The sequence below is a fragment of the Aythya fuligula genome, chromosome 15 (assembly GCF_009819795.1).
Source record: "Aythya fuligula isolate bAytFul2 chromosome 15, bAytFul2.pri, whole genome shotgun sequence".
In the NCBI taxonomy this organism is placed as follows: Eukaryota; Metazoa; Chordata; class Aves; order Anseriformes; family Anatidae; genus Aythya; species Aythya fuligula.
Window position 1 is genome coordinate 17,746,171 of NC_045573.1, and position 61,330 is coordinate 17,807,500.

Sequence of the window (61,330 nt, forward strand, 5' to 3'; positions counted from 1 at the left end):
ATTTCAGCATTAAGGGGTTTCACAACACAAGGTATCTCCCCTATCTGTTCACAATTAGTACCTACTGCCCCAGAAGGACAAACCACTGACTTGCATTTACAGATTACTATAACCTAAACTGTAATCTAACCTCATAAAATAAGATACCCACTCACAAGTAATAAAGCCATACAATAATTGCAGTACAATTTAAAGAAAAAATCATGCAACAGAAAAAAAAATCACAGTAATTCTACACAAACAAAATGAAATTTAATCTAATTATTTATTGATTGCTTTTATGACTTTGATCTAGCATAAAAAACAAAGCTATAATTTTTTTTTAACCTCTTCACATACCTTTCATTTTCACCTTACACAAATCCAAGGGAAAAAAAAACAACAAACAACATTGCATGACAAAGCTGACATGCAATGTATCTGGAAAAAAACAACAACAACGAAAACAAACAAACCAAACCAAATAAACAGTTAATATCTTAATGAACAATACATATTTGGAAAGGTTGTTCAGCTTCTTTTTTTGTACCAAGCTCTATAGGACATGCATTCAAGATAGTTACGCTTTAGTACCACTTTCTGTTTTCTTAGCACCACTTTAATGGCATTCTCAACACCAAATATTTCTGACCTTACTGCGTTGAATAAGAAAATCTCATGGAAAATCTTCCTTCTATATTAAACGAAATAAATTAGAATACAGGGCAACAGAAACCCTCATCCCAGCTACACTTTAAACATAAAAGATGTTCAGATCTCAATACAAACAAATCAGAAACAACACGTATGTACAATTACCATAATGTTAAATTACATTTGTTTAAATTAATGAATTTAAATTTTGTTATTGATCTATTTAATACTGAAATTTGCACCTGCAGAATAATCTTCACGTTGGAAATATGTCACAGCTCAAGACTATAAATTAACAAATTCATAATTCACACTTAAAATGCACAGCATACTTTAAATCTTAAAGTACACAATACAGTTTTTACTGAACTTGAATACAAAAAATTAATACTTTCTCCTTTAATTATAGAAGTCATATGTGTCATTAGAATTAGAATCTTACTAATATATATATGCAAGTCATGACATACAAGATTTTGTAAACAGCCAACATGAATACGTTAGAATAATTGGTAATGACCCATCTTTTAGCAATTGCAGTTTGTTATAGAGCTGTCATATCAAAGCTCAGTGCATAATACTTGTTTTTAACAACATTCATTTTCACAAACTATTAAAAAAAATCATGTCTTCTCCCTGCTTTATGCTACATAGAATGCTAAAAGATACCTTCCAAGTGACAATAGCTTTACTGAATTTATTGACAGATGGTCTATTTAAGATATTAAAATGCAAGTGCAATATGACATAGGAATAAGACAATATTGGAAGAACTGTTAAGACGTTCAGAAAACTTCTGCATTATACGAGAGGAAATATTCTCTGGTATAAAAGAATTGTCCCAGTTGTATACCTATATTTCTGCTTTAAAGTGAATGAAGTGAAAGAGCTATCAAAACTGGCTGAAAAGTAAAGTATCTTGTAAGTATAAATAAGGCACATTGAGAATAATGTTGTATTGTGCCACCATGGACATGCCACACTGTCCAATCAAGACCAAAGGAATGCACTTTACAAGATGTAGTAAGACAGAGCTGTATCAATTTTGGAATGTCAAAAATGACTATAACTTCTAGTAAAGAAAGCAAATATAATGGACAACATACCATACAATTACAGTTTACTGTGATGAATGTTTATGATGAAGTTCTAAAATTCATGATTGATTCCAAGTATGTTCTTCTAAAGTACATGTAGTTAAACTCCTGGAAAGCGATCATGATGTGTTTCAAACAGCTCCACCACTGTCAGTGGAAAACTGGCAGTTTCAAAAAAGCAAGACATTAATAATAAAAACAACAAAAGCAAAGTGATATGATGCATCAGGTGACACAATTAATCAAAATGTACATTTTTTGCTTTAACAAGACATAGCTTTCAAAAGAAAGCACCTCTATCAATTAGTCTTAGCACTTAATTTTAATGGGCTTGATGAAGAATTTTATTTCATTCAGTGCTAATATAGAATTTATTAAAGTGCTATAGGAAGAATAAAAAGTATTTGTGTTTCTCCATTAAAATGTTATTTTCCTCATAAAGCTTGCCTACAGTAATAATTAAATGTTAAAACTGATGGAACAGCATTAGCAGGAAACAGTTGGTTAACATAGAGGGCATTCGTTAAAATATTTCATGTGCCTTGCCGAAGTCCTGTGTGAGAAAAGCTCATCTACAACTTATGTTGTTCATTTCCATTAGTCATCTTTTGTTTTTTTCTTTAGATATTGCCTCTCTGTAGGTCATGTGAATAAAGTCATACAGTTGTGTGGCATTGATGGTATTACCCAAAATTTCAGAGAGTTTATCCTTTGACAGAGTCACTAATTCTGTAATGCTTTTTACGTGGTTCATTAAGGCACGACAGTTTTTTGCATTAATACCTGGCATTTTTAGTAGAAAGTCCTGAGGGCCAGGGTTATACTTGTCTGACTCGGGAAGAGTTTCAGAATCTGCTGTTACAGCCATTGCTGTTTCTGCATCAGGTTGTGGATGGTTTTGTTTTAACTCTTCAAACAGTTCGGCAGTAGCATGGGGAGAAGGACACCACAGGATACGTAACTTTGGGAAATGGAGTGTAAGAAGAGTTAGTTTAGAAGTAACATCACTACTGGAAATCTCCTGATGTAGAGAACCTTGTGGAATCAAGGAGAAAGGTTTGTTAGGATCAAATTCAATCAGAAGAATCGGTCGCTTATAGTAACGGGACATCGAAATGCATTGTGAATACAGTCTTCCATTGTTTAAGGAACCAATAAGATCACTGATACTTTTCCGCTCTACACAGACATCAGGAGTTAAGATATAATCTCCAACTTCCAAAGTAACAGGCTCAATGTCAATACCACGACGATGAATCAGTGATGGAAGCTCACTACGAAATTCCCGCATGTCCACTATTATAGTTTGTTGAGTACTCTTCTGTTCCTGTCCACCTGAAGAGCAAAATAAAGAGTTAACCAAACTAACACATGACCTCCAACTCTAGTTATCCCATGTGATGCCAACACTTCCGTAACGGATGAACTTCACCTTTCACATTATACCTCAAATTCAGCAGTATAATAAATCTAGACTTTATTTAATTTTAAACTTTAAAGACAAATGAGTTGCCACATTATATACTATAGTTTATGAAGTATGCTCTGCAGTTTAATAGAACTATCATGTTACCTTCTACACGCTGTGTAGTGACAACAAGATATATTAAACTGTAGAGGAAAATTACTTAAACACGTGAAGAAAATGTTTAAAATGTTTCCTGCAAAATCAGATAATGAAGCTGCTGCTTTTTATTTCCAGCTGTTTCCCATAGAAATATGGCATTTCATTGTAGAAGATATATTTCAACTTCTATAGATCTATCTGTAAAAGGACACATGAAAAGATCGCAGCATTGAGGTGACGAAAGACATCACAGCAAAGATTAGAGAGCATATGGTAATGAAGAGCAAGATTTAAAAAAATTACAACTAAGAAAAATAGAGGCAAAGCTGTAAAGATGAAGACACAGTACACATCAGAAGAAGGGAACAAAAATATGGTTAGAAATGCAACAAAAGTAAAAAAAAAGATGCTTTATGGGAAAGAAATACAAATACATGATCTGCAGTTGTTCATTCAGGTAATCTGTTTCACCAAGATACGAAGTCCCAAACATTGACTAGTTCAAGAACAAAACACATCACTTGACTTTCTGTAGACTTCAGTTTTAATGTTTTAATGTCTTTCCACCTCATTACAGGCAACAGGCTGCCCAGAAACAATCCAAATGGTATCTGTCTTAATGGTAAAATACTTCCTTAATCTATAATTTCTTTTTTAAAACAAAACAAACAAACAAACAAACATACTGCACTGCTATTTCAGAACAACAGCGAGAGATGCACTAAGGTAATGCTTCTTTTCCATCAGGATTGTAGAATCCACGTGCCTCTACCACCCAGATGCTTTGGACAGGATTTAAACAAAATAGGTTACAAGCCTCAGCTCAGAGCTGCGAGCCCAGCTTCAGAAACCAGTCACCTGCTTTGCGTGTGTCAGTGGAAACAGAGGCAGGTTTAGCATCTCTCAGAAGATCTAAGTTTGTTTCATCTCTTCCTTCTCTTTCTTCAGGAACAACCATAGTGGCCCTTTCTCTAAGGAACAACAAACAAAGAATCACTGAAAAATTGCAATTATATATGATGAATACTTCATAACATATACTGTTCACTGAGATGTAAAATTACATGTAGTTGAATACTAATTGCAAACCCGACTAGAAACGCAATTCATTAGGATTTCCAGATTGTTTGGGCTAGATTCTGAACTTTTATTTCAATTTGTAGTGGCTTCTGAGCATCTCTTTATATTTTTTGAATTTCACAGAGCACATAAAACAAAAGAACTAATGACTAGTACTACGAGTATAACCCAGTGAGAAGACATTATCTCATGCAGTCTAAGAAAATAATTGGTTTGGTCCTGAAAACTACTTAAGTCATGAAAGCCTTCGAAATACCTTACAACATAGGTTACCTGCAGAAAAAAACACATTTTCAGTAGTTTCTCAAAAGGAGAATCTTAAACAATCAAGTAAAAATACCAGTTATACTGGGTAGTCTTTGAACCTTCATATTAAAAAGCCAAAATATCAGGTACTCTGCAAAGGAAGGTTTTGTTTTTTTTTTCCCCATCGATAAGAAAATTCTCTTTAAGAAGCAATTGAATTAGGAGTTTACCTAAAGCCTTCACACAGTTAAGAACTTCACCATTTGAAATGTGAGCACTTAAGGGAATTATGTAAGAAATTAGTAACAAAGGTTAATTTTGTTACCGAATGAGTTTTTCAAAGGCTTCCTTCTCTTTTCTCAGTGCTGTCAGATAGCGCTGTTCTTCTGTTGAGCTTCCATATATGAGGAAATACACCCTGTATGTTTAGAGGGGAAAAAACCCACAGAACTATTTAGTAAATTAAAAAAGACACCAAAAAATGGTATTTAAGATTAGTAGTAGCAGTAAGTGCCTGAAAAGTTGATATTTGCCTTAAAAAGGTAAGCTGAAAACATCATCTTTTTTTCTGCAAAAATGCTCCAGACTCAGCAACAAAAAACCTTATATCCATTTTTCTCTTTTTTCTTAAGAAGAAATAGGCTTACTGAAATTTTGAGATTCAACCAGGGTAGACTCAGATTTCGGTCAGACACAAAGCAAATATAACGAAGAAGTTACTTTCTTACTATTTTTAAAATCTTCCCAGAAGACTATGTATAACAAACTACAATCTGCAATTGTCCTGATTTAGAAAAAAAAAAAAAAAAAAAAAAAAAAAGGAAAAGAGAAAAACAAAAACAACAAAACATACAAGACTTCAAATCGTGTGTTTGCATGGGGGTATCTTATCTTCTACATAGAACAAACTGCCTTTTATAGAATGGACATTTTATTACAAGTGTGTTTCTGTTATTAAGGGACTAAATACCTAGTGGGATGTAAAAATTATCTTGCAATTACATTCGACAGTTTTGTTTAAAATTAAGAAGAAAGCTAATCGGGAATTAAAAGGTAGCTTAAGAAACTCACTAGATGTGTTTTGTGCCTTGACTGTCAGAAGTGCACAATAGGTATTTTTTTTCATTTGAGACTAAAATTAGACCAAGAACAGTCTTGATTATCACCAAGTTCACTTGCCTCAAAGGCTTTCCAGGCCTGCTTGCCTTGTAGATTTCCAGCTGCCGAACAAAAGTCAGCTCTGCATCATACAGCACAACATATCTTGGTTCTACTTCATGCAGTACCCTGGTGAGAGAATAGGGATCACTGCAACCCTGCAACGGATGAATAATTGTGAGTGGGTTTTTGAAAATACCGTAGTAAGAATCTGAAGGTAAGTTCACAGGGAAATCTTCAGGAATTGTCTCATCAATACTGCCTTCTTGGCTACTGCTCAACTCTTTGTTATCTTCCACATCCAGCTCCTCTTTGCTTTCCTCCTCAGTTTTCCCTATCATTTGGATTATAGTCCGGTCTTGCTGCTTCTTGTGTTTATTTTGTTTTGAAGAAGTTGCGAGTTTGTTTTTTTTGGCTTGAGGCCCTGTGTCTGGTCTGGAATTTCCTTTGGACTTGACAGCTTTTCTGTCCTTAATCCACACATCTCCAGCTTTCTCATCCTTTCCGAAGGTTTTATTATACAGTCTCGTTAAAAAGGCTTCTGCTCCATCAGTAATATACTCCCTGAGCTGTGCACAAGCTCGGTCATCACTGGCACAAATAAGCACTTGCCCTGCAGTCAAGAAACAATATCATGTTTATAATCTGTTATGATGTACTTCTTTTAATCCAGCTACAAGACATCTTGAGCAAATTGTTTTAAATGATCCTAGAAGTGTGCCTACCAAATGCCTTTTACACTTGGTGGTCACAGTTGTTCTGGACTTCCAGGGAGTGTAAATTGCATCATAGTTTGTATTAAACCAAGATTAGAGAAGGTTAATAAAAGTTCAGCATTCCTTAGTCTTACACTATCTAAAACAGTAAGTTTTTTCTTTTGACCATTTGAAATGAAGCAAATACAGCACGGGCTGAAATATACTCAGATGCTTTCTTTTTATTTATTTTTTAAATGTGGGATAAGAAAGGACTTAATTGAGACTGTTTTAGTTTTCAGCCTTTGTCAGCTGTGTTAGGGAGTCCAAAAAATACATGTTTCACACAGTATTATTGACATTTGTGGGCCTTGAATAACAATTCTCTGCAAGCTGACTCAGATAAACTCCTACAACACTAGGTTAGAGTGCCAGTTCTTATCCATAGTCAGAACACTGTGGGTGGGAGAAAAGGGCACTTTTTTACCCTTGCTATTTCCTAAAATAAAACTTGGTGAAATTTAAGGGGATGAAAAGTCCTAAAATAGGAAAGGCAGCAACACGGTTAGTTAGAAACACACTGGCCTTCTTCTCTCTACCCAAGAAGCTGCATCTCCTGAAGAAGTGATTTTTAGGTGCCCAAGAAAATGTATGAGATGGAATGGGCAATAGATGGAACTTCTGTTTCTTTGACCCTGAGCATCAATTACTATAGTTCTAGCCATCTGCAGCTCCATGCCCCTCCACAATCCAAGCAAGGGCGCTTGTCTGAACAGTTCAGGGAGAACTGTGTAACAGACCGATACAGCTTGTAAAGCTATGAAACAGTTCTATTTCTGCATTACTCTAACTGCTGTAGAAGACTGGAACATGTACAAGTTGCCTCGTTATTTAGAATGAAGACCACAGCAGATGAGATCTTTTGATTTGCACTGGGATAAACTGAATAGATGATTGTCTTAGAACTATTTATCCTACCAGTGAGAATACAAGTATATAAAACACTTTGTCTTAAGTCTATAAATTACTGTTTCAAACCAGCTCTTTAGTATAATCACAGTAAAGAATTTGAGCAATCCCTCTCAAAAGTCAAATAGAAGAGAAAATCAGATGTACGGTGAAAACTTATTTCGTTTAGTATTTTCTCACCTGGACCACCGAAGTCTTCACTGTTCTTATTCTCATTTTCAATCTCATTCAGTACTTCTCTCAAAGCTTCCCATTTTGGGTTACTTTCTAGCACCAATTCCCTTTTCAGTTCTGAAACAAAGATTAAACATAGCAGCTTTTACAGCCAAAATACCCTTCAGAACTTTAAATTAGTGGTTCAATGTCAATGCTGCGATGGTTGTTGGCAAGTACAATATTCAACAGTCTACATATGTGACTTGTTTTGCTGATCAGGTAGGAGAGCACTCTTACAGAATCATTAAAAACGGGGAAAAATGCTCTAATGAATCATTTAACTAAACTTTAACTTTAACTAAAAAAGTTAAAGTATTGACTTGTTCTTCAATTCTGAAACTCTTGAATAAAATACATACATACATACATATATATATATATATAGTAATGGCAGCTTCTTATCCCTTCATATAAAATGCAAAAGATCAAGCTGAAATCTACGTAATTCAGTAACAATCCATAAAAGCTCTCCCAATGATCAGCTGAGTAAGCTGAGAAGAATGCCTTATTTGATCATGACTGGTTTTTTTGTTTATTGTATGCTTTTTGAACAAAGACTATGTCTCAATATATCCCAGCTACCAGACTGAGGTCTAGAGCTGTGTAAGATCTTGTAAAAAAAACACAGCATAAGTAATAATATACAGAGTGTTTGAAATCGTGTTGCACTCTCAAACTTAAAATTAGGAGCGATCAGTACCATTTTCCTTCTTTACATCACTGTTTCCAGAGACTTTGCCTTTCTGATTCAGTTTTTCATCTGCAATGCGATAAACTCTTGCTCGAGCATTTACAAACATTGAAGTACTGGAGTCAAGAAACAGCCAACCTAAAGAGAAAAAGAAAACATTAATTGTTTGACATTTGAAGTGTACATGCTTCAGACATTTCCAATAATAGCCTCACATCTCTCATCTGGATTACCTGTGCTACCTGCTTACTATATAATTACTAGCTTAATAAAAGACAGAAATGTGATGCAAGTCTCATGCTGTTAACAGCAGTTAAGTGGGAAGATGAAAGCATTATCTGTCAATAAAAACCTACGCCCATATGGCTGGTTATATAAAACCTAACTAGATACCTTCATATGTTTAGGAATGTTAATTAAAAATATCATAATTTCTCTGTTTCATGCATTAACTTGTATGGTTATTCAGTGTTTACCTGAATTCTCACCAAAAGCTTTTTCACTTGCTTTCAGTGACTCCAGAAGATTGAGGAAAGTGACACAATCATACTGAGTTAGATATTGTAACAAAGTACGTAGTATTTTCAAATCCTGGACCAAAGATTTTGTCTTAGCTCCAAGTTGATGCCAGAGAGGATCTAAGTAGTGACGTATTGTCTAGAAATATAAATTGGAAAATTCAGGATGTCAGACTTCTACTATACTAATCAACATAGAAATGCCCTTACTTTCCTTTACAGGAGATGCCACTTGCCACTTTTTATCCCAACTGGGATAAAAAATAGCCAAGTCCAGATGTGATGGTGAGACATTTATTTTGATGAGTAACCATTTTTTGCGAAGTTACAATACAGATGCTATTATGTAAAGTCATAAATTCAACAAATACATGCAATCCAATGATTAGCAGCTATATATAATTTAATGCTTTCAGTACATATTTTCTTTTCTATGTTAAGAGAAAAAAAAAAGGTAATATAAGTTAAAAAAAAAAAAAGGAAAAATCTTATTTTACAGGTACTGGCCTATGCCTTTAGTGTTTAGCATTCTTTATTTAGCAAATAGAAAACATTAAAATGTAATTTAATTTTCAAATTAAGACGAGTATGATGCAGATACACAACGTAGAAAGCCACAGGAATAAAAGCCTCCAGATTTTTTCAAGTACAGAAGGCTTCACATCAATGGTAAGTATCAGTTAATAAGTATTTCGCTATGGTGGTTGAAATTTATGATTTTACCCTACAGAAAGCATATGCATGCCAAACATGTTGCAGATCTGTCCATTATAACACTGCACACACAGTTAATGGACATATACGATGGTTAAAAATACAACAGATGCATGCATGTGCATATTATTTACACAAGCGTTCTTTACAGTGCTTCTCCTAATAAAGAAAATAGAAAATACAGGTATGAAATTCAAATGAATGGGGGGAGGCAATAATACATACCTATCTCTAAATAATATTATTATTATATTATTACACCAACCACAGATCAGGATGTTCTTGATATAGGGACTTTTCAAATGAAAGGCGAACAATCATACTAATTCACTCAATCATATTCAATTCAATCATACTAAATCCTACTAGTAACCATAACATCAGCTGCTGGTTACTTATTTATTTTCTAAATAATATTTTTGTTTGCATGATGGATAGTTTGAAGATCTATGTTCCTTTATAATGAGGCATATCAAAACAATCAAAATAGTTACCTTGTCAAAAGGTTTACCAATAGCATTTTCTAAAGATAGATCTTCTACTTCAAGAGCTGGATTGTAACGTTTGAGCTCTCTCAAACATGCATTCAAAATGTCCAGGACTGAAGTCTGGATAGCAAGCATAGCAGGGGTCATTGACACATGTATTTCCACCACTTCAGGTTTATGCTTCTCTAAAAATGAGTTCACTGCTATATGAAATCTATGAGGAAAAACAGCTTATTAGGTTTCACATGAATGTTTTGCTTGATACCGTAATTATAAAGAAGATCATATAAACTAAAGTTACAAATGATTTAAATGTAAAGTAAGCTAAATGCAAGATGAATCCACTTCTACAGATGCAAAGACTGCAGTCTTATGAATGGTCTCATAAAACCATCTGATGATTTCATGATTATGACTGTTCTCATTCTAGGCATGTGAGTCTGTAGCTATGGTGACTGATCCATGGAGAACTACTGCACTAGATTCCACATCATCATTACAAGTAACAAACCTCAAAGGAAAAACAACAACAACAAAAACCTCATAAGGAAGAAAATGTAATGGGCTCACAAATCCCTTGGAGTCACATGGATCTGCTGGCAGATAATTTAACATCCCCAGCTTTGGATAAGCAGCAGGTCCTTGTTCCAACACAGCCTCTGTAAGCCAATCTGACCACGCAGTTACAAAGGTGCCAGCTGATTTTACGAACAGAATAAGGCACGGAGAAGAACACTATGTCTGAAGAACTCTGAAACTCAATGAGCATTTTCCTTACTTTGTGCTGCACCCTCAGGTCTTATCATGGTTCAGAAGGCAAGGAGGAAAATTCAGAGAGCTTTGTGTTGTTCATTTCTGCATCTTTGTAATTCCAAAAGATAGAGTTTATAACGCAGAGCGTGAGTACATGAGATCTACGTTCTAGACTGGACAGAAAAAAAAAAATAGGCAGACCTCCTGCTCAAAGCAAGAGCATTGAATGTGTAATCAGCTGAATTGCCCAGTCCTATTTCAGGCTCTGCTCCTGGAAGACTTAATGCATGCCACAAACTTGGCAGCTTGGTTTCCATCAGTCATCAAGAAATATTCTTTATATACCACATACATTAAAAGGAAAATTAAAACAAAACAAAACACAACCTGGTACAAAGAAATAAATATCCATAGAGTTTCGCCACAATCAGAAAAAAATATACTTCTATGAACAGTGAAACTGTGAGACTGTGTTCCTGTTACTTCATGGTTTAAATTATCTGTTCAGTAAATTATGTTTTTCTTAAGCTATTTAGCTTATCACTTTCTGCTGTGATTTCTACTGGCTAAAAAAAACAGCTATAGTGTAAGGTTCAGCCTCCTAAAGTTTTAATTCGAGTCTATTTTCGAAAATAGAAATTTAGGTATGTGACATATATTCTGTCACAAATTGAATGAAATTAGTTCCAGAATACAAATAGGGAATGGAGATAAGCAGTTTGGCTACATAAACCTCATTTTGTTAGGAATCCATAGTAGCAACCTTAATAATTATAAGATTTCAATGAAATAAAGAAGTATCTTACCTTGGCCACAGGTAAAGCTTCCTGACAAAAAGATTTCGCATCACTCTTTCCACGTGGCAAAAGCCAGTGTTAAATGCGACCGCATTATCTGTAAAAGCTTTAATGAAACCTTGCTTGTTCTTCTGGCGATAAAGCCGCAAGATAAATGCTTCCTGACAGGACTCAATGATTCTGTGTGCCTTGTATACCAAAATGCCTGGCAAAATAAAAGGTTTCCAAGTTACAAAGGAGTAAAGAGAACTTGAACACTGTATACATTTTCCAAATCTGTCTTACTCTTCTGTTTTTGTTAAATAAAGTACAATAGGAATTTCAATCTAAAATGACACTGAACAAACTTTTATGAGTTCAAACCAAGTGATTCCTCAGTTTCAGTACCATGGAATCTCCCAGTAACAGAGCTGGGTTAATGATGCATCTTGAGCCAAAAAAAAGCTTGCATTCAAATGGCAGGACCTAACAGCTTCGAAAATTCTTTACTCTTAAAGAAAAACTCGAACACTTGAATTCATGCTTTTTGACAGGGAGAAGAGCAAATACAAGATGTAACAGTATTTTTGCAATACAAGTTTGATAAGTTCAAGACCGTGAGTTTTGAATTCTTTTATTACACAAGTTCTGTAGTTAAGTTGTCAAATATGCTTTTTTTGATAGCAGTTCAAGTATTTGTGATACTCAAAGAACTTCTAAAAACATTTCTGGTGCTTTTTCCCCCCTTCTGTGAACATATTCCCACTTGAGGACGGAAGGGACCTTAAACTGAGTGATCACACCAACATTTTTCTTAATGGCTATGGGTATTAGGAAAAAAAGATTTATCGTACACATTTTAGTACAGAGAAATGAAACAATAGTTGAACTACATCAAGCATATTGATGTAAACACTTTTGGGATTTACATTTCACTCAGCCAAAACCTTTTAAAACCAAGGCTTATTTTTCCTCATACTTAATTGTGTAAAATAGCACATTGTATTTTTTCCACTCTGCCCCTAGAGACAAGGCCTATGTGACACTTACCTGTTCACAGCTTCAATGGAGTAATAAATGCCTTTCGAAAATGGAAGCAAAAGACATCAAACAAAGGCTTCATTATGTACCTTGATGAGCTGACAAATTTACAGTGCATCTAATTTCTACAGCAAGTTTCTTCATCTCAGCATCTAGCCATTGATTTTGCTATGTCTTTGTTTTGTAAATTAGAAAGCATCTATATGAAAAGGATTTTCATTCAACTGCTAATCGTTCATGATCAAGTCACTGAAAGATGGATAAAGTATTAACACATTTCTCCCACAAAGTCATGTTTTTCAGGACATAGTAACAATTACACTCATTTCTGAATATCATCAAGCTTCTCAAGATGTGACTGAATGGATATTACAGGAGACAGAGAGTTTGTTACAGGCCAATGAGACTATGAGACTATACTATTTGCTACAGCATTTCTATTTGGCCCAAACCACTAGGAGTACTTGTGCATTGCAGCGATAATTTCTTATTTTCATTCTGCTGAATTTACGAGTTTATGAGCTGTTCATTCACATGTGATTCTTCTGTGATTTTATAAACAGGATTTCTAACACTTACCAACACTTTACTGTATTTTTGCTGTTAGTTCCTCAAGAAACACTATTACAAGCTTTTGTTGGTTTTGTCACACACACATAGTATGTTTCCAATAGAAACGCACATTACCCAAACTTTAAACGAAGTCTGTAAAAACTGCTGTCACACTGACCTCCAGTGGCATTACGACGAGCATAACAACTCTGTGTCATTTCAGATCAGTAATTTAAAAAAAATTTTTTAGTTTTTTATTCCTTTCATCCACACAAAACCCAAAGATGTGTTTTGTTTTATTTTGTTTTGTATTTCCTCAGGATAAGAGGGAAAGGTGAACAGGAAGGAGCCAACGGGAAGAACAGAAATTGAAGGAGGTGCCCAGAAACTTTTTTTTTTTTTTAAGTTGGAAAAAACAGAACTGACACAAGTCTAGGTCCTTTTGTCCTAGCATGAAGCTGTTCAATCTGTTTCACAGATTTGGGTTCTAAAGGTTGACTAAAAGGAAGGAGATACAGCTTATGAAGCAAAAACTTACATTCTTCTACACAGTTAGTATTCTATTGCATTTAAACATTATAAAGATGTTAATATTTATATACCAGTAAAATATTCCTATACTTTCAGGCATCTGTTTTACTAGCTCTCCAGGCTGTAAGAGGGTTTCCAGCTTAGACAAAAACATAAGAACAACTGAGGTCAGGAGGAGAGGGGAACCAGAACATTAGAGAAAAAGACAATTGGAACATCTTTCATGTGTAACTTCTATACAACAATAAATAAAGTCACAAGCTATGCCCAAAAATCTTTAAAAAGTTTTAACAACATTATTTCATAATATTGTTATTTAGACAGCATCCAAGATGTTACAAGACGATTAGTAAGACACTGTTATTTTACTTAATGTGAAAAATCATCACAACTAATTCATTAACGCAAAAACCAGCAAGTGTGCATGGTTGATAAATATGCAATCTAAAATCAGTTTCAATCACGGGCCATTTACTGAGAGTATTCTGGACACTATTTTCTCAAGTATAATCAGTTATTTTCCTTGGAAAGCAATGCAGCCACTCTGAATTTCCATGTTTCTTACGTCATGGCATACTTTAACTGCTGATTGTTTTCCATTTTATTATTGATATCAGAAAGCCATACAGGGATATTACTCACTACCTAAAAAGAATGTGGATGTTTTCAAATTGTGCGATTAAATAATGCAAACAAGTTTAGAGCAAAGATGACCACTAAAAAACAAACAAACAAACAAACAAAAACCTACATATTTGTTCCTTTTACTTCAGTCTCTGTAAAAAAAAATAAATAAAAATTCTTCAACCTCAACATCAGTCAGTCGGACTCTCTCAAAGAATTACACATTATGTATTTTCAGTCATGGCTTGACTTCATTAAGCTCTTACCAGTAATGAGGTTTGCCGGAATTCTGTCAGTAAGGAAATCTACCACGAGGATTCGACTTGTTGCAAAGAGAACTCCTCCTTGCGTGTAAAATTCATAGCGAGTGTTACTTGCAACCTCATTGGTAACCCGCCGAGGAAGATGAACAACTCCGTCTGACCTCAGCTGATCAATAAAATACTCCTAAAACAAATGCAGTAAAACCACAACAGACTTCATTCTGACAACTGATGAAATGGATACAAAAAGAATTGCAATTAGTCTTATTTCATTAGTTTTGCAGAGCTGTCCACAACCACATAAAAACATGACAGTATAAGATACTAGGTAAGGAAGTCAGAATTATGGTGATGTTTTATTTTGATGTTTTAGTTTGCTAAGTTTCAAACCCTTTCAGGGTTTCACTTAGAAATATTAGTATTTTCAATAGCAGTTAGATAATATTTAAGAAAGTACAAGCCTCTGACACTCGATGGATCTTAAGTACCCTGAAAATTTTATCTTGCATTTTTCACTGTATTTTAACAGCTCTTTTTTTTCAGGGAGCAGGCAATTACGGCCCGAGAAGTGACAAGGGCCCGTCGCGGCCCGCCAAATCGCCGCGGAAGAGCCCCCAGCCGCCAAACCCCATCTCCAAGGCGGCAGCAGCCGGCGGGCACCCTCTGCTCGGGCCCGGGCAGCCGCTTCCATCGCTCCTTCCTCCTTCTCCCCTCACCTCCTCGGCAGGGCTCGTATTCAGCACCAGCACCAGGCTGGCGGGCTCACTGTAGAGGCGGAGGAAGCGCAGCAGCAGGCGGTCGATGCCGAGCCCGCGGGCGCACACCACCAGCCCGTCCTGGTGGAAGAGGTCCAGGAAGATCTGGCTCTCGTGTTCCAGCAGCGCCGCCATGACCGCCGGCTCCAGCCCGCCACAGCGGTGCGGTCTCCCGGCCCCGCCTCGGCCTCGCTACGGCTGCGGGAGCGGCGCCCTCAGCCGGCTGGAGGCAGTGCCTCCACTCGTAGTTGAAAGTCTTCCGAGGGCAGGGGTTAGGTACGGAGGTCAGTTTTTATTACAAATGGTTCGTTTTTAGTCACAGACTAGAGGCATTTCTTAACCAAGGAAGCTGGCTGATGAAATGTGACCTTCTGTCTTACATATAAATGTGATCTTCTGTCTTACATACCCTTGCATAACCACAAGTCTAAGAGAAACACAGTGGTTAATGTATATAGTTCTTGTATCTTGCAAAAGAATGGTCTAGCAGTTCATGTCAAAGAGGGTTTGAAGGGTAAACCTTGAGACTGGGGTCTAGGGGATAAGAGAACAAAAGACTTTCCAAAATCTGCTGACTTTTACATGGGACAAGTCTCTGATATCTGGGATAAGAGAACAAAGGGGTTTCAAAATAACTGCGAACTATTGCATGGGGCTCTGCACGGGTCATCTCCAGCTAAGAGATGACCAAATAAGGAGAGAGGGGGAAGCTGAAGAATGACCAAAGGACAAAGCCTGGGAGGAAGACTACAAGCCTTCAGTACGAGTGACCCCCAGAGGGACCACCGGAGACCGATACGCATACTAATTTTAATATGAAGGGGGGACTGACTTGTGGAAAATGGACTCCACAGATTGTAAAGTAGGTATGTTTATTCAGCACTGAGCAGCACGGGGGTAGTCCCACCAAAGTTGTGTGCACCTGACGCAGCAACTTGCCATGGTTACATGCAGTAAACAGTTACATCTTAATGAAGGTTCACAATACGCCTATACATATTCATAACCTGTCCCCACTTTGTATTAACATTAGTTCCAAGGAGTAATTTCCATAAACTCCTCCCATCTGCACTTGTACAGTGTATTCTGGTGGTGGTCTTCGGGGGTTGTGGGGATGAAGATTGATGACTTTCTTGTCACCACTAGTTGACCTTTTGTCTTTGAGCAGACTCAGTTGCTCCTTGGCTCTTGTCCATCCACAGGACCAGTTTCTGCTAGTCTCCTAAGATAGGTTCAATCTCTCATTAAGAGACTGACCTTGGTAAGGGGCCCAAGGCTTCTTGCTTTAGTTAATTTGCATAATGCACCATAGTTAGCAAAGACACGAAGTAGCATCCTAGTTTAATGCTGTCAATAGTATCCATTACCAGATCTTGTTCCCATAGTTGTTGGCTTCTGCAGTGCTTGCTGAGCACCATATCATGGGTCTTAAATGTATTGTTGGCAAGGGTATAGTAACGAAGCAGTTTTTGTCTTTCATTGGGACTTGGAAAGGCTGATCTCTCTCAAGAGCTTGATGTTGTCTGCTTTTCTTGATGGTAGCCATCATGGCCCTCAGTCTCTGGCTTGTGTGTGTTCGTGCTCATGTACGGTTTGGGAGCCTGGCTCCATGTGGTTTTTGGGTCCCGGTTCTGTAGTTTTTGACTACTGTTTCTGGTTTGGGGGGAGAGATGGCTCCCTGTATTGCTCTGGCTGGCCCGCCCTGCGCCGCCCCCCTCCCCCTGCCGCCGCTGGGTGGTGCCGGCCCGCCCTGGCCCGGCCACATTGAAGCTGTGAGGAGCTGAAGAAGAGCTAGCGAAAGAGAGGTATTGCAGCAGGTAGGCTGTGCCTGTGAGGTGCCTGAGGATCTGACTTTTTTTTTCTTTTGTGGCTGCTTCTTGCAGTCTCGGAGAGGTGAATCCTCTCCAGAGTGCTGAGGAAAGGCGGAGGGTCGTCAGCCCAGTCAGTGTCCCTAAGCAAGGGTCCCCCTAAGGCAAGTCTCTGAAGTGCTTCCCCTCTGTTTTAGTGGTGCTGCGGTAGGCATTGCTCAGAATCTGCTGAGGGTCTGAGGTGGGGGGGGGGGAGCTGCTTGTACACTGTTGGAGCCTGGGTTGGGGGGGAGGTTTGGAGCTGCTTCTAGACCTTTGGGGCTGGCATCGGGGGTAGGGGGTTGGGTGCAGGTTGTATACTGTAGGGGCCTGTGTTTGGGGGGGGGGGTTGAGGCCTGCGTCTGGGGGAGGGGTGGGAGCTGCTTGTACACTGTAGGAGCTTGTGTTTGGGGGGGCTTGGGGGCTTCCCTCGGGGGGGGAGGGTTGGGAGCTGCTTCTGTAAGGTAGGGGGCCTGCCTTGCAGGGGTTGAGAACTGCTTGTAGAATTTGGGGCCCTGTGTCTGGGGGGGTGGTGCCTGTGTCTCAGCGGCGTTAGGAACTGGTTGTACACCTTTGTGGCCTGTGTTTGGGGGGTGTGGGTGCCTGTGCCTGGGGGAGTTGGGAGGTGCTTGTACACTCTAGGGGCCTCCATTTGGGGGTCTTTGGGGCCTCCCTTTGAGGGGGAGGGAGTTGGGAGTTGGTTGTACACCTCTGCATCCCATGTCTTGGAGGGGGCGGGGGGTTGGGACCTGTCGCTGAAGGGGCGGGTTGTGAGCTGCTTGTACACCTTTGGGACCTGTGTCTGGGGGGGGGGCTGGGTCTGGGGCCTGTGTCTGGGTGGAGTCCAGTTCTTGGGAGGGGGTGGTGGGGTAGGAGCTGCTTGTGGGCAGTTGGGGTCTGCATCTGGGTGTGGTTGGTGCCTGCTTCTGTTGGCAGTTTGGGGCCTGCTCGTAGACTTGTGCAGCCTGGGTTTGGGGGCTTTTCTGTAACGTTTGGGGTCTGCATTTTTGCTTTGGGATGCATCTTGAGCTTTTGAGGCCTAGCTGTAGCATTTGGGGCCTGCATCTGGGGCTTTTCTGTAGCGTTTTGGTTGCGTATTTGTGATTTGGGGCCTGTATCCAGGGTTTTGCCTTTTTTGTCGTTTCCGTCTTTGTGTCTGTGTGTTTCATTGTTGGTTGTGTGGGGTTAGGGGCAGTTTGGGGTTTGGATTAAGGTCAGTGTCATTAGCGTTAGGGGGTTGATAATAAGGGTTAGGGTTGTGGTTAGAGTTGTTAGGTTTAAGGGGAATAAGGATTTCAGGGTAAGGGGTAAAAATGTTGTTTTTGCGCAGTTACATCCTTTAGGGGAAGGAAGGTGGTATTGAGATATGCTTGCAGTGATAAGACAGCTTAACAGTGTGAAATGTGTTCATCTGATTCGTGTCAATATGGAACAATGCTAGGGCCTCATGATATGATGAAATGTGACCTTCTGTCTTACATACCCTTGTATAACCACAAGTCTGAGAAAACCAGAGTGGTTAATATATATAGTTCTTGTATCTTGCAAAGGAATGGTCCAGCAATTCGGGTCAATAGGGGATAAGAGAACAAAGAGGTTTCAGAATAACTGCTAACTATTACAACTGCTACATGGGACACTATGCAAGTGTCTGACATCCAGCCAAGATGGACAAAGGAAAAGGACAAGGGAAAAGCCTGGGAGGAAGACTACGAGCCTTCAGTATGAGCGGCCCCCAGAGGGACCACCAGAGACTGATAACACATGCACCTGTGGGAGGGTTTGGATTCCGGGAACTAATTATAATAAAAAATCAGTAATGCAGGTGGAGCCATGTAGGACTTCCCGGAGGTAAGCCTTCAACAGACGGAGACCCCTAAACTCGTGCGCCAAGCATTCAAGACATATGTCCGTGGCACAAAGATCAAGGACAACTTCTCAGAGGTAAGCAGCTTTCCCTTTGTTTCCCCATCCTCTCAGGAGTCGTCTTTACTATGGTTGTACACACTTCAGGCTCACAACACTCGTTTTCTCCTCTACTTAGTGTTCCTAGTCCCTGCCTGGTGGTGGGCCAAATTCTACGGGTTGATGTGTTTCCAAGTTAAAAGAGATAAGTACATCTAGTTAAGGTGACATCTAGTAGGATCATTTAAAGTAAACTATATAGTAGTAGTAGGTGCCTTTATTGCATGCAGCTCTTCTTCAGGTGAGTAATTCTTGTAGCATAAGTAATTCTTTTCCCATGTTTCATTCATGATGTTTGTAGCGTGCCTCTTTATGTGTATGTTTGGCCTGGAGCTGTCCTGCCTGGCAATTTGTGATGGTAGCTAAAGTAATGTTCCATCAGTGCAATAATACATTGTCCTGACTGTTTTGGAAAAGACATCTGGTCTGTCTGTGGGCGAATACTCAAGCTCTGGGTGAGTACTCAAGGGCAGCTGGCACAGAGTCTTTTTGCTTTTTTTCCAGCAGTAGGTAAACATTAGGAGGAACCGGTCAAAGGAAACAGCGCTTTCTGGAACTGTCAAGTTCTTGTTCGGCAACTTAGTGACTGGTTTGATCTACTTCACAGATGTAGAGGCAAGTGGACTGCTCTTTTGAAATAATAAAATTAAAAACACAAAGTTTGTCAAACATGGCAGTGCATGTTTGCAGTCTGTTTATTGCTTTTGCCAGTGGTAGATAACATTTATAAGGAATCGGTCAAAGGAAAGAGCGCCTTCTGGAACTGTGAAGCTCTGTGTTGGCAACTCGGTGACCGGCTGGACCTACTGTCCATCTCCAGAGGGAAGTGGACTGCTGTTTTGAAATTAAAAAATAATAATAAAAAAATAAAAATATGGTGCTGCTCTATGGTGCCCGGAGGACTGCCACTCTGCAAGGCAGTTAAAAAGAATGTGGTTTGGAGATGGAGAGCAGCAGAGGTAAAGCAGCTGGGAAGAGAGATACAAGTATTGCAGTAGGTAGGCTGTGGTTATGAGGTGCCTCAGGATGTGCTTTTTTTTCTTGTTTCCACCCTTCCCTCATGCAGCCTTGGAGAGGTGAAGTCCCCATGTTGTAGAGTGGTGCAAAAAGGTGAGAGGGTTGTCAGCCCAGTCAGTTTCCTTCACCAATGCTAAGGCAAGTCTTTGAAGAGAAACAGCCTGGTTGCGTGTGCTGCACCCTGTTGAACCCAGACCAAAAATAGGGCTGCTGTTCCTCCTGCTCTCTTTACCTCTTCTCATCTTGCAAAGGAATGGTCCAGCAATTTGGGTCAATAGGAGATAAGAGAACAAAGGGGCTTCAGAATAACTGCTAACTGTTATGACTACTGCATGGGGCACTATGCAAGTCTCTGACATCCAGCCAAGATGGACAAAGGAGAAGGACAAGGGAAAAGCCTGGGAGGAAGACTATGAGCCTTCAGTACGAGAGACCCCCAGAGGGACCACCAGAGACTGATAAAGCATGTGCCAGTGGGCGGGTTCGGATTCCAGGAACTAATTATAATAACCCTGCCTTTTCTAGAAGTAGTAACGAATATGTATTAGCCTAGGAGCATAAAAACCAGCCGCCTGATGTAACTGGTGTGCATCTTGGTGGAGCAGAGACTCCCGGCGCACCCAGTGCTGCTTGCTTACCTCTATTCCTTTAATAAATTGTAAACATTAATTGTAACCCTATTTGGGACTCAGTCATTTGTTACAACTGGGACCTCCCAATGCGTGGAAGCTGTCGGGATAGCCCAGGATGACGAGGCATGGTGCCACAACGAGGTTGGTAGTCAGTGGCGCCCTGGGGCAGGCCAAATTGGGAGGGGGGCGAGGCGGCGGGTGGTCGGTGGCTTCTGTGGAAATGGCCCTTGTGTGGGGCGTGGGTGGCGCATTCAGAGGAACCTTGACAGGCTGCAGATAGGGGCAGGCAGGAACTTTTTGAAGTTCAGGAGAGGGAAATGCCAAGCCCTACCCCTAGGGAGGAACAACTCTATTCACCAGCACTGGATATCTGGATACTAAATAAGCATCTCTTCATAGAAGGGGTGGTTACACATTAGAACAGGCTGCCCGGGGAAGTGGTAAGAGTCCCCATCCTTAAAAGTGTTTAAGAGATGTGTGGACATAGCACTTAGGGATACGATTTAGTGGTAGCATTAGGCTGATGTTTGGACTTGATGTTCTTAAGGGCCTTTTCCAACATAAGAATTCTTGTTAAGGATGGGGATTCAAATAACAAATGCGTTTTCGGGAAGTGGCTCTATCCTTCGTTGCAGGTGACAGCAGCTCACCTTGCAAATGGAATCCACCCAAAGATCTCAGGTCATGTCACCACAGATACTGTAGAAGAGAAGAAAGTTGGAACGTTTTTATTTCAGAGGTAAAACCTGCAGGTGAGTACAGAAGTAACATGTACACTGGGAGCTGTAGAGATTCCCTGAAAGTTTAGGGTTGAAATTTGGCTAGGCCTGCCTGTTCAACAAATGGGAAACTATGCTCTGCTTGACAAACAGCTTTTGAAAGGTAATTTGCAATGTTGGAATGGAACATCTTGAATCCTCTTCTTGGGTTCCTTCCAGCTGATGACTTGCTGCATCAGCCTTGCATTCAAAGAACTAAGTAGAATTTATATTGTTTTCAGTCTTAGAGGTTATCATGTCTTATTGATGATTTCAGGGTGAAAGCATGCATATAGAATGTACTATAGAATGTAGGATAAAAAATGAAACTGCACACTAAGTTCTTTTTATGACTCAGTCTTTTGTTACTGTATGTAGCAATGTTTTCCTGCCTCTGTGTTGCTGTGACAATGTAACGAGGGCTGAAGAAAGTCAGACCAAAGATCTGTGATCTTAGCAGAATAGAACAAGTATAGATTGATACTTGTGACTTGCACTGTAAGACAAGCAAATGCCTCGGAGTATAAAAATGCTTAATGGATTTCTTGTAAAAATTGGCCATATCCTTTGAACCCATGTAAACACTTAGCATCCATAGGTCACAGCAGTCACGTGCCTTAACTAGGTATTGTGTGTAAACTCTGGAGCTAGCTTCACTATGTGAAGAACCACTGCCTTTATTTTGTGTGCTTGTGGGCAGGAAGAGTGAAATTTGCTTCCTGCTAGCTTTTGATGTCCCCATCTTCTGTATGGAAAGAGAAAATGGGTGATCAATCTCTGTTCAAGTTCTATGATATGAGACATCGTCTTTTCCCTCATCTCTCTTTCACGTGAAAAAGGTTTTTTCTTAGTCCTTTTCTACAGAAACTGTTCCAAACATTTGGCGATCCTTGTTTCTCTTGGCTGAAACTGTTTTTATTCTACTGTGACCTTTTTAAGGTGGGCAAAAATAAAATTTTGTGTAGCATCCAAGATGCAAATGAACCTTGAGTTCATGAGATAGCAAGGCTACCTTTGAGTTTTGATTAGATTGCTGATGCTTTTTGTTACCTTTCCTAGGCCTTTTCCAAAAGGTTAAACAGGGAAGTTGGCTGTTCAACACTGATGAGCATTGAAGTGATGTTTTCATAGGATTGCGTGCAGTACCAAGACCTGATTTCCCCTTTTGCCTCTGCATTACTTCATGTTTATCTTCTGTGAATTGTACTTGCTATTTGGTTGCATAGTGGCTGCAGAGGAATCACAGGCGGGTTGAGGTTGAAAGGACCTCCAGAGGTCGCCTGGTCCAGCACCCCTTTTGTGTTCAAAGAACACAAAAATATACTCCACGTTATAAAGTATGACCTCGCTTTAAAAAGCTGTTTTAACAGTCCTTCATTAAGTCTTATTAATCAAGTGTCCCCTGGTTCTGTTCTTACGCTTCCCACTATACCTCCTGTTATTTTCCTTAACATGGGAATTCCTGGTCTGGCTATTTCTCTAGGACACTTCTTAAACAGAAGTCTAGGCGTATTAGTCACGTTTCAAGTCATCTGTTTTAATTCAGACAATTTAGAGAATTAAAAGTCAAAACATAGCTTATCCATGAGCTCCTTGAGAACTCCTTAGTGAAATGCTGCCTGAGCCTTTTGACTTGTTACTTCTGTTTCTGTGTCAAAACTTGTTCTGTATCATTTCAGTTGGAGATGGATTCTTTGACATCCGTGCCAAGAAAAACCTTTCTTCTGTAGGAGCCCTTCAATGTACACAGAGCAGAGAAAGAGCAGCTATTCTGCAAATTGGTACTCAGGCTGGTTTTGGCTTCCCGTATTGTTTGTACATTCCTATGTTGTTTTGCAATCTTTTCTCTTTTCAGTAGCTATATAATTAAACTTTTTCAAAGGATGCCTCCCTGTTTTCAGTAGCCTCCTTACGCCCTGAGATTTAGCCGTCCTTGTATTCTTTTGCTCTTCGTCTTTTTGATACAAGTCGTATCAAAAGGTCGTTGTTGGATCCCCAGGCTCCGGGATGGCCACCGTGCTGAGCTCTGGGTTGCCTACCTCCAGAGGGGGGGGAGTCGGTAGTCCTGATCCTCTGGGGTCCGGCCTCGGGCAGCACGGGGGCCAGCAGTCCCAAGCCCCGAGGGGGCAAGTCTTGGGCAGCAAGGGGGCTGGCTGTCCCTTGACCCGGGGCAGAAGTCCTCAGACGCATGGGGCCCGGCTTACCCAGGATCCCAGGAGCCGGCTTCTGGAGGCACCGGGGCCAGCTGTCCCATGTGCCGGGGGTCCCAACTTGGGCGGTGTGGGGGCTGGCCGTGCCGCGAAGTGGGAGGCTGTCGTCCACCTGCTCGGGGAGTGGCCGTCCCGGAGACTGGGGGGTTTCTTCACGTGCAGAGCGGCAGCCGACCGTCCCAAGCTACCTGATGCCTCCATCCGGAGGCGAGGGATCCGACCGTCCCGAGCCCCTGGTGTCCGGTTCTGGGCAACACGTGTGCTAGCCGCACCAGGCTCCGGGTCTGACATCAGGCGGCTCGGGGACAGCGATCCCAGGACCCGGGTGACCAGCCACAGGCGGCGTGGGTCCCACCGTGCCGGGAAGCAGGAGTCTGTTGTCCGCCGGCTCATGGACTGGCCATCCCAAAGAGCAGCGTTTCGGTCCCGTGCAGTGCGGCAGACTGCCTTCCCGAGCTCCTGGTTTCCTCTATCTGAAGGTGCGGGATCCGACCGACCCAAGCCACTGGGCTCTGGTCGTGGGCGACATGTGTGCTAGCTGCACCGGGCTCCGGTGCCACATCGGGCAGCTCGGGGATCGCAATCCCAGAACCCGGGTGTCCAGCCACGGGCAGCGTGGGGCCGGCAGTCCTGAACCCCTAGGCTCCAGTCCTGGGCGATGTGTGTGCTATCTGCACCGGGGTCAGGGTCCCATTTCGGGCGGTTCGGGAAAGTCGATCCCACGACAACGGGTGTCCGGCCACGAGTGGCATGGGTGCCACCTGTGCCGGGAAGCCGGAGGCTGTCATCTGCCGGCTCGGGGGCTGTCTCGGAGACCAGGGGTTCTGTCCTGTCCGGAGCAGCAGCCGTCCGTCCCGAACCCCTACGCTCCGGTCCTGGGCGACGGGTGTGCTAGCCGCAGTGGGGACCGGGGCCAACTTCGGGCTTGTTGGGGACGGTGATCCCGGGGACAGGGTGCCCAGCCATGGGCGGCATGGGGGCCAGCTGTCCCGAGTCCCGAGGGTCCATCCTCTGGGACGTGGGTGCCGGCTGTGCCATGAAGCGGGAGGCTGTCTTCCGCCAGCTCGGGGACTGGCCATCCGGAGAGCGGGGTTTCTGTCCTGTCCAGAGCGGTGGCCGTCCATCCTGAACCCCTAGGCTCTGGTCCTGGGCAACATGTGACCTATCCGCACTGGGGTCCGGGTCTATTTTGGGTGGCTTGGGGAACCATACCATGCAACGGGTGTCCGGCCACGAGCGGCGTGGGTGCTGGTCTTGCCGGGAAGCCAGAGGCTGTCATCCACCAGCTCGGGGACTGGCCATCCCAGAGACTGGCGGTTCGGTCCCGTGCGGCTGGCCGTCCCGAGCTCCTGGTTGCGTCCATGCAGAGGCGCGGGATCCGATCCACCTGAGCCCCTAGGCTCCGATCCTGGGTGATGTTTGTGATAGCCGGACCGTGTCCAGGTCCCGTCTCTGGCGGCTTGGGGAATTCGATCCCACCACACGGTTGTCCAGCCATGAGCGTCACGGGTGCCAGCTGTGCCGGGAAGCCGGAGGCTGTCATCTGCCGGCTCGGGGGTTGTCCGCCCGGAGACCGGGGTTTCTGTCCTGTCCGGAGCAGCAGCCGTCCGTCCCGAACCCCTACGCTCCGGTCCTGGGTGACGGGTGTGCTAGCCGCACTGGGGCCTGGGGCCGACTTCGGGCTTGTTGGGGACGGCGATCCCGGGGACTGGGTGCCCAGCCATGGGCGGCGTGGGGGCCGGCTTTCCCGTGTCCTGAGGGTCCGTCCTCTGGGACGTGGGTGCCGCCGTGCGATCAAGCGGGAGGCTGTTGTCCACCGGCTCGGGGGCTTGCCGTCCCGGAGACCGGGGGTTCTGTCGTGTCCGGAGCGGCGGCCGTCTGTCCCGAACTCCTAGGCTCCGATCCTGGGCGACGTGTGCGCTATCCACACTGGGGCCTGGGTCCCATTTCGGGCGGCTTGGGGAAGTTGATCCCATGACAATGCGTTTCCGGCCACAAGCGGCAGGGGTGCCGGCTGTGCAGTGAACTGGGAGGCTGTCGTCCGCCAGCTCGGGGACTGGCCGTCCCGGAGACCGGCGGTTCGGTCCCATGCGGAGCGGCGGCTGGCCGTCCTGAGCTGCCAGCTGTTCCGTGTCACGAGTGTCCGTCCTCTGGGATGTGGGTGCAGCTGTGCAGTGAAGTGGGAGGCTGTCGTCCTCCGGCTTGGGGGCTGTCCGTCCCGGAGACCAGGGGTTCGGTCCCGTGCGGAGCGTGAGGCTGGCCGTCCCGAGCTCCCGGTTACCTCCATCTGGAGGCGCGGGATCCAATCGACCTGAGCCCCTAGGCTCCCGTGCAGGGCGACGTGTGTGCTAGCCAGACCGTGTCCAGGTCCCATTTCTGGCCGCTCAGGGAAGACCCGGGTGTCCGGCCACAAGCGGCATGGGTGCCAGCCGTGCCGTGAAGCGGGAGGTAGTCGTCCGCCGGCTCGGGGGCTGGCCGTCCCGGAGACAGGGGGTCCTGTCCTGTCCGGAGCGGCCGCCGTCTGTACCGAACCTCTGGGCTCCGGTTCTGGGCGACGATTGTGCTAGTAGCGTCGGGGTCTGGGTCCCATTTCTGGCGGCTCGGGGAAGGCAATCCTACAACACGGCTGTCCGGCCACGAGCAGCATGGGTGCCAGCCGTGTCGTGAAGCTATTTCCCGGGACCCGAACCATCCCACGGATGCATGCGTATCAGTCTCTGGTGGTCCCTCTGGGGGTGGCTCGTACTGAAGGCTCGTAGTCTTCCTCCCAGGCTTTGTCCTTTGGTCGTTCTTCAGCTTCTCCCCCACTCCTTATTTAGTAGTCGCTGGGCCAGATGTCAGAAAGCTGTGTCTCGTGCAATAGTCAGCAGTTATCTGAAAAATCTTCCCCCATTCTCTTATCTCCCAGACCTGAGTCTCAAGGTTTACCCTTCAAACCCTCTATTGACATGAACTGCTAGACCGCTCTTTTGCAAGATGCAAGAACTATATACACTAACCACTCTGTTTCTCTTGGCCTTGTAGTTATTTATACAAGGGGACGTAAGACAGAAGGTCACATTTCATTATGAGGTCCTAGCGTTGTTCCATATTGACACGAATCAGATGAGCATATTTCACAAAATTTTATTTTCATTAACATCTTGGAAGCTACACAAATTTTATTTTCCAAGCTAATCACACAGTGTTTCCACCCTGATTGAAGACAGGCCCTGACAACACTTCCACCCTTGGTTCCCAGCCAAGCACAGAGTGTCCCCACAGGCACTGCATAGCAAACACACGAAGTAACATTGACATACTATCTGTAAACATGCTATAACAGTTACTCACCTGATAAAGAACTGTATGCAATAAAGGCACCAAGTACTACATTAGTTTATTCTAACAGATCCTACTAGCTGTTACCTCAAAAAGATGTGCGTACCCCTCGCTACTTGGAAACGCATCAGTCCATAAACTCTCATCCACCTGACGAACCCTGCAACTGACCGAAGGAAAAACAAACACCCCAAAGAGCAGCCCAAGCAGAAGGAGCTCTCTGAGGGGATGCCTGGGGCTCATATACCATTTGGCCCCGCCCAGCACCCAAACCCAATTACCTGGGAAAGGGGAGGGGCAAAGCACAAGGAAGTAGGAACAGAGCAGCAACAGCAGCTGTGTTTTGGTTTTTTTTTGTGTTTTTTTTTTTTTTTTTGTGTGTGCATGTGTGTGTGTGTGATTTTTATTTATTTTTTCAATCTGTTTTAGCGCAACAGCATGCATAGTGCAAACAAGAGAACTGGGGTGTTTCTAGAAGCAAAAATCCCCATGCTTTTGCTGCAGCTTTTAATATTGAAAGGACAATATGACCAAGCAAGTAATTGGAACTCTTCCAACTGGAATTAGCTCAAACATTTATTTAAGTGTAAAGAAAAAACTAGGAGTAGAACATCTGCTCCATGTGTTCCTCTCTCACCTTGCCATAGGCAGCTCTGGCTGTGACGTCCCAGATTGCATACTGCGTTTCAGCTTTAACAAATGAAAACCTTTACCCTAACCCTTACCTTACCCTAACCCTTGCCCAACCCTTAACCTTACCCTAACCCTAAACCTTAACCTTATCATAACCCTTACCCTCACCCTAACACTTACCCTTGCCCTAACCCTTACCCTAACCATAATCTAACCCGAACCCGAATCCTAACCCTAACCCCTAAATTTACCCATAACCCTAACAATAATCCCTAATCCTAACCCCTAACCCCAACCCTAACCCTAGCCTCTAATCCTAACCCTACTTTCCGAGAACTACATCTCCCGGCATGCTCTGGGCATTCAACATGGCCTCCCGGAAGTCCTGAATCCGACAACTACATTTCCCGGCATACTCTGAGCACTCAACATTGCCTCCCGGAAGTCTGGAGTCCTGAGAACTACATCTCCTGGCATACTCTGGGCACTCAACATTGCCTCCCGCTGTTGGAAAACTACACCTACCAGCATTCCCCGGACAGCCAGCATGGCCAATCACAGGCCAAGTGTTTGAGAACTACATTTACCAGAACTCACTGTAACCCCTAGCCCTTACCGCGCTTACAAAAAAGCCTCAAGCCCTAACATTAAGAAAAACTCAAAACCCCTACAGACCTAACCCAAACTATTTACCACACTAAACCCCTGAAGTCCTATGCCTAAAACCCCTAACCCAAAATCTTAGGATGCTCAAAACCCAAACCCAGGAATTAAGACGCTCAAAACCCAAACCCAACCCAAAGCCCTATCCCGAAAAACTTAGGACGCTCAAAGCCCTATCCCGAAAACCTTAGGACGCTCAAAGCCCTATCCCGAAAACCTTAGGACGCTCAAAGCCCTATCCTGAAAACATTAAGATACTCAAAACCCTTTCCCGAAACTCTAGGACGCTCAAAACCCAAACCCAAAACATTAAGATACTCAAAACCCTAACCCAACTACTTAGGATGCTCAAAACCCTATCGCAAAAAATTAGGGCACTCAAAAGCCTAACCCCAAAAATTAAGATGCTCAAAATCCAAACCCCCAAAATTAGGATACTCAAAACCCTAGCCCTGGAGAACCTAACCTGGAAAAAAAAATAAGATCTTAAAACCCTAACTGTAAATAACTGACCAAAAATAAAACCCTAAGACCCTAACCGTAAAAAACACATCAACACTACAACCCAAAAAACTCTAAAACCCTAACACGCTAACCCTCAAATCCTTAAAATCCTAACCATTAAAACTTCAACCCTAAAAACCTTAAAATCCTAAACACAAACCCTGAAACCCCTTACCCTGAAACCCAACCCTAGTGCCCTATCCTTGAAATCTTAAAACCCTGAATATATCTGTAGCAAATAGCATAGGCTGAGTCGAGGATCTCAGTACAGTAGCATTATTATTCGAGATTACAATGGCGGGCGTCCTGCAAGCAGGAAGGTGCCTACTAATTCCATATACAGTTTATACACTTTTTTTTTCCTGCCAAGGACAGGGACCCTCCCCTGTTTCCCCATTAACTGTGCTATTCAAGGTTCATAATCTGGTGCTTCACAGAAAATACACAGCTGCTGGCCTGTTACAAGTCACATTTCTTTTGAGGTTTTTACTCTTTGAGGTGGTAATGTTTCTTACACCATGATTTCCACCTAATTGCTGTAAGGATTCTGGTTGTCTGCGTTTTACAAGGTTGTCTGTTATTATAAATAATAAAAGTCCCAAATAGGATTACAATCAAAGTTTACAATTCACTGAATGAATAGAGGTAAGCAAACAGTGCTGGGTACACTAGGAGTCTCTGCTCCACCAAGACGCGCACCAGTTTTACACCAGTTACCTCCCTTAAGGGATATAGAGAAGCTCTCTCAGATACGGCAGTCCTACTTCTCGTGCATGCGGCCGGAGGTCGGTCTAATTCTGGTGCTGTTGGTGGTGGAAGCTGGGGCAATGGTGGTACTGGTGGAGATACCACAGCCACCGGAGGGGGGGGCCGCCGGGGTTGGATTGTTAGGATATGGAGGTGGTAGCTTATCCAACGGCTCACGTTTATCTTCTTTTTCTTTTTCATGTTCATCTTGTTCTTCAAATTTCTTATCTGCTTTTAGTGTAAATATTGAGGCTGGAAAAGGACGTGAAGTCCTCCTGATCCATAATCCTGCATAATCACTTTCTTCCTGGCTAAAAGCTTCCTTTGAATTAACATGGATATTTAAGGCCTGGCAAATCCAGTCTTCAAAGGATCCAAAAACAGGCCAAAAGACATGTAGTCTTAAAGGCTCCTTTGGCCATTCTGTCACACAATACTGGACCATTTTTAATTTACTTTTTCCTTTTCTGGGGTCCCTATCATTCCAATTTCTAATCGTTATTCCTAATGGACTTTCTGGTGGTATGTCTGGTAATTTGCTCCCTTTCTTCTGGTCCCTGGTCTTCGATTTTGTCTGACCCATTTAGGAATTTTAATATGGCAATTCCCACAGCCCTTGGTTACCGTAGTAAGAGTGTCTTGAAGGGGGTTTAGGACCTATCACCCACCCACAAATCCTATAGGAATCCCTTCGGTCCTTCACTAGCCACGTCCCTCGAGAGAGATTGGAACCGCGATTAGAAGACCTCCACAATTGCTTCAGAACTAAGTTCCGTCTCAGTCACACTCTTACACACACAGGCAACTGAATCCAACCCAACCGAACTGTATACGCTTTAAATGCTTACGACTCCGTCATCTTCGTTCGGATCTTCACACGCAAAATTACAGGCAAAATATAGTGCTGCAGCTGGCAAGGGAGCTGAAAAACAAAAATTCAAAAACTTTGCTTACCTTTATTCAGGCAGGGTTATTATAATTAGTTCCCGGAATCCAAACCCTCCCAAGTTGGGACCCCCGGCACATGGGACAGCTGGCCCCGGTGCCTCCAGAAGCCGGCTCCTGGGATCCTGGGTAAGCCGGGCCCCATGCGTCTGAGGACTTCTGCCCCGGGTCAAGGGACAGCCAGCCCCCTTGCTGCCCAAGACTTGCCCCCTCGGGGCTTGGGACTGCTGGCCCCCGTGCTGCCCGAGGCCGGACCCCAGAGGATCAGGACTACCGACTCCCCCCCCTCTGGAGGTAGGCAACCCAGAGCTCAGCACGGTGGCCATCCCGGAGCCTGGGGATCCAACAACGACCTTTTGATACGACTTGTATCAAAAAGACGAAGAGCAAAAGAATACAAGGACGGCTAAATCTCAGGGCGTAAGGAGGCTACTGAAAACAGGGAGGCATCCTTTGAAAAAGTTTAATTATATAGCTACTGAAAAGAGAAAAGATTGCAAAACAACATAGGAATGTACAAACAATACGGGAAGCCAAAACCAGCCTGAGTACCAATTTGCAGAATAGCTGCTCTTTCTCTGCTCTGTGTACATTGAAGGGCTCCTACAGAAGAAAGGTTTTTCTTGGCACGGATGTCAAAGAATCCATCTCCAACTGAAATGATACAGAACAAGTTTTGACACAGAAACAGAAGTAACAAGTCAAAAGGCTCAGGCAGCATTTCACTAAGGAGTTCTCAAGGAGCTCATGGATAAGCTATGTTTTGACTTTTAATTCTCTAAATTGTCTGAATTAAAACAGATGACTTGAAACGTGACTAATACGCCTAGACTTCTGTTTAAGAAGTGTCCTAGAGAAATAGCCAGACCAGGAATTCCCATGTTAAGGAAAATAACAGGAGGTATAGTGGGAAGCGTAAGAACAGAACCAGGGGACACTTGATTAATAAGACTTAATGAAGGACTGTTAAAACAGCTTTTTAAAGCGAGGTCATACTTTATAACGTGGAGTATATTTTTGTGTTCTTTGAACACAAAAGGGGTGCTGGACCGGGCGACCTCTGGAGGTCCTTTCAACCTCAACCCGCCTGTGATTCCTCTGCAGCCACTATGCAACCAAATAGCAAGTACAATTCACAGAAGATAAACATGAAGTAATGCAGAGGCAAAAGGGGAAATCAGGTCTTGGTACTGCACGCAATCCTATGAAAACATCACTTCAATGCTCATCAGTGTTGAACAGCCAACTTCCCTGTTTAACCTTTTGGAAAAGGCCTAGGAAAGGTAACAAAAAGCATCAGCAATCTAATCAAAACTCAAAGGTAGCCTTGCTATCTCATGAACTCAAGGTTCATTTGCATCTTGGATGCTACACAAAATTTTATTTTTGCCCACCTTAAAAAGGTCACAGTAGAATAAAAACAGTTTCAGCCAAGAGAAACAAGGATCGCCAAATGTTTGGAACAGTTTCTGTAGAAAAGGACTAAGAAAAAACCTTTTTCACGTGAAAGAGAGATGAGGGAAAAGACGATGTCTCATATCATAGAACTTGAACAGAGATTGATCACCCATTTTCTCTTTCCATACAGAAGATGGGGACATCAAAAGCTAGCAGGAAGCAAATTTCACTCTTCCTGCCCACAAGCACACAAAATAAAGGCAGTGGTTCTTCACATAGTGAAGCTAGCTCCAGAGTTTACACACAATACCTAGTTAAGGCACGTGACTGCTGTGACCTATGGATGCTAAGTGTTTACATGGGTTCAAAGGATATGGCCAATTTTTACAAGAAATCCATTAAGCATTTTTATACTCCGAGGCATTTGCTTGTCTTACAGTGCAAGTCACAAGTATCAATCTATACTTGTTCTATTCTGCTAAGATCACAGATCTTTGGTCTGACTTTCTTCAGCCCTCGTTACATTGTCACAGCAACACAGAGGCAGGAAAACATTGCTACATACAGTAACAAAAGACTGAGTCATAAAAAGAACTTAGTGTGCAGTTTCATTTTTTATCCTACATTCTATAGTACATTCTATATGCATGCTTTCACCCTGAAATCATCAATAAGACATGATAACCTCTAAGACTGAAAACAATATAAATTCTACTTAGTTCTTTGAATGCAAGGCTGATGCAGCAAGTCATCAGCTGGAAGGAACCCAAGAAGAGGATTCAAGATGTTCCATTCCAACATTGCAAATTACCTTTCAAAAGCTGTTTGTCAAGCAGAGCATAGTTTCCCATTTGTTGAACAGGCAGGCCTAGCCAAATTTCAACCCTAAACTTTCAGGGAATCTCTACAGCTCCCAGTGTACATGTTACTTCTGTACTCACCTGCAGGTTTTACCTCTGAAATAAAAACGTTCCAACTTTCTTCTCTTCTACAGTATCTGTGGTGACATGACCTGAGATCTTTGGGTGGATTCCATTTGCAAGGTGAGCTGCTGTCACCTGCAACGAAGGATAGAGCCACTTCCCGAAAACGCATTTGTTATTTGAATCCCCATCCTTAACAAGAATTCTTATGTTGGAAAAGGCCCTTAAGAACATCAAGTCCAAACATCAGCCTAATGCTACCACTAAATCGTATCCCTAAGTGCTATGTCCACACATCTCTTAAACACTTTTAAGGATGGGGACTCTTACCACTTCCCCGGGCAGCCTGTTCTAATGTGTAACCACCCCTTCTATGAAGAGATGCTTATTTAGTATCCAGATATCCAGTGCTGGTGAATAGAGTTGTTCCTCCCTAGGGGTAGGGCTTGGCATTTCCCTCTCCTGAACTTCAAAAAGTTCCTGCCTGCCCCTATCTGCAGCCTGTCAAGGTTCCTCTGAATGCGCCACCCACGCCCCACACAAGGGCCATTTCCACAGAAGCCACCGACCACCCGCCGCCTCGCCCCCTCCCAATTTGGCCTGCCCCAGGGCGCCACTGACTACCAACCTCGTTGTGGCACCATGCCTCGTCATCCTGGGCTATCCCGACAGCTTCCACGCATTGGGAGGTCCCAGTTGTAACAAATGACTGAGTCCCAAATAGGGTTACAATTAATGTTTACAATTTATTAAAGGAATAGAGGTAAGCAAGCAGCACTGGGTGCGCCGGGAGTCTCTGCTCCACCAAGATGCACACCAGTTACATCAGGCGGCTGGTTTTATGCTCCTAGGCTAATACATATTCGTTACTACTTCTAGAAAAGGCAGGGTTATTATAATTAGTTCCTGGAATCCGAACCCGCCCACTGGCACATGCTTTATCAGTCTCTGGTGGTCCCTCTGGGGGTCTCTCGTACTGAAGGCTCATAGTCTTCCTCCCAGGCTTTTCCCTTGTCCTTCTCCTTTGTCCATCTTGGCTGGATGTCAGAGACTTGCATAGTGCCCCATGCAGTAGTCATAACAGTTAGCAGTTATTCTGAAGCCCCTTTGTTCTCTTATCTCCTATTGACCCAAATTGCTGGACCATTCCTTTGCAAGATGAGAAGAGGTAAAGAGAGCAGGAGGAACAGCAGCCCTATTTTTGGTCTGGGTTCAACAGGGTGCAGCACACGCAACCAGGCTGTTTCTCTTCAAAGACTTGCCTTAGCATTGGTGAAGGAAACTGACTGGGCTGACAACCCTCTCACCTTTTTGCACCACTCTACAACATGGGGACTTCACCTCTCCAAGGCTGCATGAGGGAAGGGTGGAAACAAGAAAAAAAAGCACATCCTGAGGCACCTCATAACCACAGCCTACCTACTGCAATACTTGTATCTCTCTTCCCAGCTGCTTTACCTCTGCTGCTCTCCATCTCCAAACCACATTCTTTTTAACTGCCTTGCAGAGTGGCAGTCCTCCGGGCACCATAGAGCAGCACCATATTTTTATTTTTTTATTATTATTTTTTAATTTCAAAACAGCAGTCCACTTCCCTCTGGAGATGGACAGTAGGTCCAGCCGGTCACCGAGTTGCCAACACAGAGCTTCACAGTTCCAGAAGGCGCTCTTTCCTTTGACCGATTCCTTATAAATGTTATCTACCACTGGCAAAAGCAATAAACAGACTGCAAACATGCACTGCCATGTTTGACAAACTTTATGTTTTTAATTTTATTATTTCAAAAGAGCAGTCCACTTGCATCTACACCTGTGAAGTAGATCAAACCAGTCACTAAGTTGCCAAACAAGAACTTGACAGTTCCAGACAGCGCTGTTTCCTTTGACCGGTTCCTCCTAATGTTTACCTACTGCTGGAAAAAAAGCAAAAAGACTCTGTGCCAGCTGCCCTTGAGTACTCACCCAGAGCTTGAGTATTCGCCCACAGACAGACCAGATGTCATTTCCAAAAGAGTCAGGACAATGTATTATTGCACTGATGGAACACCACTTTAGCTACCATCACCAATTGCCAGGCAGAACAGCTCCAGGCCAAGCACACACATAAAGAGACACGCTACAAACATCATGAATGAAACATGGGAAAAGAATTATTTATGCTGTAAGAATTACTCACCTGAAGAAGAGCTGCATGCAATGAAGGCACCTACTACTACTATATAGTTTACTTTAAATGATCCTACTAGATGTCACCTTAACTAGATGTACTTATCTCTTTTAACTTGGAAACACATCAACCCGTAGAATTTGGCCCACCACCAGGCAGGGACTAGGAACACTAAGTAGAGGAGAAAACGAGTGTTGTGAGCCTGAAGTGTGTACAACCATAGTAAAGACGACTCCTGAGAGGATGGGGAAACAAAGGGAAAGCTGCTTACCTCTGAGAAGTTGTCCTTGATCTTTGTGCCACGGACATATGTCTTGAATGCTTGGCGCACGAGTTTAGGGGTCTCCGTCTGTTGAAGGCTTACCTCCGGGAAGTCCTACATGGCTCCACCTGCATTACTGATTTTTTATTATAATTAGTTCCCGGAATCCAAACCCTCCCACAGGTGCATGTGTTATCAGTCTCTGGTGGTCCCTCTGGGGGCCGCTCATACTGAAGGCTCGTAGTCTTCCTCCCAGGCTTTTCCCTTGTCCTTTTCCTTTGTCCATCTTGGCTGGATGTCAGACACTTGCATAGTGTCCCATGTAGCAGTTGTAATAGTTAGCAGTTATTCTGAAACCTCTTTGTTCTCTTATCCCCTATTGACCCGAATTGCTGGACCATTCCTTTGCAAGATACAAGAACTATATATATTAACCACTCTGGTTTTCTCAGACTTGTGGTTATACAAGGGTATGTAAGACAGAAGGTCACATTTCATCATATCATGTGGCCCTAGCATTGTTCCATATTGACACGAATCAGATGAACACATTTCACACTGTTAAGCTGTCTTATCACTGCAAGCATATCTCAATACCACCTTCCTTCCCCCTAAAGGATGTAACTGCGCAAAAACAACATTTTTACCCCTTACCCTGAAATCCTTATTCCCCTTAAACCTAACAACTCTAACCACAACCCTAACCCTTATTATCAACCCCCTAACGCTAATGACACTGACCTTAATCCAAACCCCAAACTGCCCCTAACCCCACACAACCAACAATGAAACACACAGACACAAAGACGGAAACGACAAAAAAGGCAAAACCCTGGATACAGGCCCCAAATCACAAATACGCAACCAAAACGCTACAGAAAAGCCCCAGATGCAGGCCCCAAATGCTACAGCTAGGCCTCAAAAGCTCAAGATGCATCCCAAAGCAAAAATGCAGACCCCAAACGTTACAGAAAAGCCCCCAAACCCAGGCTGCACAAGTCTACGAGCAGGCCCCAAACTGCCAACAGAAGCAGGCACCAACCACACCCAGATGCAGACCCCAACTGCCCACAAGCAGCTCCTACCCCACCACCCCCTCCCAAGAACTGGACTCCACCCAGACACAGGCCCCAGACCCAGCCCCCCCCCAGACACAGGTCCCAAAGGTGTACAAGCAGCTCACAACCCGCCCCTTCAGCGACAGGTCCCAACCCCCCGCCCCCTCCAAGACATGGGATGCAGAGGTGTACAACCAACTCCCAACTCCCAACTCCCTCCCCCTCAAAGGGAGGCCCCAAAGACCCCCAAATGGAGGCCCCTAGAGTGTACAAGCACCTCCCAACTCCCCCAGGCACAGGCACCCACACCCCCCAAACACAGGCCACAAAGGTGTACAACCAGTTCCTAACGCCGCTGAGACACAGGCACCACCCCCCCAGACACAGGGCCCCAAATTCTACAAGCAGTTCTCAACCCCTGCAAGGCAGGCCCCCTACCTTACAGAAGCAGCTCCCAACCCTCCCCCCCCGAGGGAAGCCCCCAAGCCCCCCCAAACACAAGCTCCTACAGTGTACAAGCAGCTCCCACCCCTCCCCCAGACGCAGGCCTCAACCCCCCCCCCCAAACACAGGCCCCTACAGTATACAACCTGCACCCAACCCCCTACCCCCGATGCCAGCCCCAAAGGTCTAGAAGCAGCTCCAAACCTCCCCCCCAACCCAGGCTCCAACAGTGTACAAGCAGCTCCCCCCCCCCCACCTCAGACCCTCAGCAGATTCTGAGCAATGCCTACCGCAGCACCACTAAAACAGAGGGGAAGCACTTCAGAGACTTGCCTTAGGGGGACCCTTGCTTAGGGACACTGACTGGGCTGACGACCCTCCGCCTTTCCTCAGCACTCTGGAGAGGATTCACCTCTCCGAGACTGCAAGAAGCAGCCACAAAAGAAAAAAAAAGTCAGATCCTCAGGCACCTCACAGGCACAGCCTACCTGCTGCAATACCTCTCTTTCGCTAGCTCTTCTTCAGCTCCTCACAGCTTCAATGTGGCCGGGCCAGGGCGGGCCGGCACCACCCAGCGGCGGCAGGGGGAGGGGGGCGGCGCAGGGCGGGCCAGCCAGAGCAATACAGGGAGCCATCTCTCCCCCCAAACCAGAAACAGTAGTCAAAAACTACAGAACCGGGACCCAAAAACCACATGGAGCCAGGCTCCCAAACCGTACATGAGCACGAACACACACAAGCCAGAGACTGAGGGCCATGATGGCTACCATCAAGAAAAGCAGACAACATCAAGCTCTTGAGAGAGATCAGCCTTTCCAAGTCCCAATGAAAGACAAAAACTGCTTCATTACTATACCCTTGTTATAAGTTGCCCCCTTAATTAATTTTCAGAGAGCATTGCATTAATAATAGAAAGGAATTTATTGAGTAAGCAACAGCAAGCAAAACAGCGCTGGGCGGCCGGGGAGTCTCGGCTCCACCAACGGCGCGCACCTCACCCCCGCCAGGGTCCCTTTTTATATCTTGGTAATTCCGGGATTACGCAGCACATCCTGGTATATTCTGCGACTGCGCGCACTGTTGCTAGGGGGTCGTCTCTGTCCCTCTGGTGGTCGTGAAGATGAAGGCCGTAGTCTTCCTCAGCGTTGTGGTTCAACTTCTTTTTTTATTTGGTCATGTTGGCCCAGCGTGAGACAGGAATGCAGGATGTTGATACACTAGTTTAGCAACTTATCAGGAGATGGTTACATGAGCTTTGCAGCAGTGTCTTTGAACAAAAGAGGCAACTGAGATGCAGAAGAAGAGAAGGGGAGGGGGTTCTCTTTTTTGTTACATTAAGCAAAAGAATTTTCATAGTGTCTAGCCAAGTATTATACATCTCCTTACTTCAGCAGGAAGCTTTTGCAACTCCTGCTCCTCAAACGGGACTCCTTGTTTTATAATACAAAAGGCAATGAACAAACATTTATTGTGTATTACAGCCCCAAGGGTCTACAAGCAGCTCCCCCCTTGCCCCCAGATACCGGCCCCCAGACACAGACCCCAAAAGCCTAATCACAGGCCCTGAACTCTAGAGGCAGGCTCCAAAACCCAGGACAAAGCCCCAGTGGTTCGAGACAGGGCCCAAATCCCAGACACAGGCCCCAAACGCTAAACATATGCCAAAAAAAGTATTAGTGCTGGTGCCAAATGTTACAGACAGGCCCAAAAGCCCGAGATGCTCAAGGCTGAGACGTAACTTGGCTTTCTGAATTACTGGAAAGCAGCTTTCATTCTCAGATAATTGTGTGCAGGCTAGATAGGATGGGGCTTCAGGCACCTCTTCACCTGCCATCAGGCACCGCTGTGCCAGACAAGCTTTTTCTGCTAGAACACCCTACTCAGATGCACTGTGGCATTCAAGTGAACTGCTTTCATGCAAATATAACGACTGATGTTACAACCCACCTTGCCTGTGGCACCTGATGAACAGAAGAGTAAGCCACCGCAGCGCTTCAAAACCATCCCTGCACGTGCCGCTCCTCGTCGCTCTCTGGCCTTATCTCATATCCTTATCCACTTCTGTGGAGAGCCTGCCACGGCACCTGCAAAGCAAGACGGACACCTTTCATAGTCACCTTGTGCTACTTGGTCGTTCTGCTCCAACCCAGCTCATGACCAGCCCCTCTTCTTACACAGCTCTTCAGAGTGCAGTTTGCTCCTTTGAGCCTGTGCGAGACACCTGTGAAAGAAAAAGAAACGCATAGGCCGATGCAGCATCCAAAGACACAGCACAACTAGGTAAGTTACTCTCATCTGCTCCCTTACCTCTGCCGCTTACCAGCCCCCGAGGCAGATCACAGAATCACAGAATCATCTACCCTCTTCAAACAGCTACAACACCTCTAAAAGACAAAGAGGGGATGCTTAGAGGAACAGTGAGACCTACAACACAACAACTGCTACATCTGTTCCTCACTCACCTTGCCAGAGGCAGCTCTGCGTGTGACGTCCCAGGTTGTACACTGCGTTACCTAACCCTTACCGTAACCCTTACCCTAACCCTTCTCACCCTTACCATTACCCAAATCCTTACCTTTACTTTTTCCTTACCCTTACTCTTTCCTTTAACCATAACCTTACCCTTACCCTATTCCTTACTCCAACCCTTCCCCTTACCTTCCCCTTCCCCTTACACTTAACCTAACCCTTACCCTTCCACTTCCCCTAAAACATATCCTAACACTTTCCCTTACCCTTATACTTACCCTAACCCTTTCTATTACCCTTACACTTACTCTTGCCCTAATCCTCGCTTTCACCCTTACACTTATCCTAACCCTTACTCTTACTGAAACCCTTACTCTAACCCTTACCATGACCCTTACCCTTACACTTACCATTACACCTGACCCGTACCCTTAAACTTACCCTAACCCTTACCCTTACTCTGACACTTTGCCTGACCGTTACCCTTACCCTTACCCTTAACCTTACCCTTATCCTAACACTTACCCTTACCCTAACCCTTAACCTTTCTGCTACACTTACACTTTTCCTAAATCTAAACCTTACACTTACCCTTACTGCAACCCTCACCCTTATCATTACCAATACCCTTACTCTTACCCTTACCCTAACCCTTATCCTTACACTTACTGTTACCTTTAACATTACCCTTACCCTAGCACTTACCCTTACCCTATCACTTACTCCTATCCTTATCCATACCCTTACCCTTACCCTTACCCTAACCCTTACCCTTAACCTAACCCTAACCCTAAACCGTACCTGAACCCTTACCCTGATCCTTACATTAACCCGAACCCTTACCCTAAAACTTACACTTACTCCTAACCTTAACCTTACCCTTAACCATAACCTAATACTTGCCCTTACGTTTCCCTCACCCTAACCCTAAAATTAACCCTAACCATTACCCTAACACTTACCCTTACCCTAACCCTTACTCTAACCCTTACAATGACCCGTACCCTTACGCATACCCTTACCCTTACATTTACCCTAACCCTTACCATTACCCTTACCATAACCCATACCCTAACACATATTTCTACATGTACCCTTACCCTTACCCTTACCCTTAACCTAACCCTTAACGTAACCCTAAACCTTACCCTTATCCTAACACTTACCCTTACCGTAAACCTCGACCTTTCTGCTACACTTACCCTTAGCCTAAATCTAAACCTTACACTTACCCTTAGCCTAACCCTCACCCTTACTATTACCCATACCCTTATTCTTACCCTTGCCCTAACCCTTACCTTTACACTTACGTTTACCATTAACCTTACCCTTACCCTAACCCTTATCCTGAACCTAACCCTTCCCCTAAACCTTACCCCAACCCTTACCCTGACCCTTACATTAACCCTAACACTTACCCTAAAACTTACACTTCCTCTTTACCTTACCCCTAACCTTAACCTAATACTTTCGCTTACGTTTCCCTTACCCTAACCCTAAAATTAACCCTAACCATAAACCTTACCCTTAACCTTACCCTTACCATAAGCCATACAACAACACTTACATGTTCACTTACGCTTACACTTACCCTAGCAATTACTCGTACAATTGCCCTTACCCTTACCCTTAACCTAACCCTAACCTTACTGTTATCCTAACACTTACCTTATCGTAAACCTTACCCTTTCTGCTATGGTTAGCATGGCAACACAACCCCATGGTTGCCATGGCAACAAAACCCCATGGTTGCCATGGTAACACAACCCCATGGTTACCATGCCAACACAACACCATGGTTACCATGGCAATATAACCCCATGGTTGCCATGGCAACAGCACTTGATGGTTGCCATGGCAACCCAACCCCATGGCTGCCATGGCAACACAACCTTATGGTTACCATGGCAACACAACCCCATGGTTACCATGGCAACCCAACGCCATTGTTACCATGGCAACTTAAACCATGGTTGCCATGGCAACACCACCCGATGGTTAGCATGGCAACCCTACCCAATGATTGCGAAAGCAAGACAACCAAATGGTTACCATGGCAACCGAACCCCATGGATACCATGGCATCCCAAACTCATGGTTACCACGGCAAGACAACCCCATGGTTGCCATGTCAATAAAACCCCATGGTTGCCATGGAAACCCAACCCCATGTTTACCATGTCAACACAACCCCATGGTTACCATGGAAACACAACGCCATGGTTGCCATGGCAACACACCCCAGTGGTCACCAGGGCAACACAACCCCATGGTTGCCATGGCAACACAACCCCATGGTTACTATGGAAACACAACGCCATGGTTGGCATGGCAACACACCCCCGTGGTTACCATGGGAACACAACCCCATGGTTGCCATGGCAACAAAACCCCATGGTTGCTATGGCAACACAACCCCTGGTTACCATGGAAACACCACCCCATTGTTGCCACGGTAACACAACCCCATGGTTACCATGGCAAAACCACCCCATGGTTGCCATGGCAACAGAACAACATGGTTAGCATGGCAACAAAACCCCATGGTTACCATGGCAACACAACCCCATGGTTGCCATGGCAACCCAACGGCATTGTTACCATGGCAACATAAACCATGGTTGCCATGGTAACACATACCCATGGTTGCCATGGCAACAAAACCAAATGTTTACCATGGAAACAGAAAATTATGATTTCCATGACAACACCACCTGATAGTTGTCATGGCAACCCAATTCCATGGTTGTCATGGCAACAAAACTGCATGGTTACCATGGCAACACAACCGCATGGTTACCATTGAAACACAAACATATTGTTAACATGGTAAAAAAACGCCATGGTTGCCACGGAAACACAACCCCGTGGTTACCATGGCAACACAACCCCATGGTTACCATGGCAACACCACCCCATGGTTGCCATTGCAAAACAACCCCATTGTTACCATGGCAACACAACCGCATGGTTACCATGGCAAAACAAGGATATGTTTGCCATGGCAACACAACCCCATGGTTGCCATGGCAATTCAACCCCATGGTTACCATGGCAACACCACCCCATGGTTGCCATGGCAATACAACCCCTTGGTTACCATGCCAAGAAAACCCCAAGGTTACCATGGCAACAAAATGCTATGGTTGCCATGGCAACCCAACCCCATGCTTGCCATAGCAAGACAAACAAATGGTTTCCATGGCAACCAAACCCCATGCTTACCATGGCAACACAAGCCCCTAGTTGCAATGGCAACACAACACCATGGTCACCACGGCAACACAAACCCATGGTTGCCATGGCAACACAACCGCACGGTTACCATGGCAATACAACCATATGGTTATCATGGAAACAAAATGCTATGGTTGCCATGGCAACCCAACCCCATGGTTGCATTGGTAACACAACCAAATTGTTACAATGGCAACCCACCCCATGGTTACCATGGCAACACAACCCCTTGGTTGCCATGGTAACACAACCAAATGGTTGCCATGGTAACCAATTTCCATGGTTGCCTTGGCAACCGATTTTCATGGTTGCTATAGCAACCAAACCACATGGTTACCATGGAAACACAATCCCATGGTTACCATGGCAACACAACCCCTTGGTTGCCATGGCAACAGAATAGCATGGTTGCCATGGCAACCCAAACCCATGGTTACCATGTCAACACAACACCATGGTTACCATGGAAAACACAACCCCATGGTAGCCATGGCAAGAAAAACCACTGGTTACAATGGCAACACAACCCCATGGTTGCCATGGCATCACCACCCCATGGTTGTCAGGGCAACCCAACCCCATGGTTGTATTGGAAACACAACCAAATTGTTACAATGGCAACCCACACCATCGTTACCATGGCAATGCAACCACTTGGTTGCCACGGCAACACAAAGCCAGGGTTACCATGGCAACAATGTTACACTTGCTATAGTAACATGACCTTCTGTTGCTTATCGGACTAAAATGTCACCACAACATGGCAACACCCCAGGGTGTCCATGGCAACACAACCCCATACTTACCATGGCATCACAGCCCCATGGTTGCCATGGCAACAAAACCCCATGGTTCCCATGGCAACACAATCCTATGGTTACCATGGCAACACAACCGCATGGTTACCATGGCAAAACAAGGATATGTTTGGAATGGCAACACAAACCCATGGAAGCCATAGCAACAAAACCCCATGGTTGCCATGGCAATTCAACCCCATGGTTACCATGGCAACACCACCCCATGGTTGCCATGGCAATACAACCCCATGGTTACCATGCCAACACAACCCCATGGTTACCATGGCAACAGAAAACCATGGTTGCGATGGCAACACCACCTGATGGTTGCCATGGAAACCCAACCCCATGCTTGCCATAGGAAAACAAACAAATGGTTTCCATGGCAACCAAACCCCATGGTTACGATGGCAACACAACCCCGTAGTTGCCATGGCAACACAACACCATGGTCACCATGGCAACACAAACCCATGGTTGCCATGGCAACACAACCGCATGGTTACCATGGCAACACAACCATATGGTTAACATGGCAACAAAACGCCATGGTTGCCATGGCAACCCAACCCCATGGTTGCATTGGCAACACAACCAAATTGTTACAATTGCAAACCACCCCACGGTTACCATGGCAACACAACCCCTTGGTTGCCATGTTAACACAACAAAATGGTTACCATGGTAACCAATTTCATGGTTGCCATAGCAACCAAACCACATGGTTACCATGGAAACACAATCCCATGGTTACCATGGCAACACAACCCCTTGGTTGCCATGGCAACAAAATAGCATTGTTGCCATGGCAACCCAAGTTCATGGTTACCATGGCAACACAACCGCATGGTTACCATGGCAACACAAACATATGGTTAACATGGCAAAAAAACGCCATGGTTGCTACGGCAACACAAACCCGTGGTTACCATGGCAACATAACACCATGGTTACCATGGCAACACCACCCCATGGATGCCATTGCAAAACAACCCCATTGTTACCACGGCAACACAACCGCATGGTTACCATAGGAACCCAACCTCATGGTTGCCATGGCAGAACAACCCCATGGTTGCCACGGCAACAAAACCCCATGGTTATCATGGCAACCGAAAACCATGGTTGCCATGGAAACACCATTCGATGGTTGCAATGGCAACCCAACCCCATGGTTGCATTGGCAACACAACCAAATTCTTACAATGGCAACCCACCACATGTTTACCATGGCAACACAACCCCTTGGTTATCATAGCAAAAAAAACACATTGTAATCATGGCAACACAACCGCATGGTTACTATGGAAACACAACCACATGGTTAACATGGCAAAAAACCGCCATGGTTGCCATGGCAACAAAAACCCCATGGTTGCCATGGCAACGCAACCCCATGGTTACCATGGCAACAGAAAACCTTGGTTACCATGGTAACATAACCCCATGGTTGCCACGGCAACAAAACCCCATCTTTACCATGGCAACCGAAAACCATGGTTGCCATGGCAACACCACCCGATGGTTGCAATGGCAACCCAACCCCATGGTTGCATTGGCAACACAACCAAATTGTTACAATGGCAACCCACCACATGTTTACCATGGCAACACAACCCCTTGGTTGTCATAGCAAAAAAACCCCATGGTTGCGATGGCAACCAAACCCCATTGTTACCATGGGAACACAACAGCATGCTTACCATGGAAACACAACCGCATGGTTTCCATGGTAACACAACCCCATGGTTGCCATGGCAACAAAACCCCGTGGTTGCCATGACAACAGAAAACCAGGATTGCCATGGCAACACAACCCGATGGTTGCCAAGGCAACCCAATTCCATGGTTGCCATGAGAACACAACCAAATCGTTACCATGGAAACCCAACCCCATGTTTACCATGGCAACACAACCCCATGGTTACCATGGAAACACAACCACATGGTTACCATGGGAACAAAACCCCATGGTTGCCATGGCAACAGAAAACCATTGTAGCCATGGCACCACCACCCGATGGTTGCCATGGCAACCCAAACCAATGGTTGCATTGGAAACACAAATAAATTGTTACAATGTCAACCCACCCATGGTTACCATGGCAACACAACGCCTTGGTTGCCATAGCAAAAAAAAACCATGCTTGCAATGGCAACCCAACCCCATGTTTACCCTGCCAACACAACCCCATGGTTACCATGGCAACACAAACACATGGTTGCCATGGCAACACAACCCCATTGTTACCATGGCAACAAAACCCTATGGTTGCCATGGCAACATAACGCCATGGTTGCCATGGCAACACAAAGCCATGGTAACCATGGCAACAATCTTAAACTTCCTATAGTAACATGACCTTCTATTGCTTATCGAACTAAAATGTCACCACAACATGGCAACACCCCAGGGTGTCCATGGCAACACAACCCCATGCTTACCATGGCAACACAGCCCCATAGTTGCCATGGTAACAAAACCCCATGGTTCCCATGGCAACACAATCCTATGCTTACCATGGCAACACAACCGCATGGTTACCATGGCAACAAAACCCCATGGTTCCCATGGCAACACAATCCTATGCTTACCATGGCAACACAACCCCATGGTAGCCATGGCAACAAAACCCCATGGTTCCCATGGCAACACAATCCCATGGTTGCCATAGCAACAAAACCCCATGGTTGTCATGGCAATTCAACCCCATGGTTACCATGACAACACCACCCCATGGTTGCCATGGCAATACAACCCCATGGTTACCATGCCAACACAACCCCATGGTTACCATGGCAATAGAATCCATGGTTGCCATGGCAACACCACCCGATGGTTGCCATGGCAACCCAACCAAATTGTTTCCATGGCAACCAAACATTATGGTTATCATGGCAACACAATGCCCTAGTTGCCATGGCAACACAACACCATGGTTACCATGGAAACACAACCCCATAGTTGCCATGGCAACACAACCCCATGGTTAGCATCGCAACACAAACCCATGGTTGCCATGGCAACCCAACCCCATGGTTGCCATTACAAAACAACCCCATTGTTACCATGGCAACACAACCCCATGGTTGCCATGGCAAGAAAACCCACTGGTTAGAATGGCAACAGAAAACCATGGTTGCCAGGGCAACACCACACGAGGATAGCCATGGCAACCCAACCCCATGGTTGCATTGGCAACACAACCAAATTGTTACAATGGCAACCCACCCCATGGTTACCATGGCAACACAACTCCATGGTTACCATGGCAACACAACCCCATGGTTCCATAGAAAAAAAAAACATAGTTGCCATGGCAACACAACCCCATGGTTACCATGGCAAAACGACCCCATGGTTTCCATGGCAATACAACCCCATTGTTACCCTGCCAACACAACCCCATGGTTAACATGGCAACAAAAAAAACATGGTTGCCATGGCATCACCACCCGATGGTTGCCATGACAACCCAACCCCATGGTTACCATGGATACACAATCCCATGGTTGCCATGGCAACCAATTTCCATGGTTGCCATGGCAACCAAACCCCATGGTTTCAATGGAAACACAATCCCATTGTTACCATGGCAAGAAAACACCATTGTTGCCATGGCAACCAAACGTCATGGTTACTATGGCAACACAATCCCTTGGTTGCCATGGCAAATAAACCCTATGGTTACGATGGCAACACAACCCCATGGGTACCATGGCAAAACAACCGCATGGTTGCCATGCCAACACAACGCCATGGTTGCCATACCAACAAAACCCCATGGTTGCCATGGCAACACAACCCCATGGTTACCATGGCAACACAACCATATGGTTTACATGGCAACAAAACCCCATGGTTGCCATGGCAACACAACCCCGTGGTTACCATGGCAACACAATCCCATCGTTACCATGGCAACACCACCCCATGGTTAACATGGCAACACAACCCCATTGTTACCATGTCAACCCAATCCCATGGTTAACAAGGCAACACAACCCCATGGTTTCCATGGCAAGACAAATTGTTACCATAGCAACACAACCCCATGGTTACCATGGCATCAGAAATCCATGGTTGCCATGGCATTGCCACCCGAAAATATATATGTCAACCCAACACCAGGTAGCCATGGCAAACAACCAAATGGTTACCATGGCAACCTAATCTCATGGTTACCATGGCAACACAACCGCTTGGTTGCCATGTCAACACAACGCCATGGTTACCATGGAAACACAATCCCATGGTTGCCATGGCAACCCAACCCCTTGGTTACCATGGCAACACAACCCCATGGTTGCCATGGCAACACAAACCCATTGTTACCATGGCAACACAACCGCATGGTTACCATGGCAACAGAACCATATGGTTAACATGGCAACAAAACCCCATGGTTGCCATGGCAACACAACCCCATTGTTACCATGGCAACAGAACCATATGGTTAACATGGCAACAAAACGCCATGGTTGCCATTATAACACAACCCCATTGTTACCATGGCAACACCACCCCATGGTTGCCATGGCAGCAAAACCCACTGGTTACAAAGGCAACAGATAACCATGGTTGCCATGGCAACACCGTCCGATGGTTGCAATGGCAACCCAACCCCATGGTTGCCATGGCATCCCAAACAAATGGTTACCATGGAAACCCAACCCCTTGGGTACAATGGCAACACAACAGCATGGTTACCATGGCAACACAACCCCATGGTTGCCCTGGAAACAAAACCCCATGGTTACCATGGCAACAGAAAGCCATGGTTGCCATGGCAACACCATCCGATGGTTGCAATGGCAACCCAACCCCATGGTTCACATGGCATCCCAAACAAATGGTTACCATGGAAACCCAACCCCTTGGGTACAATGGCAACACAACCGCATGGTTACCATGGCAACACAACGCCATGGTTGCCATACCAACAAAACCCCATGGTTACCATGGCAACACAACCATATGGTTTACATGGCAAGAAAACCCCATGGTTGCCATGGCAACACAACCCCATGGTTGCCATAGCAACCCAACCGCATGGTTACCTTGGCAACACCACCCCATGGTTTCCATGGCAACACAACCATATGGTTAAAATGGCAACAAAACGCCATGTTTGCCATAGCAACACAACCCCGTGGTTACCATGGACACACAATCCCATCGTTACCATGGCAACACCACCCCATGGTTACCATGGCAACACAACCCCATTGTTACCATGTCAACCGAAACCCATGGTATAACAAGGCAACACAACCCCATGGTTTAAATGGCAACACAACCAAATTGTTACCATGGCAACCAAACCGCATGGTTACCATGGCAACACAACCCCATGTTTGCCATGGCAATACAACCCCATGTTTTCCATGGCAACAGAAAACCATTATTTCCATGGCAACACCACCCGATGGTTGCCATGGAAACCCAACCCCATGGTTGCCATGCACACACAACCCCATGGTTTCCATGGCATACCAAACCCATGGTTACCATGGCAACACCACCCCATGGTTTCCATGGCAACACAACCGCAATATTACCATGGCAACAAAACCGCATTGTTGCCATGGCAGCACAACCCCATGGTTACAATGGAAACACAACCGCATGTTTTCCATGGCAACACAACTCCATGGTTACAATGGCAACACAACCCCATGGTTACCATGGCAAAAAAAATTCCATGGTTGCCATGGCAACACAACCCCGTGGTTACCATGGGAACACAACCCCATGATTCCCATGGCAACACCACCCGATGGTTTCCATGGCAACCCAACCGCATGGTTGCCATGGCAACACAACCAAATGGTTACCATGGCAACCCAACCCCATTGTTGCCATGGCAACACAACCCCATGGTTGCCATAGCAACAAAACCCCATGGTTGCAATGGCTGTCCAACCCCATGGTTACCATGGCAACACCACCCCATGGTTGCCATGGCAATCAACCCCATGGTTACCATGCCAACACAACTCCATGGTTACCATGGCAACAGAAAACCATGGTTACCATGGCAACACCTCCCGATGTTTGCCATGGCATCCCAACCCCATGCTTGCCATAGCAAGACAACCAAATGGTTTCCATGGAAACCAAACCCCATGGTTACCATGGCAACCCAACCCCCTAGTTTCCATGGTAACCCAACCCCATGGTTACCATGGCAACAGAAAACCATGGGTACCATGGCAACACAACCCCATGTTTGCCATGGCAACACAACCCCATGGTTACCATGGCAACAAAACCGCACGGTTACCATGGCAACACAACCATATGGTTAACATGGCAACAAAATGCCATGATTGCCGTGGCAACACAACCCCGTGGTTACCATGGAAACACAACCCCATGGTTGCCATGGCAACACCGCCCCATGGTTGCCATTGCAATACAACCCCATTGTTACCATGGCAACAGATCCGAATGGTTGCCATGGCAACAAAATTCTATGGTTACCATGGAAAGAGAAAACCATGGTTGCCATGGCAACACCACCCGATGGTTGCCATGGCATCCCAACCCTATGGTTCCATTGGCAACACAACCAAATTGTTACAATGGCAACCCACCCCATGGTTACCATGGCAACACAACACCTTGGTTGCCATGGCAACACAACACAATGGTTACCATAGAAACACAAACCCATGGTTGCCATGGCAAGAAAAAATTCCATGGTTGCCATGCCAACCCAACCCCATGGTTACACTGCCAACAGAACCCCATGGTTACCATGGCAATAGAAAAACATGGTTGCCATGGCATCGCAACCCGAAGGTTGCCATGGCAACCCATCCCCATGGTTACCATGGTACACAACCGCTTGGTTGCCATCGCAACACAACACCATGGTTACCATGGCAACACAACCCCATGGTTGCCATGGAAACACAACACCATGGTTGCAAGGGTAACAAAACCCCATGGTTGCCATGGCTACCCAACCCCATGGTTACCATGGCCACACAACCCCACGGTTACCATGGCAACAAAACACCATGGTTGACATGGCAACCCAACCTCATGGATACCATGGCAACACCACCCCATGGTTACCATGGCAACAGAATCCATGGTTGCCATGGCAACACAACCGCATGGTTAACATGGCAACAAAACGGCATGGTTGCCATTGCAACACTACCACATGGTTACCTTGGGAAAAAAATTCCATGGTTCCATTGCAACACAAACTCGTGGTTACCATGGCTACACAAACCCAAGGTTACCATGGCAACACAACCCCTTGGTTACCATGGCAACACAACCCCATGGTTTCCATGATAACAAAACCCCATGGTTGCCATGGAAACCCAACCCCATGGTTTCCATGGCAACCCAAACCCATGGTTACCTTGGCAACACCACCCCATGGTTTCCATGGCAACAAAACCGCAATATTACCATGGCAACAAAACAGCATTGTTGCCATGGCAACACAACCCCATGGTTAAAATGGCAACACAACCGCATGGTTACAAAGGCAACCCATCCGCATGGTTACCATGGAAAAAAAATTCCATGGCTGCCATGGCAACACATTTCCGTGGTTACCATGGCAACAGAAAGACACGGTTCCCATGGCAACACCTCCCGATAATTTCCATGCCAACCCAACCCCTTGGTTGCCATGGCAACCCAACCAAATGGTTTCCATGGCAACCCAACCCCATGGGTACCATGGCAACACTACCCCATGGTTGCCATGGCAACACTACCCGATGTTTGCCGTGGCATTCCAAGCCCATGCTTGCCATAGCAAGACCACCAAATGGATTCCATGGCAACCAAACCGCATGGTTACCATGGCAACACAACCCCATGTTTGCCATGGCAATACAACCCCATGTTTTCCATGGCAACAGAAAACCATTATTTCCATGGCAACACCACCCGATGGTTGCCATGGAAACCCAACCCCATGGTTGCCATGCACACACAACCCCATGGTTTCCATGGCATACCAAACCCATGGTTACCATGGCAACACCACCCCATGGTTTCCATGGCAACACAACCGCTATATTACCATGGCAACAAAACCGCATTGTTGCCATGGCAGCACAACCCCATGGTTACAATGGAAACACAACCGCATGTTTTCCATGGCAACACAACTCCATGGTTACAATGGCAACACAACCCCATGGTTACCATGGCAAAAAAAATTCCATGGTTGCCATGGCAACACAACCCCGTGGTTACCATGGGAACACAACCCCATGATTCCCATGGCAACACCACCCGATGGTTTCCATGGCAACCCAACCGCATGGTTGCCATGGCAACACAACCAAATGGTTACCATGGCAACCCAACCCCATTGTTGCCATGGCAACACAACCCCATGGTTGCCATGGCAATACAACCCCATGGTTACCAGGGCAACACAACGCCATGATTGCCATAGCAACAAAACCCCATGGTTGACATGGCTGTTCAACCCCATGGTTACCATGGCAACACAACACCCTATTTGCCATGGCAACAAAACACCATGGTTTCTATGGCAACATAACCCCATGTTTGCCATGGCAACACAACCCCATGGTTACCAGGGCAACAGAACCCCATGGTTGCCATGGCAACAAAACTCCATGGTTACCATGGAAACCCAACCCCATGGTTACCATGGCAACACAACCGCACGGTTACTATGGCAACAGAACCATATGGTTAACATGGCAACAAAACGCCATGATTGCCATGGCAACACAACCCCGTGGTTACCATGGCAACCCAACCCCATGGTTACCATGGCAACACCGCCCCATGGTTGCCATTGCAACACAACCCCATGGTTACCATGGCAACACAACCGTATGGTTACCATAGCAAACCAACCTCATGTTTACCATGGCAGCACAACCCCATGGTTGCCACGGCAACAAAACACCATGGTTGACATGGCAACCCAACCTCATGGATACCATGGCAACACCACCCCATGGTTGCCATGGCAACATAAGCGCATGGTTCCCATGGCAACAAACACCCATGGTTGCCATGGCAACAAAACGCAATGTTAGCCATGGCATCACAACACCGTGGTTACCATGGCAACACAACCCCATGGTTGACATGGCAACACCACTCCATGGTTGCCATTGCAACACAATCCCTTTGTTACCATGCCAACACAACTGCATGGTTACCATAGCAACCCAACCTCATGGTTACCATAGCAACACAACCCAAGGTTGCCATGGCAACCGAAAGCCATGATTTCCATGGCAACACCAACCGATGGTTGCCATGGAAACCCAACCCCATGGATACCATGGCAACACCACCCCATGGTTGCCATGGCAACATAAGCGCATTGTTCCCATGGAAACAAACACCCATGGTTGCCATGGCAACAAAACGCAATGTTAGCCATGGCATCAGAACACCGTGGTTACCATGGCAACACAACCCAAGGTTGCCATGGCAACCGAAAGCCATGATTTCCATGGCAACACCAACCGATGGTTGCCATGGAAACCCAACCCCATGGTTGCCATGGCAACACAACCGCATGGTTACCGTGGCAACACAACCTCATGGTTTCCATGGCAACACAACTCCATGGTTACAATGGCAACCCAACCGCATGGTTACCATGGCAAAAAAATTCCATGGTTACCATGGCAACACATTTCCGTGGTTACCATGGCAACAGAAAGTCATGGTTCCCATGGCAACACCACCCGATGGTTTCCATGGCAACCCAACCCCACGGTTGACATGGCAACCCAACCAAATGGTTACCATGGAAACCCAACCCCATGGGTACCATGGCAACAGAAAACCATGGTTACCATGGCAACACCACCCGCTGGTTTCCATAGCAACAAACCCTATGTTTCCCATGGCTGTTCAACCCCATGGTTACCATGGCAACACCACCCCATGGTTGCCATGGCAACCCAAACCCATGGTTACCATGCCAACACAACCCCATGGTTACCATGGAACAGAAAACCATGGTTACCATGGCAACACCACCCGATGGTTGCCATGGAATCCCAAACCCGTGGTTACCATGACAACACAACCGCCTAGTTGCCATGGCAACACAACACCATGGTTACCATGGCAAAAAAAAACACTGGTTACAATGCAAACAGATAACCATAGTTGCCATGGCAACACCACCCGATGGTTGCCATGGCAACCCAAACCCATGGTTGCCATAGCAACAGAAAGCTATGGTTACCATGGAAACACCACCCGATGGTTGCCATGGCATCTCAACCCCGTGGTTGCCATGACAACACAACCCCATGTTTGCCATGGCAAGAAAACCCCATCGTTACCATGGTAACACAACCCCATGTTTGCCATGGCAAGAAAACCCCATGGTTGCTATGGTAACCCAACCCCGTGGTTACCATGGCAACACAACCACATGGTTACCATGGCAACACAACTCCATGGTTACCATGGCAGCACAACACCATGGTTACCATGGCAAAAAAAAACACATGGTTGCCATGGCAACACAACTCCATGGTTACCATGGCAGCACAACACCATGGTTACCATGGCAAAAAAAAACACATGGTTGCCATTGCAACACATCCCCGTGGTTACCATGGCAACCCAACCCCATGGTTGCCATTGAAACACAACCCCATTGTTACCATGTCAGCACAACCGCATGGTTACCATAGCAACCCAACCGCATTGTTGCCATGGCAACACATACCCATGGTTGCCATGGTAACAAAACCAAGTAGTTACCATGGCAACAGAAAACCATGGTTGCCATGGCAACACCAACCGATGGCTGCCATGGAAACCCAAATCCAAGGTTGCCATGGCAATAAAACCGCACGGTTACCATGGCAATACAACCCCATCGTAGACATGGCAACAAAACCCCTTGATAACCATGGCAACACAACCGCATGGTTACCATGGAAACACAACCATATGGTTAACTTGGCAAAAAAACGCCATGGTTGCCACGGCAACACAAACCCGTGGTTACCATGGCAACACAACCCCATAGTTACCATGGCAACACCACCCCATGGTTGCAATTGCAACACAACCCCATTGTTACCATGGCAACACAACCGCATGGTTACCATAGCAATCCAAACTCATGGTTACCATGGCAGCACAACCCCATTGTTGCCACGGAAACAAAACCTCATGGTTACCATGGCAACAGAAAACCATGGTTGCCATGGCAACACCACCCAATGGTTGCAATGGCAACCCAACCCCATGGTTTCATTGGCAACACAACCAAATTGTTACAATGGCAACCCACCACATGGTTACCATGGCAACACAACCCCTTGGTTGCCATAGTAAAAAAACCTCATGGTTACGCTGCCAACACAACCCCAAGGTTTCCATGGCAAAACTACCGCAACATTACCATGGAAACAAAACACCATGGTTACCATAGCAACACCACCCCATGGTTGCCATGGCAACCGAAAGCCATGATTTCCATGGCAACACCACCCGATGGTTGCCATGGAAACCCTACCCCATGGTTGCCATGGCAACACAAACGCATGGTTACCATGGCAACACAACCCCATGGTTGCCATGGCAACATAACCAAATGGTTACCATGGAAACACAACCCCATGGTTACCATGGCAACCCAAACCCATGGTTACCAAGGCAATACCACCCCATGGTTTCCATGGCAAAACTACCGCAACATTACCATGGCAACAAAACCGCATTGTTGCCATGGCAACACAACCGCATGGTTGCCATGGCAACACAACCCCATGGTTTCCATGGCAACACAACTCCATGGTTACAGTGGCAACCCAACCAAATGGTTACCATGGCAAAAAAATTCCATGGTTGCCATGGCAACACCACCCGCTGTTTTCCATAGCAACAAACCCTATGTTTGCCATGGCTGTTCAACCCCATGGTTAACATGGCAACACCACCCCATGGTTGCCATGGCAACCCAAACCCATGGTTACCATGCCAACACAACCCCATGGTTACCATGGAAGAGAAAACCATGGTTACCATGGCAACACCACCCGATGGTTGCCATGGAATCCCAACCCTGTGGTTACCATGACAACACAACCCCCTAGTTGCCATGGAAACACAACACCATGGTTACCATGGCAACACAAAGCCATGGTTACCATGGCAACTATCTTACACTTCCTATAGTAACATGACATTCTATTGCTTATCGGACTAAAATGTCACCACAACATGGCAAAACACAGGGTGTCCATGGCAAAACAACACCATGGTTACCATGGCAACACATACCCATGGTTGCCTTGGCAACACAACCCCGTGGTTAACATGACAACCCAACCCCATGGTTACCATGGCAACACCACCCCATGGTTGCCATTGCAACTCAATCCCATTGTTACCATGGCAACACAACCGCATGGTTGCCATAGCAAACCAACCACATGGTTACCATGGCAACACCTCCCCATGGTTACCATGGCAACAAAACCCCATGGTTACCATGGCAACACAACCCCATGGTTACCATGGCAACACAACCGCATGGTTACCATGGCAACACAACAATATGGTTAACATGGCAATAAAACGCTATGGTTGGCATAGCAACACAAGCCCGTAGTTACCATGGCAACACAACCCCATGGTTACCATAGCAACACCACCCCATGGTTGCCATGGCAACACAAACGCATGGTTACTATGGCAACACCAGCCCATGGTTGCCATGGCAACACAAACGCATGGTTACCATGGCAACCCAAACCCATGGTTACCATGGCAATACCACTTCATGGTTTCCATGGCAACACAACCGCAAAATCACCATGGCAACAAAACCGCATTGTTGCCATGGCAACCCAACCCCATGGTTACCATGGCAACAAAACCGCATGGTTGCCATGGCAACACAACCGCATGGTTACCATGGGAAAAAAATTCCATGGTTGCCATGGCAACACATTTCCGTGGTTACCATGGCAACAGAAAGCCATGGTTCCCATGGCAACACCACCCGATGGTTTCCATGGCAACCCAACCCCACGGTTGACATGGCAACCCAACCAAATGGTTACCATGGAAACCCAACCCCATGGGTAACATGGCAACAGAAAACCAAGGTTGCCATGGCAACACCACCCGATGGTTGCCATAGCAACAAAACTCCATGTTTGCCATGGCTGTTCTACCCCAAAGTTACTATGGCAACACCACCCCAAGGTTGTAATGGCAACCCAACCCCATGGTTACAATGCCAACACAACCCCATGGTTACCATGGAACAGAAAACCATGGTTGCGATGCCAACACCACCCGATGTATGCCGTGGCAACCCAACACCATGGTTGCCATGGCAACACAACCCCATGGTTACCAGGGTAACACAACCCCATGGTTGCCATGGCAACAAAACCCCATGGTTGCCATTACAACACAACCCTATTATTACTACGGCAACACAACAGCATGGTTACAATAGCAACCCAACCTTAAGTTACCATGGCAACACAACCCCATGGTTGCCATGGTAACAAAACCCCATTGTTACCATGGAAACAGAAAGCCATGGTTGCCATGGCAACACCACCCGATGGTTGTTATGGCAACACCACCCCATGGTAACATTGGTAACACAACCAAATTGTTACAATGGCAACCCACCCCATGGTTACCATGGCAACACAAACCCTTGGTTGCCATGGCAACACAACCCCATGGTTGCCATAGCAACAAAACCCCATGGTTGACATGGCAATACAACCCCATGGTTACCATGCCAACACAACCCCATGGTTACTATGGCAACAGAAAACCATGGTAGCCATGGCAACACCACCTGATGTTAGCCGTGGCACCACAATGCCATGGTTGCAATGGCAACACAACCCTATGGGTACCATGGCAACACCACATCATGGTTGCCATGGCAACACAACCCCATGGTTGACATGGCCACACAACCCCATGGTTGCCATGGGAACTCAACCAAATGGTTAGCTTGGAAACCCAACCCCATGGTTACCATGGCAACAGAAATCCATGGATGCCATGGCAACACCACCCGATGTTTGCCGTGGCACCACAACACCTAGGTTGCCATGGCAACACAACCCCATTGTTACCATGGCACCCCAACCCCATGGTTGCAATGGCAACACAACCTCGTGGTTAATATGGCAACACAACCCCATGGTTACCATGGCAACAAAACACCACGGTTGCCATGGCAACCCACCCTCATGGTTACCATGGCAACACCACCCCATGGTGCCATGGAAACACAACCGCATGGTCACCATGGCAACAAAACCCCATGGTAGCAATTGCAACCCAACCCCATTGTTACCATGGCAACACAACCCCATGCTTACCATGGAAACACCAACCCATGGTTACCATGCCAACACAACCACATGGTTACCATGGCAACACAACCCCATGGATACCATGGCAACACAATCACATGTTTACCACGGCAACACCACTCCATGGTTGCCATGGCAACAAAACCCCATTGTTGCCATAGTAACAAACCACCATGGTTACCATGGCAACCAAACCCCATGGTTACCATGGCAACACCACCCCATGGTTGCCATGGAAACACAACCCGATGGTTGCCATGGCAACCAATCCCCGTGTTGAAATGGCACCCAAACCACATGGTTACCATGGAAACACAATCACATATTTACCAGGGCAACAACACTCCATGATTTCTGTGGCAACACAACCGCATGGTTACCACGGCAACACAACCGCATGGTTGCCATGGCAACCCAACCCTATGGTTGACATGGCAACACAACGCCATGGCTGCCATGGCAACCAATCCCCATAGTTGAAATGGCACCCAAACCACATGGTTACCATGGAAACACAATCACATGTTTACCAGGGCAACAACACTCCATGGTTACCGTAGCAACACAACCGCATGGTTGCCATGGCAACCCAACCCTATGGTTAACATGGCAACACAACGCCATGGTTGCCATTGCAACTCAACCCCATTGTTACCATGGCAACACAACCCCATGGTTGCACTGGAAACACAACCCCATGGTTCCCATGGCAACAGAAAGCCATGGTTGCCATGAAAACACTACCCCATGGTTTCCATGGCAACCCAAACCCATGGTTGCCAAGAAAACCCAACCAAATGGTTAACATGGCAAACGAACCCCATGGGTACCATGGCAACACAACCCCATGGTTGCCATGGCAACTCAACCAAATGGATACCTTGGAAACCCAACCCCATGGTTACTGTGGCAACAGAAATCCATGGATGCCATGGCAACACCACCCGATGTTTGCCATGGCTCCCCAACACCATGGTTGCCATGGCAACAAAACCCCTTGGTTACCATGGCAACAACACACCATGGTTACCATGGAAACACAACCCAATGGTTACTAAGGCAACACAACCCCATGGTTACCATGGCAACAAAACACTCTGGTTGCCATGGCAACCCACCCTCATGGTTACCATGGCAACACCACCCCATGGTGCCATGGAAACAAACCAGCATGTTTACCATGGCAACACAACCCCATGGTTAAAATGCCAACACAACCCCATGGTTACCGTGGCAACACAACCCCATGGTTGCCATGGCAAAACCACCCCATGGTTACCATGCCAACACAACTCCATGGTTGCCATGGCTATACAACCCCATGGATACCATGGAACACAATCCCATGTTTACTACGGCAACACCACCCCATGATTGCCATGGCAACAAAACCCCATGGTTGCCATAGTAACAAACCACCATGGTTACCATGGCAACCCAACCCCACGGTTACCATGGCAACACCACCCCATGGTTGCCATGGCAACAGAAAACCATGGTTGCCATGGCAACACCACACGATGGTTGCCATGGCAACCCAACACGATGGTTGCCATGGCAACACAACCGCATGGTTATCATGGCAACACAACCCCATGGTTGCCATGGCAACTCAACCAAATGGATACCTTGGAAACCCAACCCCATGGTTACCATGGCAACAGAAATCCATGGATACCATGGCAACACCACCTGATGTTTGCCGTGGCACCCCAACACCATGGTTGCCATGGCAACACCACCCCATGGTTACCAGGGCAACAAAACACCATGGTTACCATGCCAACACAACCCCATGGTTACCATGGCAACCTAACCCCATGGTTGCCATGGCAACCCAACCCCATGGTTACTATGGCAACACAACCCCATGGTTACCATGGCAACAAAACACTATGGTTGCCATGGCAACCCTCCCTCATGGTTACCATGGCAACACCACTTCATGGTGCCATGGCAACACAACACCATGGTTGCCATGGCAACAACACGCCATGATTACCATGCCAACACAACCCCATGGTTGCCATGGCAACACAATCCCATGTTTACCACGGCAACACCAACCCATGGTTGCCACGGCAACAAAACCCCATGGTTGCCATAGTAAGAAACCACCATGGTTACCATGGAAACCAAACCCGATGGTTACCGTGGCAACACTACCCCATGGTAGTCATGGCAACAGAAAACCATGATTTCCATGGCAACACCACACCATGGTTGCCATGGCAACCCAACCCTATGGTTGACATGGCAACACAACTCCATGGTTGCCATGGCAAAACAACCAAATTGTTACCATGGTAAAACAACCCAATGGATGCCATGGCAACAAAACACCATAGTTCCCATGGCAACACAACCCTATGGTTATCATGGCAAAACAACCGCATGGTTACCATGGCAACGCAACCATATGTTTAACATGGCAACAAAACGCCATGGTTGCCATGGCAACACATCCACGTGGTTACCATGGAAACAGAAATCCATGGTTGCCATGGCAACAGAAAACCATGGTTGCCATAGTCACACCACACGATGGTTTCCATGGAAACCCAACCCCATGTTTGCCATAGCAACACAACCAAATGGTTTCAATGGCAACCAAACGCCATGGTTAGCATGGCAACACAACCCCCTAGATGCCATGGCAACACAACCCCATGGTTGCCATGGCAACACAACTACATGGTTGCCATGTCAACACAACCATATGGTTAACATGGCAACAAAAGGCCATGGTTGCTATGGCAACACAACCCCATGGTTACCATGGCAACACTACCCCATGGTTGCGATGACAATACAACCCTATTGTTACCCTCCAAACACAACCCCATGGTTACCATGGCAACAGAAAACCATGGTTGCCATGCCTTTGCCACCCGATGTTTGCCATGGCAACCCAACCCCATGGTTGCCATCGTAAAACAACCAAATGGTTACCATGGCAACTCAACACCATGGTTACCATGGCAACACAACCCAATGGTTACCATGGAAACCAATTTCCATGGTTGCCATGGCAACATAATTCCATGGCTGCCATAGCAACAAAACCCCATGGTTGCCATGGCAACAGAAAACCATGGTTACCATGGCAACACCACCCAATGGTTGCCATGGCAAGAAAACCCCATGGTTGCCATGGCAACGCAACCCCATGGTTACCATGGAAACAGAAAACCATGGTTACCATGGTAACACAACCCCATATTTGCCATGACAAAAAAAAACATGGTTGCCATGGCAACGCAACCCCATGGTTACCATGGCAACACAACCCCATGGTTACCATGGCAACACAACCCCATTGTTGCTACGGTAACACAACGCCATGGTTGCCATGGCAACTCAACCCCATGGTTACAATGGAAACAGAACCCCATGGTTGCCATGGCAAAAAAACGCGATGGTTGCTATGGCAACACAGCCCCATGGTTGCCACGGTACCAAAACCCCATGTTTACCATGGCAACAAAAACCCCATGGTTGCCATGGCAACACAACACCATGTTTACCATGGCAACACAACCCCATGGTTCCCATGGCAACCAATCCCCATGCTTGCCATGGCAACCAAGCTCCATGGT

The 61,330-nt window shown here is 45.6% G+C and overlaps 1 protein-coding gene and 3 long non-coding RNA genes across 5 annotated transcripts; 1 reads left to right on the forward strand and 3 right to left on the reverse strand.

Annotated features, from left to right (window-relative positions):
• Positions 1-287: 287 nt before the first annotated feature.
• Positions 288-15,502, reverse strand: ERCC4 (ERCC excision repair 4, endonuclease catalytic subunit). Of its 2 annotated transcripts, XM_032197822.1 has the most exons (11): positions 15,329-15,502; positions 14,616-14,796; positions 11,632-11,827; positions 10,079-10,286; positions 8,829-9,009; positions 8,362-8,490; positions 7,626-7,736; positions 5,803-6,394; positions 4,949-5,041; positions 4,156-4,268; positions 288-3,065 (listed from the first exon to the last, which is right to left on the reverse strand). In XM_032197822.1, exons 1-11 carry the CDS (start codon positions 15,500-15,502, stop codon positions 2,332-2,334), a joined length of 2,712 nt encoding a protein of 903 aa, XP_032053713.1. In that variant the 3' UTR covers positions 288-2,331. The 2 variants fall into 2 exon arrangements, with proteins under 2 accessions (XP_032053713.1, XP_032053714.1); XM_032197823.1 differs by lacking the exon at positions 4,156-4,268 and having other exon boundaries at positions 2,935-3,065.
• A 1,610-nt stretch (positions 15,503-17,112) lies between these two features.
• On the forward strand, positions 17,113-20,586 carry LOC116495473. The gene is made up of 4 exons (XR_004253944.1): positions 17,113-17,184; positions 19,032-19,158; positions 19,684-20,138; positions 20,246-20,586. It is a non-coding gene; the product is annotated as an uncharacterized LOC116495473 (long non-coding RNA).
• A 14,149-nt stretch (positions 20,587-34,735) lies between these two features.
• Positions 34,736-37,421, reverse strand: LOC116495446. Its single transcript, XR_004253942.1, has 3 exons — positions 37,350-37,421; positions 35,369-35,495; positions 34,736-34,843 (listed from the first exon to the last, which is right to left on the reverse strand). It is a non-coding gene; the product is annotated as an uncharacterized LOC116495446 (long non-coding RNA).
• Positions 37,422-38,885: 1,464 nt separating this feature from the next.
• LOC116495447 lies at positions 38,886-39,187 on the reverse strand. The gene is made up of 3 exons (XR_004253943.1): positions 39,169-39,187; positions 39,036-39,082; positions 38,886-38,945 (listed from the first exon to the last, which is right to left on the reverse strand). It is a non-coding gene; the product is annotated as an uncharacterized LOC116495447 (long non-coding RNA).
• Between the last annotated feature and the right edge of the window lie 22,143 nt (positions 39,188-61,330).

Coding starts and splice junctions, on each gene's coding strand:
- ERCC4 (XM_032197822.1), bottom strand. CDS start 15,502: ATGGCGGCGCTGCTGGAACACGAGAGCCAGATCTTCCTGGACCTCTTC. Junction 14,797..15,328: donor ATACGAGCCCTGCCGAGGAG/GTGAGGGGAGAA, acceptor CATTTGTTTTAG/GAGTATTTTATTGATCAGCT. Junction 9,010..10,078: donor TTGGTAAACCTTTTGACAAG/GTAACTATTTTG, acceptor TTATATTTCTAG/ACAATACGTCACTACTTAGA.